This window comes from Papaver somniferum, chromosome 7, assembly GCF_003573695.1.
Source record: "Papaver somniferum cultivar HN1 chromosome 7, ASM357369v1, whole genome shotgun sequence".
NCBI classification, from domain to species: domain Eukaryota; kingdom Viridiplantae; phylum Streptophyta; class Magnoliopsida; order Ranunculales; family Papaveraceae; genus Papaver; species Papaver somniferum.
The window spans coordinates 152090106-152141447 of NC_039364.1; the positions used below are offsets into that span (position 1 = coordinate 152090106).

Consider the following 51342-nt stretch of genomic DNA (forward strand, 5'->3'; position numbering starts at 1 on the left):
GGTTGGATTCTCAATTGATTGAACTTATGCACAACCTGTGATATTTCAATTATATAAACAAATATAATGCGGAAAAGAAATATCACAGACACCAGAAACTTTGTTAACGAGGAAACCGCAAATGCACAAAAACCCCGAGACCTAGTCCAGATTTGAACACCACACTGTATTAAGACACTACAGACACTAGCCTACTCTAAGTTAACTTCGGACTGGAATGTAGTTGAGCCCTAACCAATCTCACACTGATAAAGGTACAGTTACGCTCCTTACGTCTCTGAATCCCAGCAGGACTCTACGCACTTGATTCCCTTAGCTGATCTCACCCACAACTAAGAGTTGCTACGACCCAAAGTCGAAGACTTGATAAACCAATCTTTCTCACACAGAAAAGTCTGTTGAATATATAAATCTGTCTCCCACAGATAAACCTACGAGTTTTATTCCGTCTTTTGATAAATCAAGGTGAACAGGAACCAATTTATATACCGGACTTATATTCCCGAAGAACATCCTAGAAATATCAATCACCTCACAATAATCTTAATCGTACGGTAGCGCTACAAGATATTGTGGAATCACAACCGATGAGATGAAGATGTTTGTGACTACTTTTTATCTTTCCTATTGGAGATTAAATCTCAAGCAAATCTTAGAGAACATAGTACTCAATCACGATGGAAACAGCAAGATCATAACACGTAACTACATAGAAAATAGTTGGGTCTGGCTTCACAATCCCAATGAAGTCTATAAGTCGTCAACCTACGGGGTTTCGTTAAAAACCTAAGGTTAAAGGAGAATCGACTCTAGTCGCAACTAGTATCACACATGAGGTGTGGGGATTAAGTTTCCCAGTTGCTAGAGTTCTCCTTTATATAGTCTTCAAATCAGGGTTTGCAGTCAATGCTACCTTGGTAACAAAGCATTCAATATTCATCGTTAGATGAAAACCTGATTAGACTCAAGCTAATATATTTAAACCGTTAGATCGAACTTAACTTGTTACACACAAATGAAAAGTGATTTCATTTAGATACGAGTAACCGTACCTAAACGTATACACCTTGTTGGCTCAACAATAGTTAACCGAAGTTATCCATATGAACACTTTTATATCAACCATATTTATCTTAACCATAACTAGTTCAAATGACTCAAATGAAACTAGGTCTAGAGTTGTTCAATTGTTTATATTCTCATAGAAGTATACAAGACATAATTGAAACAAAATCGATTTTGATTCACTCGAATCAAGTTATGAACATTACAACCACGGTTTGCAAAAGATTGCATTCCTTATTATATAAATGTATTAGTTCACGAACAATTCGATTTTAGAACATTATCCACTTAGGTATGCATACGGGTACGCGTACCTAAATGGACGGACTAAGTTTGGGTTTTGCCAGTACGCGAACTGGTACTCATACCTTCCAAACTCAGCAGAAATTCCCGGACCTGAACCTTACGCCAGTACGCGTACCGGTACGCATACCAGGTTCCCGGACTTTCTCAAAACCAACTAGTATGCATAGCATAGATCCCGGACTTGGATTACATATATGCAAGTAGGAATACTATCCTTATCCAATTGTTTTAAACTCCATTTCAATTGAAACATTCCTGGAAGACGACAATAGCTGCCTCACACAAACTATTAGCTTCAAAGCAATTTTCAAGTTATCGAATGATCAATACGAAACATTCCGAGTCTACATCAAATGGATGTCTCACACAAATCATGTAAGATGTTACCAGGCGATTTTCATATGATCATATTTTGACTTTCGTCAAGAATATAAGATGAACTTGGTTAAAGCGAAAGCTTACCAACACATATTTCGAGAAATATGTAAGCGAGTTAAACTCAGCTCGAAATATCAAATGTGTATAATCGAAGTCTATAGAGCTATACGACTTTTGTTTCAAATAGGAGATAGAGTAGATAGACTTTTGAGTGATAGATGAGTTCAAGTCTCCACATACCTTTTGTTGATGAAGTTCCACAAGCTCCCCTTAGTAGTTCGTCGTCTTCAATCGATGAATGCCGTGAAGTCTAATGCTCAATTACACTTCCTATCCTAATCTGAGACTTAGCTATAAGTAGACTAGAAATCAAGACTTATAGTTTTGGAAACTAAACTTGAGATAGCAATGATTGCGAGTTTGACCGAGCAGTGCTCTAACAATCTCCCCCTTTGTCAATTTTAGTGATAAAAACTACATATCAATACATATGGAATACAAAATAAATAAACTTTGTAGATCTCAATCCAAATGCTTGATTTCCTTGGTTCTTCAACATTACTCGAAATCTTTGTCACTTCCAAGTACTCCAATGATTCCGAACGTGTTCAATTCAGCATCATAGTTATTGAATATCCGTAGCTATAAAAATGAGAAAACAGTTGCTCTCAATCATTGTTATACAGTGTCATAGTGTTATTACACAGCATCAAAGTCCAACTGTATCACAACTTTGATAACAATATTATGGTGATATGTATCACTCTCCCTTAGTCAATACTTCATCTCACATGAAAACCACCCCCCCTTACATAATGATCTGTAAACCATATGTATTTGTAGTGTGAACTACACATTAATTCTCCCGCCTTTTGTCAATAAAATTGGCAAAGGTACGAAAACTAGTGGGATCCTAATGAAATTTCCATAGAGATACTTCATGACCAAAATAGAATAACATATCAACTTCGTTTAGATGCAATCATTTAGCCGAAACTACATGCATTCATCAAGGAGTTTATAAAGATACAATATAACTCATACAATATTCCACAACCGCACTCCCCACAAAGATTTGGCAATTAAGCACAAGTTCAATTAAGAACTCTCCCCTATAAAATGTCATTCCCGAAAGAACAACAAGAGCGACCTTACTTTCACAAGAAAATAAGGATTTCTTTGGACATTAACAAAATCACGTGAAACATAAATTTGTATACAAAATACTCAATTAAATTAACCACAAGAGAACCCATGATTAATTTAATCGGAAATGCTCACATAAGAGAACTTACGGAGCTGCACAGTATTTACACAAAGAAGTGGATCAGGGAAAGATCAATACTGCGGAATATTCAAAGATTCATTATATTTTTCATCCATATTTGCATAGAAACATATAATAGACTTAATATTTGTAGACAAAAGTTCATCCTATCTTCCATCAATATTTGTATAATGACATATTAGGCTTAACTCTTGTTTGTCAAAAGTTCATTCAATCTTTTACCAATATTTTCATAATGACACATCAAATACTTAACTTTTGACATATATGGGACAGTCATAGTTCATGGACGCAAACACACACATCCCATAAAAAGTTGCAATATACGTAACCATAAAGATTAATACTGCAAAATCATCTTCCAAATAAACTTTAGAATTTAAATAAATAAAACTAAAAACGTTGCAAGATGAAAATCGTTGTAAATAGCTATGTGTATTCATAATAATGGCTATTCCCAACCCTAGTTATCCTTCTTAAAACACAAGAATAAATTCTCATAAGAAGTTTCCTATACATTAAGGCCTCTAAAAAATTCTTTATCGTCCCTGAACTCCTTGTCGTCAACAGCCATGGGAACATAAGGTTCATGAATAAAGGAGTCAATTCCAACAAACCTTCTACACTGATGCAAAACCAGGGCCTTCTAAATTTGGAGAGTCCTAAAAATAATAGCCTTTATTTCCTGAATCTCCTTTCTTGTTTCCTTCAACTCTTCAAGAACTCCAGAGAACTTATGTTGATTGGAAGTAACATCTCTTGGTTTTTTCACATTCCTCCTTTTTCTTTTCAAATTTGAAGGTACGGGAGATTTATCTTTTTCCTTCATGATTGATGGCTTAACAATCATATTAACAACCTTTCCATCAGAAGACATAATGCTTGGATTCTCCATACCAGTATGAGATTGTGAGAGGAATTCATAAATCAGACTCAACAAGCAATCTTGTGATAAAAAGAGTTTTCAGAGAAGGAAAAAGGAATGTGGGGTTACGGAACCTTTATACACTAAAAGGATTCACGTACTCACAACCCTAAAGAAGGCAGAATTGTCGATATTAACCTTCTTTTTATTGATTAAACAGAGTAAACCCCTTTCAATATCAATTTAGATATGAAAAGATGGAAGGATTCCAAACCGGCAAACGCAAGATGAAAAAAAGAACCATTTTTTTCTTTCTTTAAAGCCTGAAGTGTGCAAACTCTTGTCTCTTGAACCAGGCATATGAGACAAGATGAAAAACCAACACAATTAAGTTGTGCTGGGGTAAACAATAATCTGTCCACCAAAAGGTCTAAAACCTTCTTGAACAGAATTCTTAGAACCCTGTTTCTCAGACTGTTTAGATCGTATTTTTTTCTCTAGTGGTCTAATTTTTTCTTTGGAAATTAACTTCTTTAGGAAAGAGAAGAGATTACATACCTCAGACGACTTCTCAAAAGTTTGAGCTTGTTTGCTAATTGATTTGATCTTTGTTAAAGTTTATTGACATATATTATCTTATGTTTGTACTTGAAACATTTGGAAAGTTCATGACCATTTAGAGTACAATGAGAACGTGTCGATATGGAGGATGGTTCAGACGCCATAGCTGTGCAGGCTGCTAGAAAAAACGGTAGAACCTGGAAAAATAGAATTTCCAGTAGACAAGGAGACATCCATTTTATCCTCCAAAGTGGTTGAAGTTTCTCCCGGAAAAATATCGAGGTTGATGTACGTATTGCTACAATTATCAAAATCAATATTTTCACCGAGGAGTGCAACACTTGATTTTTCGTTTTCATTAGAATCATAGTGATCAGAAATTTCATCAAGACCTTTGTTTCCAGTGTATTTTCTACGAATCGGACACTCATTTGCAAAATAACCAAAATCTTTACACTTGAAGCACTGTGGCATATCCTCGTCATCAGTATCGTCAGTATTCCTGTTTTTAGGAGGAACACGATTATGAGGTTTAACTGACGACTTAGGATTATATCTAGTGAACCATTTACTTCTATTCAAAATAAGATCTCTAAACTGTCTTGTGATCAAAGAACTTGTCAAGATATTCATCTGATGAATCAGTCTCAGAAGGATCATCTCCAGAGATGCCAACACATTTACTTTTGTCAAGTAATTTTGTGTTCTTTTGTGCTTTGAAAGCAAAATCCTTTCTAGATTTGGATGTATGCTCATGATCAAAGATAATCAACTTCCCAACCAGAGTATTTTTGGATAAGGTATTAAGATTATTTCCTTCAACGATGGCATGCTTCTTAGAATCGTATGTGGCTGACAACGATATGAGAACTTGGTTAAAGCGAAAGCTTACCAACACATATTTCGAGAAATATGTAAGCGAGTTAAACTCAACTCGAAATATCAAATTTGTATAATTGAAGTTTATATAGCTATATGACTTTTGTCTCAAATAGGAGATAAAGTAGGTAGACTTTTGAGTGATAGATGAGTTCAAGTCTCCACATATTTGTTGATGAAGTTCCAAAAGCTCCCCTTAGTAGTTCTTCGTCTTCAATCAATGAACATCGTGAAGTCTAATGCTCAACCACACTTCCTATCCTAATCCGAGACTTAGCTATAAGTAGACTAGAAATCAAGACTTATAGTTTTGGAAACTAAACTTGACAACAAGCTTGAGATAACAACACTTGCGAGTTCGACCGAGCAGTGCTCTAACGCTTAGCTTGAGACCTGGATTGAGGACTTCTAGTTAGAACTCTGAAACCTAGAGAGTCTAATACTTATACAAAAACTTATGTAATAACACAAAAAATAAAATCCAGCACTTACCAAAGATAGGCACCGACCTTATATAAAAAAGATTTCCAAGATAAGTCTGGCGATATTCAAAAATAAAATTTTGATTCCTATGTACATTAATTCGAGAATTAGCTATAAGTAGACTAGAAATCAAGACTTATAGTTTTGGCAACTAAACTTGACAACAAGCTTGAGATAGAAACACTAGCGAGTTCGACCGAGCAGTGCTCTAACGCTTAGCTTGAGACCTGGATTGAGGATGTGTCTTCTAGTTAGAACTCTGAAACCTCGAGAGTCTAATACTTATACAAAAACTTATGTAATAACACAAAAAATAAAATCCAGCACTTACCAAAGATAGGCACCAACCTTATATAGAAAAGATTTCCAAGATAAGTCTGGCGATATTCAAAAATAAAATTTTGATTCCTATGTGCATATTTTAATTCCTTCCACAATGAATATTATGCAACCTTAATTTTTTTCAAATTCTAATAAGAAAAATAAAAAACAGTTCAATAATTGAATGTGTGGATACCATTGGAAGCTCAGAAAGAGAATAAGAAATCTTCTATAGAAGTAAGTTTAAACATTCAATACTTGACACAACATTGTACAAAAGTACATTGTTCGATGAGTGATTATGATTACCTTGTTTACACAATAATCATATGATCCTTTAATAGTTTTGTGATCGGATTTTAGAAACTACATAGTAGATTCTCAAAATATTTGTGTATTTTTTCTTTATATTGAACAAGAGATTCTAACGGGATTAAAAATGCTCAGTTACTTGTGCTTCCTCACATAATATTTGATCAGGCATTTAGTAAGGATGCAATACCAACACGTCTAGTTAATGTTGGGTGAGATATAATTCTCTCGCCAAGATTTACTTGGATAATATTGTCATCCTTGAAGGAATTTTCATGAACCCTTATACAACTTTTGTGAGAATGAGATTCAACTTTCAGACCATGATGGTTAGGTGCCAGATTTTTGAAATTATATGTTTGTACCTGTCTCGGTGGATTATTTTTTTCTGAATCCTAAGGTTATTGCTCAGTAACGTAATAAGATGTTCAAACTTTGAAATTTTAAACTCCAGATCTAAATAAGATGTCAAAACCCAAAAAAGAGTGAGTCTCAAGAGATTTGGTAATTTGTTGCTTTAGTTCTTTAAGGAGTTCTCCTTTAATATATTTGATCAATTTTTGAGTTCTTTAACCATTGTGTAAGTTTTTCATATTTTGAAGTATTTTTATTTACTTCCTTACATAGAGCAATTTTTTGTTCCAAATAATCAGTAAGATTAATTTGCAAACTGAGCATGAAATGACGAGGGTACCAAGTACAACACAATGTTTTCGATATCAACTTATATGATACACACCTTGCGTGATCTAATATAGACAAAGACTGTCAAGAACATCGCAACAACAAGATGTACACTTGGTATATAGTATAAGTTCGGATCCAACCAACTATGGGATCAAACCAAGTGTTACGTACTTACATACAAGTGTATTTACTTCAATTATATAGACAAGCTAAATAATGCAGAAGTAAAGTAAATAACACAACACAAGATTTTGTTAACGAGGAAACTACAAATGCAGAAAACCCCCACGACGTAGACTGGTTTTGAATACTCTCATAATTAAGCCGCTATACAAAGACTACTACCAACTTCGTATAGTTGAGACCAAGTAAACTAACTCCAAATTACATAGTTCCTTCAGTATCCATGCGTCTGCTACCAATCTGGTCAACGCACGCGAATTATAGGATTACACTATCTTAAGTTGCTTCACCCGTTGTGAAAACTTCTATCACTCAACTCCTTTGGATCGTATGCTGAAACAACAACGGACTAATCTGTATTCGATAACCATTCTAAATCTCAAGAAATAAACCAGATATGTATGTTGAGTCATACAAAGGCTCTTCCTTCTAAACTAATAAACTTCTTTATGTCGTTTCAGATAAACTAAGATTTAGATTATCAATATAGTCAAATCTTAGCTCAACCTATCAGATTCGTATCCTGAAGAGAACCATCGAATGATAGATCATCGATTTATAAACATGTTACAAGATATCTATCAAGATAAACAAGTTATGTTGGATCCCAACCAATCAAGTGTGCACGAAGTATATCACAAAGATTATAAACCAATAAGAAATCTTTTTTTGTCTTTAAACCTTCGGCCTTAAATGTACATGCACAATAACATCATTCCCTTATGATCAATCATGCACATAACGTAATCGGTTAACAATGGATATTCACAAGCCTATCTGCAGATCTAAAAACATGTATGAACTCTGTCGATCCTTGAGCTAGTTCGAGTGAACTTATATCATAAGATAATGATCACGAAATAAATAAATCAGTGAATATAAAGGTTCAACTACCGTTAGTCAATCGAAAACTAAAATAACAATACGATTTTAGTTTCCCATCAACGGTACTTCTATACGATTCGTGATCCCACTAAAATCTTTAAAGAGCGGATGTAAGAGATTTCACATAATTGGGTTATTTTTCTCTCCAAGATGGTATTACGAATATACCCAGTCAGCTATCACATTGACTACCAAATCAAGTGCGTGTGTCGGGATAAGTTTGTAAGAAGAACAAACTTCATTATTTATAGACTAAGGTAGTTCGTACACCAATTAATTTCCATAACCTAAAATATCAAAAGATATGCAGTAAATTCCAAGTTTCGGTTTTGTATAATTCCAACTAATATACTAAAATATCTCATGGATGATAACTCATTAGCTAGCATACAAGTATATTTTACTAATATATTCTCCAAAGATATGTTTTACTTACTGGGAGAGTAAATACATAAATTCAAAAATCCCAATAAAAGATTCTCAAATATTTCAGTTTGGGATCTCATCTTAAGTATCAATGAATATATTTGAAAAAAATAAATAAGATGTCAACATATGTTCAAGATGCTCATAATGTCTATATTGTCAAATTTTATAGATAAAAACTCATACTCCGAAATTTATGTAAACCCTAAAGTTTATACGGAAACTGGAAATACAATTTTTATTAGGTTTCAATCCTGCTAGAGATCCCAAGTAGGAATTGGACCACCAGATCCCTTTTGATCCCTTTCAACTACGAAACAATTTTCACAAGTCTACTTACTTAAACTCATGTAGCTAAACATAGTTTTCTAGGCATGAAATCAACTCAACATCACAAAATCTAGTAACAAATTACAGAGATAGTGTTATGTCGCATGTATGAAGTTTAAAAGATAAATGCTATACTTCGTATTCTCATATACCAAAGTTGTAATATATTCTTCCTTGACAATTTGATAATAATGTAATGATCAAATCATAAATACTAGAGATTCATATACTCCCTCTGTTTCTGAAAAATAGGCTTGTTTCCTTATTTGGATATGTCAAAAAATAGGCTTGTTTCCATATATGGAAAGTCAAATGTTATGATTTTACTAGTATACCCATAGAGGGGACCACTTCTCTCCCTCCCTTTTCTCTCTTAATACAAAAAGGGGACCACTTATTTTTATCATTTTTCTAATATCAAATGAGCGGGGACCAAATGATAGATCAGGAAAAAACATGAAAAAGTGGCTACAATGATTAGTCTTCTTAATTTTTGTGAAAACCAAACAAGCCTATTTTTTAGAAACGGAGGGAGTATATAACTTTGCATGTTATGTTTTCAATATAAACGATTTGAAAGCAACATAAAAAACAAAGAGGAAACAAATCAAGTTTTGTATTACTAATCTCAAACATAATGAAGATGTGTTAGTTAATGCCGGTACGTCTTCAGGTTCTTCAGAGTAACACGAGCTTGTATCAACATTTCTAGACTTCTTAGTGTAACCTAACAAAGTTGACTATACTAATCTAATCAAGCAATTCAAGTTTTGGAACTAAAATATGAGCAATGTTTGGTGGGTTCAACCAAGCTGGATCTTGTGGATACATTATCTAAATTAGACAATATAGTAGGAACCGAAGAGTCTCTACCAGCATTGCTTGGAATCGGCCCCAAAACAGATTCTGAAAAAGATATTTGCAACCTTAGTTTGGACATGCCATTCCTTTATCATGAGATTTAGACTCATTCAATGATTTATCATAGATCCTCTGTACTTGACTTAGATTTGGAAGAGGTATTTGGTCGTTTGCCAATAGCTAACTCAGAGAGAGTATTTTCAAAACCTTGCAATACGTTGATTGAGTATTTTCTCGGTTTTTGTTTACCTTTATTTTGACTCATTGTCTCGATAGGTTGGATCGCATCAAACACATATTGTTGGATCTTAGCGTGTTTTCCTGCACTTGTACTAATTGAAATGATGAGGATACCGAGTAAACCTCAATATTATCGTATTAACCTACTATAGACACACCTTATGTAATCTTACAGAAACAATAACTGCTAAAAGATTACTTCAACGAGATGTAACCTGGTATATATCTTAAGTTCGATATCGAACCAATCTATGGGATTGTATCACTTTGATTAATGTACAAGTGTTATTACTTTACTATAACTATACATTAATTATAATGTATAAAGTGAAGTAACGACACACACAAGATTTTGTTAACGAGAAAAATTGCAAGGAAGAAAAACCTCGGGACCTAATCCAGTTTTGAATACTCTCATAATTAAGCCGGTATACAAATTGACTACCAGAAACTTCGTGGATATAGTTGAGACTAAGTAAATTACTCCTAGTTGATCAGGTTCGTCAATATCCCCGTGCCTACAACCAATCTGGTCAACGCACATGAATCCCAATACAGAGTCTGCTATCTCAAGTTGTTTCACCTGCTGCGAGAACTTCTGATGTCAACTTCTTTGGATCGTAACTCAAAACAATAAAGGCTAACATGTTCCAGTAACCAAATCACTTGTCAATCTCCTAATTGCGGCAATGGTCAGAGATAAGGTTGAGTATAAAGGATATTCCGTTTATTCAATATAAACTCTATTGGTCAAAGACTGAACCAATACAAAAGATTATAGAAATAATTTAACTCGACGAACAAGCTCTATTCAAGCAACTCTACGAGGATAAGCAACTTGACAATTTGTTTGATCTTTACAACAAGTTTGATGTATATCGAAATAAACTGCTTGTTTGTATCCCAAATAATCAAATGTGCAAGAACTAACACAAAGATCAGAAACCGAAAAAAAAAGTCTTCAATCTTCAAAGTAACCGCTGCACAACAAATTTGATTCCACTATTGGTCAACATGCACTAAATGAAGTCTGTTAACATTGATTGATCAACAGTTCTATCTACAGATCCCGAATCACGAGATCCGTAATAGTAAAATCCTCAAACAAACTTGAGTGGCCTTATATATCATAAGAGAAGGACCATAAAATAACCAAGTTTGATCTATCAAAAATAACTATGCCGTTAGTTCTTCATCAAATTAATTAATTGGAAAATAAAAAAATAATACGGTTTAGTTTCTCATCAAGAGTGCTACTAAAAGCTTTTTGATCTCAAAGAGGACTTTAAACGAAGGCAACATAATATGCTTAACAAAATTAGATTTCTTTTATCTCCTGACAGGTCGGCTTCCCACACGATCAATCAAGATGTATGTCAAGGGATGAGTTTGTAAGAATACAAGCTTCACTATTTATAATGTTATGACCAAGAATTGATTGGAAGATAAGGTATTATGAATTCTGAAAGTCCTTAAAATATGCAAAGAATTTTTATTTTTGAGTTTGACAAATACCAACCGCATCCCAACTATTAAACCGATGTCACTTATAGTTGAAAACTAACATCAACTAGCATATATCCATGTACTTTATTAATATCGTAACTAGAGATATGCAAACCTCTGGGATGTGATAAGTATATAATTGCGATATCTAAAAAGATATTGAAAAATCGGTTTCAGGGTCATGCCCTTGAGTATCCAAGGAAGATATTTGAATATTACGATATTAGAGTTTAATACATGTTCAAATCACTATGTCGAAATTTATGAACATTCCCAGTCTAATCAATATACACATCGATGTCTATACAAACCCTAATATAGTAGAAAAATCAAAAACGTAAGACTTGGTCAGATACACGAGGATCGGTCCTAACTTAGATCCTTGCTAGGGAACGGTCCAGACTGAGATCCTTAGGATCAGTCCTAATTGAGTTCCTTGCATGTGATCGGTTATTTGAATATATCCTTATTAGGGGTCGATTATAATAGATCCTTGAATCACTTTTCAACTATAAAACAAGTTTCGCAAGTCTACTTCCTTAAATTATGTGATTAAACATTATTCAAAGATATGGATTCATCTAAAAGTTCAACACACGTAATAATAATTAATTATCAATTAGTGCAATATCGGTAATATAGATATCCTCAAGTTGTGAAAACAACTAGTATATAATTCCTTAATTCTTTAATCACAATATAATGACCAAGTCACCAATACTAAAGGCATTTGTATGTTATGTTTGCCATAAATACTAAGTTGAAATGAAAATGATAGAAATGGAACAAGTCAAGTATGTAGTTATTAACCTCGAGTCAAAGAACGATGTCTTTGTTATTGCCGACACGTCATCGGGATCATCTTGATTAATAAGAGAAAGTTTCAACATTTTTATGTTCCTAGTCTAACCTAACGAAGTTGACTTTGGTTTTCAAATCAAGAGACTCTGAATTTTGGAACTAAATCTGGCAACCAAACTTGGCATACCAACGCTTGGTGGGTTTATCCGAGCAATGCTCTAACAATTCAGTTAAACTTTTAAAGGGTATTTTCATTTATGAGTTGTTACAATGTTTATTTATTTATTTTCAAAATCAAATTCCTACATGGTTTCGGTAAGGTTGTATTTCTCTAACTCTTTTTGTTCTTGATCTTGGTGTTCGACATTTATTTGTGATTTTTTGCTATGATCTATATGTTTTCTTTGAAATCCCTTTTGTTTTGGTTCTATTCATGTTAGTAGTCTGATGATCTTGTTTTCGGTCTAAACAAATTCTGTTTTTTGGTTAACTTAGTCTCGCTTTTTATGATATTTAACATTTAGTAGGTTTTTGTACTTGTAGCCTCTATTATTGTGTGAGGCGGTTTAGCATGTAATAGTTTGGATGATATGGGTCGTGTCGGGTCATGAATAACATAATTTTCAGTTTAGGTACCCATTGAATTTGTTTTTGAGTTGTTTTAACCATTTTGTGTTTCTTAACCGGCCATATTTTAGCTTTTCCTCTTTGGAGTTTGCAATTCTCGATTTCCTGGTCTCTTTTTTACTCCGAAATCTTTTCACTCTTTGTTGCTTGTTAGGATAGATTTTTAAATATATTGGTAGAAAAGTCATATGTGGTTTAAAAATCACTTATATTGTTGCCAATGATAAAAATTCAAAACAATCTTTGCTTATTATACCATTCGAATCCTCATATTTTTTTAATGCTTCAATATTTTACTTTCTTATATCATTGTGTTTCTTCAAAATCTGGCTATTTAGTAATTCAATTAGTATATCCTTTATATTTCCTTTCCTTAGATTTTTTTAGCTTCTGTCATAGTTATATTTACATCTCAATTAACGTTTTTTTTTTTGTATTTTGTTCGAGTTAAAGTTTATCTTTCCAATTATATAAGAAATTATAGACTAATGAAAAACAACATGATGTTTAAATCATTGTTGCATATATATTAATTTGTTTTGGTTTTATAAACTGGACCACGATTGTTTTTATCCTTTTTATGATACAACATTTACCTTACACATCTTCAATTGAGAAGAAGACTAAAACTTTTTTTAAATCACTAAGAAAGCCCTTTATCCCGTATAAGCCATTGTCACACTTATATTAATCTTGATGGAAGGATTCGGGACAAAGTAGTTAAAATCTTTCCTCGGATCATATACGGGTGGGAATAAGAAGCGGGGAACGACCAGCTTGGTTGAAAAACTCGCCAATACTCGGTTAATACTAGGAAAAGGCATTAGAGACCTAGAGTCCCTTTTATCATATATATTGTTACTAACATGACTTATATGTAATTAAATTGAAAATTTAAACATCACCTCTATAACTTCATATGCATGCAACAAAACCTTATTCATACCCTCTTTTTAAAAATCCAGCAAGCACATAAAAGACAATATCTACTTGACCAAATTGACTACAATAACAACATCAGACGGCTCAAACAACTCGTTTTATTTAAAAAAAAACTAAAATTCTGACTACTCGTCTTTGTTAATCTTTGTGATTCAGATCCGATGATAAATGGAAGATCGAATCAACAGAGGTACTAATAGCGAGGCTGTTTTTTGACTGCTTTGCTCCAGACCACATCGTGATAATTGTATCGCGAGCAAAAACACCTGTCTTCCAAAACCTTTTTGTGGAGGAATACATATTTCCAGCACTAGAACACGGTTTATTGGGTACCAAGGGAATAGGAAGAAGTAATATTCAAACCAAGGTATGTTTGCTTTATTATTTATCAGTATCACTCTAGTGGTGATTCTTTTCATTCACCTTTTTGGTGATTCTTTTCATTCACCTTTTTGGTGATTCATTTTTCATCCTTGTGATTATTTTTTGTCTTCATATTGTGGTAATTATTTTTTTATTTGTTAAAAAAACTATTCGTTCTTCATTAGTGCTTGATTGGGTATGCTTTCAACTCCTAAATTTTGTTATGATTTGAATAAGATTAAACTTAATTTTGGGGTTCAAAGCAAGGTTGATTTCCTATAAGAAAATATTATACACAACTATATACAACATCTTACCGTGGTTCATCTTCAAGTTTGCCAATGGGAAGATATATGGGCTAAACATTATATTTCATTTTTCAAACACATCATGGATATTTTATTTCTCGATTGCAATTGTTGATTTTCTCCTCAAATTTTATATCTCAATTGCCGAGATCATTATCGCAACGGTTATATCACAGTCAGTTGCGTGCACTCAAGTCACATCCCGACTCTCAAAGAAACACTCGTGATGGCCACAAGTTCAGCCGTTACTCGTGCCGGAAATCCTATAATCTCTCCATATCCCATAGTTGCTTGATTGTCTCAAATTGTGAACTGTCCATGTTCTTTCCATTTCTTTTTTCATGACCAATATACCCGAGCCCCTCTAGAACCATAGGACTTGGTATGATACCGTCACTTAGAGACAAGAGCAAAACTAAACCTAATTTATGTAGGTTTAATCTTTGGATTTTGAAGTCCTTTATTTCCGATTATCAAACGAGAAAGTTTAAAACAGTAGCTCATTATCTCGCAAACCTTGTTGTTCAACAAAATGTTCACTATTTGTGGAAATCTTCTCTAACCCCCTTCTACAACTCTTTTCCTGTTGCTGAAGGTTTTTTTCATAATGTTTACTTCTTTGTTTTTTTTAAGCAGGCATAACTGTTTTTTTTATGTTTTTTTGTATTGTAATCTTCCATTATATTATTAATATATAATATATGAAACTTTCTATAAAGAAAATAATTATAAATTTTATTTCCCAGGTGGTGTTTTAGATGTAATTTCATTTAATTCCTCAAATGAAAATTGTGTTTACACAGTTCGTGTGACAAACTTTACCTAATCAATACAATGTCGACTTAATATGGAAAAAAAAAAAGGAAAGCAACCTACTGGGGAGGAGAAAAAAAGTAAGATGAAATTTTGATTTGTCTTTTTTTACTTTAGGTTTTAAAAGGCTGAACTTGTCCTTTTTCTTTCCAATCAAATTGGTCTTCTAACCGTAGATAATATTGTTTTAATCTTTCTGGGATGAAAAACACGAGCACAAAGTTTATTTCGATAAAGAACGAGGAAAACTTTATATTTCGGATCTTAAATCGAGGTCGTTTCTGTATATTAATAACACTACTAAACCTAAGGTGTTTCTGGGTCACGTTGTAAATCTCATCTTAGTTACATGTTCTTTTATGTTTGAGAAGTGTATTTGGTAATCAAAATCGGTACATGACAAAAAAACGACAACAAAAGCGCATGTACTGATGTAGGCTCCAAATACATATATCATGAGTGTAATGTAACCCGATAAGGTGGTGATTTTTCCTTTTATTGATAGAGAATTGATGGTGATGAATTTCGAAGTATCAATGAGTTTTGGATTCAGGTTACTGAATTATCTCCGACAACCCAACAATTATACCGATATTTCTGCAATGACATCAAAAACAATCAACATTGTTAATAGGGTGTCAGATTACTGGGGAATATATCAAAACTCACATAAGACAGAAGATTTTTTAGTCTGTCTTAGATGTATGTGGATACCCTTTCCAATAAACTGGTACCCCATTAACAGTCATGAATAACAATGTTGCGGAATAATCGGTATCGAAAGGCTCCAAGGTTACGGTGCATAATGGCAATATCGTATAGAAAATGTGTGCTGTTAGCGAAAAGTGATGTACGCAGGTCTGCTTTATCGTTGGCCGCTCCACCGTGGCAGCGCTTATCTAGTTTACCGGTGATCAGGTTGTTTATTTATTCGCAATATCTGATCCACATATAAATAGAAGTTACCCGCTAATTTTTTCAACGAAGTTCCCTCTTTGGCGCGGTGGTTTTGAATTCATCAGCCAGGACATCTTTAATTTGGATCTATTAGGGTTTAAGGTTTCGCTTATTTCTCCCGCTGGTCTTACATTGCAGATATTTAGTTCTGAAAACTCTCATTCATTAATCTGATTTGATGTCTCGATTTTTATAATCTGAAAATTTAGGGTTACAGAAATCTAGGGTTTAACAAATGGGAAACAGCAAGGTCACAGAAGAATTAATGATGACAGTACGATCTGTTATCGGTGAAGGTTTTTCAGATATGGATATCATCCGGGCTCTTCATATGGCAAAGAATGATGTAACGGCTGCGATTAATATAATCTTTGATGTGCCTGATTTTAGTAACAACAAAGAGAGAGTAGAGAACGGGAAGAATCCTGAAACATCGATGCGCAGTTCAAATGAGGAGATTAGAACTACTAATGTTGTGGTGAAACCTAATTTGTTAGAAACTGATGTGATTGGAAACCCTAATTTGTTTCCTGTGAGCAGAAATGTCAGGGATTCTCAAGTAGGTGAGAAATTGAAGTTTGGTGATGGAAGTGAATGGTGGTTAATTGGTAGTACTGAACTTGCTGGGTTATCTACATGTAAAGGAAGAAAACTCAAAGTAGGGGAGGAAGTAGAGTTTTCTTTTCCTTTCAAGAAACCGAGTTCCCCTTCCTCCTCTTCGACAAGTAAGGTTTTCGGTAAAGGAAAACAAACAGCTTCTGCTTGCTCAGAGATTGTAAGGTTTTCAACAAAAGATTCAGGAGAGGTTTGGTTTTCAATCTTTCTCTTTGTTTTAGTCATTGTTATCCATTGGTGATTTAGTTGTGTAAGACCACTTCTTAGTCCCATTAATGTTAGTGGCGTCTTTATTTTAAATCTTAGAGTTATTATGGATCTAGAGTCTTCGGTCTTATTGTGTTGATGATTTCAACTAGTGGGAGTGGCAGTGATATAATCTTGAGTCTTTACCCTTGTTGACTCTTGCTATCTATTTAACTGTACCTCTTTACTAAATTGAGCTATTACAACATGTGATCGTTAGTATTACCATGGGTTGTAAATTTGTTTTGAACTAGTAAATGGGGGATGTTCATGTTGTAGATTGGTCGGATTCCGAATGAGTGGGCCCGTTGTCTCTTTCCATTAGTGAAAGATAAGAAGGTTCGGATCGAGGGACGCTGTAAATTTTCTCCGGATGTTCTTGCCATCATGGACTCTATTCTTTTGTCAGTCAGGTAACTAAGGTTGTAAATCATTATGGTTATTAGTGTGGGGTAATACTCAGAATTAATAAATATTTTTTTATCTCTATTTGTCAGTGTGTACATCAACGGTTCAATGTTCCGTAAGTGCCACCAGACTTCACTCAAGGCAACCCGCACTTCTGCGGAGGAATCGGTTGTTCATCCTCTTCCAAATTTGTTTAGGTTGCTTGGGTTAACCCCTTTTAAAAAGGTAAGCTTTTTCATTTTCCCATGTGCTTTCCGAATGTGTTTTTGTCTCATTTGCTTTATACCGGTTTAAGTTTCATTTGACTTTATTTTAAATATTCCAAGTCGACTTTGACTTGGTTAAGCCCAAACTATTAGCCAACTACGTGTTTTATCCGATTTTTTCAGTAATCAGTTTATCTATATGCTCTGCATCACCTTCATCGAGTTGAAACATCCTTGATTTGGGATCTCATACACTCTAATTAGTTATTGTGATACAGAGATGAGCTGGCTGTCCAGATTCAAACTTATAGTCTAAAAACATGTGTACGTGAAACATTCCTTTCTGAACCTTCTGAGGTTCACTCTGTGAAAGAAGGTTGATTTATCCTGATAAAAACACTTTATGCTTTAATAATCCATCACACAGAGAACATGGTTGATTTTTTCCTCTGTAAAGGAGGCTGCTCATATTTATTGTTGAAGCTGACGAAGGATGCTACTCACTAATTTATTTCCTTTCATTTTCCCCTTGCATTCTCTACTTCGTAACTGATTCTTGTCCTCATTTATGATTAGGCAGAGCTCACTCCCGAGGATCTTTATACTAGAAAGCGACCATTAAACTTGAAGGTATAAACAACACTCTTTATTTTTTGATTTTATCTGGACTCGATTGTAATCAATATCAGTACTCAAGCAGGATAGTTCTGGATCACAAACATCAATATTAAACAGTGACAAATCTAAGAAGCCATCTCCCCAAGGAAGTGAAGATGAAAATGAGCATGTATCTGTTTCAGATTCAGATTTGGATAATATCGTTGGGACAGGGGACAGCTCTCAGCTAGAGGTATTATCATGGACAAAATACTTCTACTTTTCTATCATGAAAATTCACATGCATTTGAATACTAGAAAGTAATGTTCCTTGCTTGTTTCTCAACGTAGGAAACAGATCCCCCAACTACCCTTCAGTGTGATCTGCGGTCCTACCAGAAACAAGCTCTTCGTTGGATGATCCAGCTGGAAAAGGGGGGATGTGTAGAGAAGGCCTCTACCACCCTCCACCCATGTTGGGATGCTTATCGTCTTGCAGACAAGTATATTGAAATGCTAAACGTGCTTTGCATTCTATCCTTTGTGCTCCCGCAGTAGAGTCCATAACATGCTTTATTTCATTATTTGTAACTTGTAGGAGGGAGCTTGTTGTCTATTTGAATTCGTTTTCAGGTGATGCTACAACAGAATTTCCCAGCACTCTACAAATGTCAAGAGGAGGTGTATGTGCCATGACTCTATTTATTTCCGCAAATTATAATAATTTTATCTTTTAGTTGTGTTTAGGTACTAATTGCCAAGTTTTGTCTTGATCATCCACTTTCAGATCTTGGCAGATGCTATGGGTCTTGGGAAGACCATTATGACTATAGCACTGCTTCTTGCTCACCCAGGGAGAGGTGGATTATCTAATGGCCACCTCACAGTCCAGGATTCTGGTGAAACAAATGAAAGCAGTTTGTCGGATCAATCTCCAAGTTCTACACAGAAAGTTAAAAAGTTCTCTGGTTTTGATAAACTCATGAAACCCAAGGAATCCCTTGTTAGTGGTGGGAGTTTGATTGTTTGCCCCATGACCCTTCTAGGGCAGTGGAAGGTGAGAAGTTGACTCTTTTATCTCTGAACAGTTATATTTTTCTAGTTATCTTTTTGTTTGTCCCATCTTTGTTTGTTTAAAATCTTGCTGCGATTTAATACGTGTCATGCTGTTGAACAGGCAGAAATCGAGACTCATAGCAAATCTGGATCTTTGTCTATTTATGTTCATTATGGACAAAGTAGACCAAAAGATGCAAAGCTACTGGCGCAGAATGATGTTGTCCTTACTACTTACGGCGTATTAGCTTCAGAGTTTTCAGCCGAGGCATCCTCAAATGCTTAATCTTGTTTTTAAGTTCACTTACTTGTGCACTTACAATACGATTTTTTTTGAAAGAACTCTTATTTTCAAACATCTGTTTCTTACTTATACCAGGGTGAAGAAAATGGTGGATTATATTCAGTCCGGTGGTTCAGAATTGTGCTTGATGAAGCTCATACGATAAAATCTTCTAAGAGCCAAGTTTCTGTTTCGGCATCTGCTTTAACTGCTGATTGTCGGTGGTGTCTTACTGGAACTCCTATCCAGGTGATCTTTCAAAGTAATGTTGTTGCGTGGTGTTGGATTATTTATCAGGATAAAGCAAAATTTTATACCTTGGGGTCACATATCTCTGTTTTCTACCTTTTTTTTCTTCTTACTGCTATATCTATGGCAGAATAACTTAGAGGATATCTACAGCCTTCTTCGGTTCTTGAGGGTAGAACCTTGGGGTACCTGGGGAATGTAAGTCCTGATACTTTTTCTTGAGTAAGTTACATTCTGCTGCTTTCAAGTTCTAGGATGCAGGTGTGTCCCATGTTATCTTCAGTTTTCAAGTTCCTGTCGATATTTACTTGTTTGTGTGTTTCTCTTATATATTAGATGGAACAAATTGGTTCAAAAGCCCTATGAGGAGGGTGATGAACGAGGATTGAAGTTGGTCCAATCCATTCTAAGACCAATCATGTTGAGGAGAACAAAGTCCAGCACAGACAGAGAGGGAAAGTAAGAGAACAAGTTATATATCTATTACCCTTTTATGTCCTTTGTAACTTGCTTTCTTGCTAATTCTTGTATCTGTTGTAGGCCGATTCTTGTTCTCCCTCCAGCAGATGTTCAGGTGATCTACTGTGAACTCACAGCAGCTGAAAAGGATTTTTATGATGCTTTATTTAAAAGATCAAAGGTGTGTATATTGTTCAAGCATAAGAACTGTCTACCAAAAACATATTGTTGATGGTAGAACTGTAGGTGTTTGTTATTTTATATTGTCAGTTGCTAAATTTTGTCAAATCTTGAATCGATTTCCCTTGCAGGTGAAGTTTGACCAGTTTGTTGAGCAAGGGCGGGTTCTGCATAATTATGCATCCATTTTGGAGTTGCTTTTGCGTCTTCGACAATGTTGTGACCATCCGTTTCTTGTGATGAGGTCTGCTTAAGTTTGAACCATGCTTTAGCTACGCACTTCTGCTTCTAGTATCCAAACACCCTATAATGTGTTCTGTTAGGCAAGGTTAGGTATTCAATGATAATTCTGATAGTTGTGGGAAAGGTAAAGGTTCGCTTCAAATGGCATGGGGGTCAGGATCTGCTAAGGATGAATTTCCTCATGGAGAGTATCATCATTGACTCTAGTGATCAAATGATATGGGACCTAGTTACTGAAGGATAGAAATATAACTTACTGATAATAAATATGAGTGGGCCACGTCATGCTGTCTCTTGATCTGTTTTACCCTTAACCCTGATTATGATATTTAATATGGGTTTTCTTTTGATGATTCAGCCGTGGTGATACTCAAGAATACTCAGATCTAAATAAGCTTGCCAAACGTTTCCTGAGAGGAGGTCAGGATGCAGTACAAGGGGAATCTCCTGATGCACCATCAAGGGCTTATATCCAGGAGGTGGTGGAAGAGCTACGCAAGGGAGACAAAGGAGAGTGTCCAATATGCCTTGAAGCTTTTGAAGATGCTGTGTTGACACCTTGTGCTCATCGATTGTGTCGGGAATGTCTTTTGGCCAGTTGGCGAAACCATACTTCTGGTCTTTGTCCTGTTTGTAGGTATCTTAAGTACTTTTTTACGAATTTTTCTCATGTATTAATAGTGGCCATGCTGAAGCTCCTTTTCTTGTGGTAAACATACTCTCGTGGATAATGTGACAACATCTGTTTGTTAATATACTCAGGAAGACGGTTAACAAGCAAGATCTTATTACAGCTCCAACCGATAGTCGCTTCCAGATCGATATTGAGAAGAATTGGGTGGAATCGTCGAAAGTAGTGATCCTTTTGCGTGAATTGGAAAATCTGCGTGCATCTGGCTCCAAAAGTATTGTTTTTAGTCAGTGGACTTCCTTCTTGGACCTTCTGCAGATTCCTCTTTCTAGGTAGTGGTCTTTGCTGCTTAAAAGTTGGAAAAAGGTTTATCAATTTGTGTTCATTTGTCAAAACAGAAAAAGTAATAGTAATTGTTATTTGTTTTGGTGGTGCTTTGTGTTGACAAATTAACAAAGCATGAAGTTTTTAAGTCTGCAAGTGTAACTAAAAGCATTTTACTGTCATGTGGTGCGACTATTGACTTTGACATTTTTATCTCTCCATTCATTGGTCCCTCGGTACAGCTGGTAATATCTCTGCAAGCTTCCAAGGGAAATGACTGTTAATCTTGATAATAGATGTGGTATATTTCTTATGGACACCTTTTGGAACTTAGGTCGCACCTACCTGCATACTGCATCTTGCACTTAATTATATTTGAGTCTGTTATTTCTCATTTTGTTGCGATCTTTTTGTTTGCAGGAGTAATATTTCTTTTGTTCGTTTGGATGGGACTCTAAGTCAGCAACAGCGAGAGAAAGTAATAAAGCAGTTTTCAGAGGAAAATGATATAATGGTAGTCTACAAAACCATGGCTAATTTATTTATATATTTTTCAAAAGAAAGTCGCGGTCGAAGTTGCAATTTGAACTTTGGTTATGGTTGCTGCAGGTATTGCTGATGTCTTTGAAGGCTGGTGGAGTTGGAATAAACGTAACAGCAGCCTCAAACGCCTTCGTTTTGGTACGTTCCAATTGTTTTTATCTTTGTTATTATGTTATTATGGCATGTATTGCATCTTTTGGTCCCAATTTCCAGCGTGCTTCTGACTCACATCTGAACCGTGTAACATGTTTTCCGTTTCTCCTTATTTGCAGGATCCTTGGTGGAATCCTGCAGTCGAGGAGCAAGCTGTCATGCGAATTCATCGCATAGGTCAGACCAAAAATGTAACCATCAGACGGTTCATTGTGAAGGTATGTTCTTCATGGTAAACCTTTTGACACATGTGTGGTGTTGTGATCGTGATCACTTGTTGATTTTCGATTAATCTCGCGGATGATATGATGAATAGGGAACGGTTGAGGAAAGAATGGAAGTAGTACAGGCGCGTAAACAGCGTATGATATCTGGTGCTTTAACTGATCAGGAAGTCCGTACTGCTCGTATAGAGGAACTAAAAATGCTTTTCACCTGAAACCATGGATAAACCAAAGTTCATATCTAGATTTTACTTGGTAAATAGGAGGGCACTGTCAGAAATCCTTCCAAGCTTGAGAATTTTTTGTTGTTCTCAGCACCCTTACGGTTCCTTCTAGGAGGCTGAATTTTTAAGAATGCCGCAGAGCAGTAGTGTACAAAATCTATGAGGAGGTTTCTGCTGTATCTTGTGCCAAGCAGTATTAAGAATGATGGAGATTCCCCCATACTGTTGTACCAAAAGAAAATATAAACATACAAAGCCAAGTGGTTTTCACAGCAGAGCAAGTATTACCCATTTTTTATCTTTGACGTTGTACCCTACCTACCACACAAGCTCGTATTGATTTTTATTTTCCGGTAACTTGTCTAGAGTCGAATGATTTTGCCTTCACATTGTGATAAATGTAATAATATGTTGTATAATAACAGAAATTTTGTTTTGGTAATTTGGTAAAGTCTTCACAAAAATTGTCTAATTCCATCTAGTGACTGGTGAGTGGTGACACAATTTTTACAAGAGCGAACGGTTATAGAAGCAAAATCCCTTCCGATAATTTTGGCCTTCATTTTGCTGTTGTCGAAATCCCATTATTATAGTTCACCGGGAATATTTTACCAGCTATTTCTACTAAATCACCGCTCTACCCATGCCAAAACTGGGTAGGTTTCCAACAAAATTCTAAATTTTTAACTCCACTGCGGAGAGAGAGATCGCAGACTGTGAGAGAAGAGGGAGAGATGGCGATGGAGGTGGAGAGAAAAGACGGTGAAGAAGAAGGGAAAAAATCTAGTCCGAAATTATCATGCATAAAATACTTCGATTCCCTCGGATTCTGCTACTGTAAGTCGCTTCCTAAATTCTCCATTTCTTCAGTAAAAACAATATTATGTATGGATTTGTAACCTTTCTTTTCTTTCTGTGGACTTTATTTATCTCCTGACCTAGAAACGTTGTGAAACGAAACTTTTATTAGGTATTCAAAACGTATAATTAGGGCATGAAATTGTTGAAGTACTTAAAGAAACCAACAATAAGTTCAAACATGAGAATCTTGTGGGAATTTAAGTCGAGCCTTCTTCGATTCGACCAATTAGTGAAATGATGGCTGTGCAACTAAATGATGCCATTTTTGTTTAGCGATTTAGTTTGATAAGACTGGCTTCTACTAAAAGTCGAGCAGTTTTTTGCAAACTTGCGTTGAGTAGTCTAAGAGCTTCAGGAACATAGCTTTAGTGGCTGGAGGAGGAGAATCTATTGCTGGGTTCTGTTGTACTTTTGAATTTTGAGGTTTTTTTTACTTAACTTGGTTGGTTAGTGGTCATAGTTGTTTCATCATTTGGTTGATAAAGTTGATTATTAAGTTAGTCAACAACAAAGGTAATTTTGGGGGTCTTGCTTTTTTGGACTACTTCAAGAAACATTTGTTTGCTTCAATAGCGATTTTGGCAGATCCCATATAGGTTTCTATATATGTATTGAAGTTTGAAAGATTTGGATGGTGAATCCACATGAATAGAGGAGTATTCATCCAACAGGTCATCAACAGACCGTTCGTAAACATCATTTGGTGAAGCCTTCCTATATGTCTGATCGTTCACAGGGAGGGTAACTTTGCTGCCGATATTTTGTCTAAAAAGGCAGCAAATATATCTGCTGCCTGGGTTGATAATCCCCCTGATTTTTTGTATTTTCTTTTGGCAAGTGATGTATAGGGACGAGCCTTCCCTAGGTTTGTAAGGCTCATTTAGTTTTTCTGTTAATATAACTCCTCTTACCAAAAAAAATAACAAAAACAGAGGAATATTAGCAATATATTGTACAATGTGGTGTTAGAATGTATAATATGTCAAATAGATGATGCTAGACGTAAGGATTCAATATCTCTACCATGTAAGAAATGAAATTGTATTACTGTACAGATGCTTTTAGTGCATAGCCATGTTACCACTGTGTTCTGTTATACGACTACATCGAGCCGACTCAGTAAAAGGTTTTCACTTTGGAGTCATCTAAAAGAAGGGTAAACCTGGGGCAGCAATGCTTAACTTAATACTAGATTATCGTGAAGGGTACATTGGTATATGGGTTTAAGAGATTTCTCCATCTTTTAAATGTTCGAAGTCACTTCATTTTCAAAGGAGGATTATTTGGGATAAAGATCTTGAGATTGTTGGTGAATCTCATGGAGTTCAGCTTCATACTCTTGTGCTCGTTAAACACATTGGCCTTTCTACTGATGGGCTTTACATATTAAGCGTACTTGCAGGTATGTAGTTTCTTGATAATTACTCTGAATGCTTTTTTTTTATTTGAACTTTGATAGAATATGCTTGATTAGTTGGAACTAGTTTTGCTTACAAAACATGCCTCCCTTTATTTAGATAATAAAAGATTCTCAAGAATTTCATGTTTTAAGCTGGGCGCATTGAGTGAGTGCATGACAATTAGGAGAAACAAAAGAAGAAAACGTTTACTTGTGTGAATTGAAGATAGTGGTTAGTGTTCATGAGGACAATAACATCGATATGGTTGTAGCGGCAGTATTGATCATCGTGATGTTGGTGAGGAATCTTAGAGGTGGGCGTGCTGGTCATGGTTCTGGTGGAGGGCTGGTGATTGTTGGTGAATGAGGTGGTCATAGTTGTAGTAGTTTGAGGACTTCAACGCATAAGGATTTGAGTTTCATAGCGGTGAGATGGAATTGAAAAAACCATGCTGATAAGAATCCGTGAATATGAATTTTCCACTGTTTTACCTCCTTGTCTTAGCTATTAGATACGTTCAATATATATTTCTGCTTCTTGTTGACCTCTAACTTTGCTCGAGTAGGAAATGTTTATTATATATTCTTTCGCTACTTTCTCCATCGGTTTTCAACTTCTATTTCTGTAATCTGCCTTTCAGGTATAACTTACATATTTAGTCCATGCCATTTAATTTTATTTTGCTATTTGTTATGAATCCACGAAATCTACAGAACCAATGATGGCAATGTCAGTTGGTTTAGGACCTATGATCTGCTGATGCATTTGTGCTTCATGCATCTGATGGCAATATCAGCAGAATTAGGACCGCTGATCTGCTGATGCATTTGTGCTTTATGCTTCTACTTACTTCTAGACTTCTAGTCTTTTCTGTTGAGTAAAATCACGATGGATAAATTGTGGATTATAAATGAATTGCGGGAGAAGAACTGCATCCGAAAGCGAGCTAATTGGTTTTATGATTTATCCCCGCCAGAATTTTCTTAAATTAAAATCTCATTGCCGAAGTATTCTTTATTGGCAATGAGACACCTCCATCGATTTTGTCTTTGGTCTATTTTCTCCCGTTAATGTAACATCTTCTTTGAACCTTGCTTTTCTGTATTGGTTAATTTCCAAAGATACCTTGTTCTTGCTCTTAACTACAAACTTATTCTGCGTATTTGGTGATCTACTTCCTAGGTGCTCTGAATTCACTCCTGTAGACATGAGAATGAGAAGAGAGGTGCTAAATAGTTAACAAAATTAATTGACATTCACAACTTCAGTGACTTGGTGTTTAGAAACCCTTTTCGAAGGTGAATAGGACAGTGGGTCTCCCTACCACATAATTGGTACTAGTTGAAAGTTGAAGTTGCTTGTGGTATTCACATTTTTTTTAACATTTATAAGAAACAGAGTCAATGTTGTCATGTTTCATTTATTTTAGTTGATGTAAATATTTGGTTTTAGAAATTTATGTGAAGTAATATCAACATTTTGACATGCATCACTTAGCTTCTTGTTTCCTGTTTGCTTGACAGAGCTCTGAAAGTCCTGTTTCTGGAAGAGAGTGCGATAGAGGACAGTAGATGGCTCCAGAAGGCTGCCCTGCAGAAAATAGCGCGCATGATACTGAACTTGTTTACGAGTTATCTAAACAAGATTGGTATTGAAGACCTTGAACGAACTGCCAGTACTTGCAGTAAAATAGTTTCCGCAGTATTTATTCCAATTCAGATAAGGCGAAATAGGTGTCTTCTTCCAGCTACGCTAGGAAATTAGCATTCGTTAAAACACTGTTGTTTAGCTGCTTATTATAGAGTTGATATCTTTCTACGAGGATAACCATGTTGCATCATTAACATAGTTATTATTTATTAAGTTTTGTTCTATGCTCTGTTGGTGCTAGATGTTAGTATTCACCTACTATTGGATGTTACTGATTTGGTGTTTACATTTTGCAGCTCCTGTTTACCAGATGCAGCAATATTACAGGCTTGGAACTTTTGATAACTGCTTTCAGAAGTGGAATGCTCTTTTTGATTGTCTCAGTCTGAAAACAAAACGAGCTTCTGAGGTAGAGGTTGGTGTTCTTAACGTTCCTATCTTCCCTCTTGTTTTACCCTTATTTATAAAGCATGTATCAAATGCCTGAATATTTATTTGCAGCTACATACACTAGTGGCATTCATGTTATAGTTTTACAAACTAAGCTATAAAGTAGTTGGACTGTGTATTTGGTGTACCAACATTTTACACCGACAACTATAATCATGCTAATGTGCCAGATTCATGTTTAAGCTGTATATATGTTGCAACAGTTCGACATATAGGAAGTTTTTGGCTCGTACCACAGTCAAGTAATGCCTACTGCCTGTTCTATATGTTGTAATAATTCACAGTTTTGGTCCTTGAACATCTACCTCACCTTCTTTTAGAACAGTTTATTTCACATGTATAAAAGGGTGTATTCCTTGTAATTTTAGGTTGTCTATTTGTGTAGGCATAATCCATAACAGTGGGTGCCGTGTATGTTTCTGTGGAGGGTGCTTGGTGCCTCTCTTTTCTTATTCTGATTTAAGTTGCTGAAAGTTAGGACTACCTTAACATGGACACTATTTTCTCACTAGCCTGGCCAAACTTGTGCCACATATTCAAATCTAGATATTGGTTGTTCGCTTCTTATTTTAACCATTTCCTCATCTTTTAGAATTATTATTATCCTTATTCTGATTTCGCATTGAGGCCTATTGGGTAGGTTAAGTCTCTGCTTTAGTCGTTCTTGCAGAAGCGGATTATGTTATCGCTGTCTTCATTTTCTTTTTTCCAGCTTTACAAGTCTCCTGGTAGATTTTGCCCTTGCTTCAACTATAATGTATTTTCTAACATCTCTTGTTAGAAAGTAACAATTTTTGGGTCTTCTAAACTGCAGGAAATCCTAAAAGCCCGAGAAGAATCAAAAACACATATCTGGTCCTTTCGAACAAAAGAAGAGGCTGCAACTCATTGGCAAGAACTCCATGGTCAGATAAATGATGAGCCTTGAGCCTTCATGTTTATTTTTGTAGTGCAGAGGAAAACAACATTCATCAAATATTTATCAGTTCCCTTGCTGTATTATCACACAGATGTATTGTTAATGCACAATTGGGAAGAGAAGTGTTAGGATCTATTCACAAACCAAATTACAGCGGATTCAGTTTTACCTCGTTAATTTAGGTTTGTGTTGGATGTTTTGCGCAGTCAACTAGATGATAAGGAAGAAAACAAATGTGATTTTCATTTTGCATATCTCTACTTTAATCCTCTCTTTTGCAGCTCTCTGTTTCATTTTTTTTTACCTTCTTTTTGTCTAATTGGAAATTCAAACTCAACTGAGGTTTGAAAAACATAAGTTACATAGTCTTGCTGGTTACCTTTTTTTTCACCCTCCTATTTGTATTTTGTGTTCTTTAATGGTGGAAAACTCATTAAATGCTACTTGAGATTTATACGCGGCCCTTCAAAACCCTAGAAAAGAATCCCCCACATGATCCATCACTTGACAATCTCTTTTTTCCCCAGTCCATAATTTTCTTTAATTGCAGTTCCTTCTCCTTTAAGTTGAGTTAATTAAAATTAATAGGAAGTTTAATTATTTGATTTTCTTCCTGAATATAAAATATAAAAAGAGCTCTCTACGTGAGGCTACATGTCGGTAGAAAATGAGACATTTTCTTTTGAAATCAACTGTTCCCATGTGGGTCACATTTCACGCGTGCCTTAGCGATCTTTGATGATGTGGCTAGCATCGACTGATGATGTGGTGTTACTGGCTGGCGTGTGAACCATCTTGAGCTGATGTGGCACCTGATTTTATCTCAGATCCCGCCTCTGACAACGCGTGTTTGTTATTTTTGCTTACCCGGTATCTGATGTTTGGATCTGAATTGATCCCTGATTCAGCACGAGTAAAATGTCAGATTGTTTTTTAGTTTGAGCTAGAACTGATTTGTGATGTTTGGATCTGTTTTTTAGTTTGAGCTAGAACTGATATGTGATGTTTGGATCTGAATTGATTCCTGATTCGGCACGAATAAAATGTCAGATTATTTGTTTTTTAGTTTGAGCCAGATCTGATTTGTGATCCGATCCAGACTTAAGTCTAATTCCTGACTCGTATGCATTTGAGTCGGTGTCGTTAACTCATGGAACCAAGTAACTGACTCGCATATTTTTGAGACAGGTTGGTTAGTATGATTTAGGGCTGTCAATGAGTTCGATTCTTTCAGGATACCAGTGGACTCGAAAACGGACTCGATAAAAAAAAGACGGATCCGGGTATTATCTAGTGGACCCGATAAAGACCATAAATACCTATCGAGTGCCCGTCGGGTATCGAAGAACTATCAATTTTTTTCTTAAAAACTTAACATCTTCTTGTTTTTGACATGAATCCAAACTATTTTTATACAAACTTATTATATTAATGTTGTAAATAAAACTTAAATATAAGAAGAAAATGGAGAAAAAATCAAAAGTCAAAACTAGAAAAATACTTTGAACTTTGCCACAAAAATCAGTAAAAAGATGAAATAAATGGGTAAGCGTAACCGTGGGTACCCACTGGGTAATACTCAATTGGACCCGATAATATTTCAGGCCCATATCGGGACTGCCCATCGAGTACCTAAATGACTAATGGATCAAATTCTAGGACTTAAAATAGGACCTGAATCAACTGGTTCGATAGTACTGTAAAATGTGAACCCTTCTTCTTCCCTTTGTTTCACCTCTCAACTACTGTTCATCGAATTCTTCTGGATTGGGCCTTCCCCATTTCTGCAAATACTTTTTCTCCTTCATTCTGACATAGGTATAGTTCATGCTTGGAGGTATTTTTTTGTTAAAAATATGAATGCTCTGATTTCTCAAACTTAGCCCGAATCCTCTCTTTGATTCCCTGAGACAATTGATCTTTATATTTAGGATTAAGATTACAGTAAACCAAATCCTTGCCTTGTTTTGGATGGATGAATACCTCATCAAATGAAGTAATACTAGATCAAATTAAGTTTGTCCCTCTCGGCATCGTATAACTCTAGTCGATGATACTAATACATCCTTTGGTACCTTGTCATGTTTGCAAGCCATTTTGTGTCCTCAATTCTTTTGAAAGAGTTATCCTTTTGAATTCCCCTGTCCCTGTAGTGAGTTGCTTCTAGTCTTTATAGCAATTTCCTTGCATCTCATTTAATTTCATTGTTTGTATCATTTTTTGCTAGAACACGACATTGTCTTTTCATTCATCCTCTTGGTTCAATTTCCTATCTTCAGTGGCATTGACCTAGACTACCACAGGGGTTTCAAATTGAAACTTGGCATTAGAAATAATAAATCCATCTTTTTAATCTCTCTAGGAAATCATTTAGCTAAGCCCAGTGAAACATTAGCTGACATAACATTAATCTAATATTTTCCAAAATTAGTCAACTTGAGCCAATTCAAAGAATGACTTTCTAATGTTTTTCTTTGTTTGTCTCGTTACCCAAAACCTAGTATATATTGTCACCTCTGCTAGCTCCGACCTCGTACCTTCATTCTGGAATGCACTTCTCTATGCTTTGCTTATTGCATGCTCATTGGAGCCAAGTTTTCCCAAAAACACCTATATCTGCAATCATTTCAAACTTAAAATAATAGTATCCAATTTGCTCATCCATATTTAAACTGATATATAGCTCTAGTATCTCTGCTAGTTTAAGTTAAAAAAGTTATCCCCTCCTTCTTTTTTCTTTTCAAAGTTTGAAACAATCTTTCTTTTTCATGCAATCATGGCTAATGCTCATGATCTCTACCGACATCTCAGCGAACTAATGTTAGCTCAACATTTCGCAAACTATAACCATGTTAGCCTTCTTCCAACCCAACCAGAATTCATCAGAGACTTTGGAACAAAAAACAATAGCATTTTGGAAAGAGTTTTCTCAATTGGCCTTTTTAAACCGTGGGAGATTAGAGGTGCTCTAGTTCCTTTCTGGGGTTGTAACATAAATTTCCAAATTAGAAAAGTTGATCAAAATCTATACTTCATTTGCTTTCATTCTTACAAAGTTTTTTTTTTGGGTAACCTCAAATGTTCCACGATACCATTTGGCAATGTTGTCGTCTACTAAAGCATATCCTGGAATGAACATCTCTACATACTCTGTTAAAGAAATCCCAATTTGGGCTAGTTTACTCAACGTGAAACATGAACACATAAGTCAGGAAATGATAGGATGTACAACAAGTAAATTGGGTTATGTGAGTACAGTTCGTGTAGGTATTTTTGCTTCATTCTCTGATTTATTTCTAAGAGTGTTAGTCTGGGTAAACATTGAAAAACTTTAATGGACAAACCGTTAATGAAAGTAGGGAACTATTCAGTCACAAAGATATACTTTAATTACTTGAACCTTATCCAAAATTTGTGACCATTGTTTGAGGTTTGCTAACAAAAACGCGAGTTGTGCTATTCTTCAACATAGAACCCTAGTGGATATCTATGACATTACTATGGATTCTCCTTATTCTGACGATGATCCCTTCTTTCTCAATGATGTGCATGTTCAAATCTGGAACCCAAAAGATAATGTAGATTATAATGGAGGTACCCATTCTGTTGATTCCTTTTAGGCCATCCCCGGTGTTCAAGAAGCTTACCAACTTTTTTCGAAACCCAGTCACATTTGGATGATTCGGGTAATTTCTGAAGATCTTGAGACTATCTCGGCTCCAAATCCGCTAATTGATTTGGATTCTGATATGCATATAGCGGCTGATTCCATCTTAGGAAAGTGTGCCTTTTCTTTTAATTTTACTGAGGATTTTACTCTCGTCTCTTTCCGCAGCTGAGTCCAATCGTTCTATTAATTCTTAGACATACCGAGTTCCTGAAATGGTCAGAACCAGTTGTTAGAGCACTGCTCGATCGAACGTAAGTTTTGCTATCTCAAGCTTGTTGTCAATATTAGATGCACAAAACTATATATGGATTTCTAATCTACTAAAACATGTCTCGGATTAGGTATAAAAGTTGGTAGTTGAGTATCAAACATCAATGAGTGATCCTCGAAGACTGAAGATCGGCGAAGACATTTGGAGAACTTCATTAACAAAGGTCTGTGGAGACTGAACCATTCTATTCAACATATGACTGGTAAGACCTTTATATAGTAAAACTCGACAAAGTCGTCACAATTACTGGCGAGTACTCACTACTTGTGCCGAATGTTATTTCCTCACCGATTATGAGGATGAATGAATAAGTCGGAAAAATCGGTTGAGTTTCACTGAATTTTTTTACAAAATAGTTTACCAAGTAGCTAAGTAGCATTTTTTTTTTCACAGTTGAATAAAATCTCTAAATCGAATTTATTCCAAAATTTGGGAATCAAGGTTCTTTGATGCAACTCTCTTCTCGTCTTTGTCTTTAAGTTTTCATGAAATTAGAAATTTGGATTAAAAAAGTAGAAAAAATTGAAAAAATGATATGAATAATGTTTATGTTGACTTTTGTTATATCTAAGTCATGTCAGAACTTAAAATATTTAAATCTAACGAGCCGACTGAGTATTATTAGTTAACAAGTTTCTCAGCCGATCTTGGCGCTCTCAACCGAATAGTATTCCAGAAACGAGTTCGACTACGCTATGACATAAGAAGTATAAAGTCCATATTTATAATACTAAAAGATAATTATAAATATGATAGAATACATTATTTATTAAAGAGTATTTCAATACTATCACATTTATTTTTCTTTATCATATGAAATATTTTATCATGAATTACCAATATTCCACCGAAATAACGAATACTTCATTAATGACATGCTATCTATAAAGCCTACTGTATAATTAGACAAAGAAACAAAAAAAAACATACCCATCTCGTGCAAGTGAAATTTGAACACCCAATCTTTTTCATACAAGCACAGGGTATCTGAGTAACCACCATATATTAAGCCACCTATCCCTTCTGTTTTGGAAAAAGTAATACTCTCACCTTTTCAATTTGGCCTATTGTTAGGTAAAAAAAAAAGAAGGTAAAAGTATAATTTTTTCTAAGATGGAAGTAGTACTCCCTCCATGCTAAGTTTGCACAATTCTTAAGGTAAGGAGGAGAGGAAAGTATCTTTAAGTATTTTTTTACAGTTATACCCTTATAGATGATAACTAGTAAAATTTAGAGATGATTTATCTCTCTAACTATATACCACTGATGTTCGCAAACTTTATATCACTTAAAAACATTTTAAAACACCTGCATGATGAATATTAACATGGTTATAAATTATACATATTTCTTATACTAAAAATGATCAATTAAAATGGTAGGTTTAGAGATATGCCCTTTTTTGATGACAGATCACCTAGTACAATGATCAATTATACATATTTCTTGCTGCTCTTACACATAAACTTGATTCTATCATGAATACCCCTAACATAAGATTGGATGATCCTAGCATGCGAAATATTAAACTAGAAATTTAGAAAATGCTTGATTATGAGGAAGAACTGCTGAAAATAAAATGTAGAGAAAGCACGATCCTCCTAGGTGATAGAAACAATTACTATTTTCACCAAAATGTAGTTATTAGACAAAGAAGGAATCAAATAGATGGGTTGTATGACTGCAATTTGTGGATAAAAGGTAGGAATAATATTGCTAATTGCTTGAATATTCATTTTGAAAATTTACTTACAATTTCTTCTCATGTTATTAATCATGGTATAGTTAATATTGTTCCCTCTCAAATTACTGAAGTTGATAATATCTTGTTTATGTCTAAGCCTACTGATATTGAAATTCATGATGCTCTCTTTAACATGCCACCTAATGCCAGTCTGGGACAAGATGGTTTCCCGGACTGTTTCTTCCAAAAGAATTGGGAGCTTTTCAGTAGTGATATCATCAAAATTGTTCAGGCCTTTTTCAGTAGTGGGCACATGCTCACTCATGTTAAACCAAACTTTTATATCCCTAACCCTGAAGGTCTGGCAACTTATGACGCCGGGAGACTATAAACCTATAAGTCTATGTAACATTGTTTATGAAATAATCTCTAAAGTTCTAACTAATAGGTTGAAACCTCTCTTAGACAAGCTGGTTTCTCTCTATCAATCAGCTTTTATTAAAAACCGGCTAATATCTGACAACATCCTTGTTGCTCATGAGATAATTCATGCCACGAGGAAAAAGAAGAAATCTAAAACTGACTACCTTGGCTTGAAATTGATATGTCTAAAGCCTTTGACCGGGTTGACTGTGATTTTTTGATTGATATTCTAAAAAAAATGGGATTCTACGATGCTTGGTGTAACCTTATACACCAGTGCATTAGCACTAGCTCTTCGGTCATTCTCTTAAATGGGGTCCCTAGTAAACCTTTCAAACCGACTAGAGGTCCGAGGCAAGGAGATCCTCTATCTCCCTACCTTTTCATCTTGTGGATGGAATCCTTTTCGAGGACACTTACCAACGCTGAAAATCAGGGGCTAATCACAAGATTTAGAATAAACAAACATTGCCTGACTATAACTCATTTGCTCTTCGCAGATGACTGTCTAATCTTCATCAAGGCCACTACCACTCAGAGCTCAGACCTCTTAACCATACTTGAGGAGTATGGTAACACTTCAGGTCAAATGGTAAATTTTTCTAAATATGGAAAATTGCTTTGGTAAGTTCATAATTAACATCCTTAAGGTTAAGAAAATTAGGCTTGATGATAAATACCTAAGAGGACCCTTGTTTACCTATAAATCAAAATTTGCTTGCTTTGATAATCTGTTGGATAAGATGGGTGGTCGTCTCACAGGTTGGAAAGGAAAATCTTAGGTAAAACTGTCCTTGAAACTATTCTTGTTTATAACATATCTACTTTCATTCTACCTAAAAAAATTACTAAGAAAGCTTCAAGTCTAATTAGAGACTTCTGGTGGAGAAAATATGGTGACCTTAGTGTCTCCAAAGGTGTCTATATGAAGAAATAGTCTAAACTCAATGTTAGTAAGGAAAAAGGAGGGAATGGCCTAAAGATATAAATAAAATGAATCTCGCTCTGATTGCTAAGAATGCTTGGAGATTGTTTAAACAACGTATCTCGATTTACTCTGGAACCATGAAGGGTAAGTACTTTCCTCATACCAACCCTTTCCATGCTGGTTGTAATGATGGAGCCTCTTAGGCTTGGAAAGGGATCCACACGGTAATATGCTTGTGAAAGAGTATAGCATTTGGGAAATAGGTAGAGGTAATAGTGTTCATATCTTTAAAGATAACTGTACACCGGATATGGCTGACCATCCTCTGATCGTAAATCCTGACTACACAGGAAACTATACTTTAGTTGAACATTTAATCACTGACAAGGGTTGGGATACCCATGATTTACAACAAATTTTCGACTGGTACACTATTGCGAAAATTTTAACTATCATCCCTGATAGAAACAAAGATGACATTCTTAGATGGATTAATAATCCTCAAGGGAGGTTCACTAGTAAATCTTTATATGATCTTCTTGAAAATAAACAGGAACAAGTTACGGATAGTCCTGCGATGAAAATCTGGGATCTAAATGTTTTGCTAAAAATCAGGTTCTTTATTTGGAAAGTGAAAACCAATATTGTGCCTTATAGTGGTTCCATGTCTGTTCATATTAACCATATTGACCCCATCTTTCTTTGTGCAGGAATGACATTGAGACATGGGAACACTCTCTTATGCACTGTCCTTTGACTAAAGCTGTTTGGTCCTTTTGTTCTTTAAATATGGAAAATGTTGTTCGTGGCTTTACCACTTTTAATGACCGGTGCTCGAGCTGGTTCCAAACCACACACCCTCAAACCCATTTTGGCCGATGGAAGGATCTATGCGCCGCCATATGCTGGTTCATATGGACGGCAAGATGTGAAGTAGTCTTTCAAAAGACTAACCCATGTCCTACACGGACAATAAAACTCATTATAGACCATATGAGCTTGATCTTGGCTCTGCAAGATAGAAACATAACTAAATCACCAGCTAGAACCCCTGTCATACAACCTCCATAAATCAGACTAAATATCTCCTTTACATATTTGACATATTATGATCATGTAACATGCCTAACTGGTATTGGTGTTTCGATTACAGAGCCTAATGGAGAAACCATTAGCAAAAGGAAAAGAAGAGCCAGAGTCCATGGAAAGAAGAAGGAGACTTCCTAGCTGTCCACGATGCTCTGGAGTGGGCTAGCCAACTAAACTGCAAAGCTTTCTATCTAAAAGGAAACAACACTCAGATCAACAAGACTTTACAAGGTAGCTTAAGGCGAAACAGTTGGAAAACCAACTCCAGGATGGATCAGCTTCTCCTTCTTTTATCCTCTTTTGATGTTGTTATATGTAAAGACATTAATTCCAAAAACTATTCCGAACTCCATAACTTAGCTCAAACTAGGGTGAGAAACCTAAGTCCTCAAATGTGTGAGGCAACAACTCTATCCTCAGATTGTCAGTAACCTCTGTTTTTATGTATATAAAAAAAAACAACTTAGTAGTGGGACAAAATTTAAAAATAAATAAATCATCCATTTAGGAACTATGTAATGCCATTTGTACGTCGTAGGATTTTAAGTATGGACGATTAAGCCATTTAGAAAATATATCGTTAAGGGATGTCATGTTTTACTTCAAAATGACTCGGATTTTGTCTTATTAGATATACCCCGATTAATATGGATATATCCCAATTTAGCCAGGATGTTGAAGTGCTTCATGCTCTGAGACTGATAAGTGATAATAGTAACGGTATCCTGTCCCATGGACCAAGACTCTAGAAAATGACCGTTAGGACTAGGGGTGCACATACCCTACCCATACCCGCCAATCCTACCCTACCCGCCAGTTTTTTAACCGTATCCTACCCTATCCACTATTTGGCGGGTAGGGTGGCGGGTAAAAAATTTCTTAACCGCCGCTAGATGGGTAGGGTGGCGGGTAAAGCTCGAAATTATCCTACCCTACCCGCCTACCCGCCTGTTTATACTATTGATCTCTGCCGTTGGTTCTCGTTTAATCTCTGCCGTTGATCTTTCAACTATTGATCTCTGCCGTTGCTTTATATTTTCCTACAACACTAAAAACTACAAAACTAAAAACTGGATTCAGTTTTCGTTTTATCTCTGCAGAGAAACTCCCAGAACTGAATTCATTGCTAAGAAAAAAATCTAGAGAAGAGAAGATCATGAAAAGAAAAACCCTATTCTTGTGAATCCACAACGCAAAGAGAAGAACTGGCCAGGGGAGTTTTTGAGAATGGAAGAAACATAAAACCAGTACCTCTGATTTACCAGTACCTCTCACATCTCGTTTATAACTTCAAATCTGTTAACAGATCTCGTTTAGAACCTTTTAATAGGTTGATTTAAGGTAAGATCTAACTTCAAAGTTCATTTTGTTTCATTTTTTTTTTGTGTTAAATTGATTGAAAAATCATAAGGTTTCATGCATGTTGCTGGATATGAGGAATCTGAGTTTGGAAAGCTAATGAAGGGTTTAGAGAGTGGTTCTTCCTCCTAATTTGAAATCCAAACTAATTTTCAGGTGAAAATTTGAATAATTTTTTTAATAATTTGAATGGGTTTTTCTTTTATATGTTGTATTGCTTGGTGATTTTATTTGTATTTGAAGAAATTAGTTGAAATCAGTTGAGTAATATGATTGCCATCGTGAAAAATTGACATGCATGTTAACTGATTGATGAAATTTCTCATAGAAATTTAGTTTGTTCCTCATGAATGACGAGTTTCAATGCGATTCTGTTAGGAGATGGGAAAAGGCAATTGAATGAGATTTAAAATCTGTGGTCATATGTAAACTGATTGATAAATTGTCTCTTCATGATTTCTATCTAAAACCCATGTCTTTAAATGTTTAGATTATCAATATTTCAAACAATTTCAGTGAGATTTTGATTATGTGACACCCATGTCTTTAAAGGTTTATCTAAAGCAATTGAATTAGCTTTAGATTCTGCTCACAACAATAGTAGTATTAATGAAAATCATTGGTTTGATTGAACATTAGCATCATGTCAGGTGAGTGAGTACATTTAAGACCTTTTCTAGGTGGGTGAGAAAAGGAGAGATTTGTTTTGTAGTTTAAATAGACAGTTGACACTGGAGTCCAGTATATATGTTTTCTCGCAAATAACTTGTCTCCACAATGCTTGTATCTCTGCAGAATATCTCGAATGCCACTTTCCCAATAAAGATCTATACATGAGTCTCAAATTCCTTATTCCAAGTCAATACAACGCAGAATAGCACTATCATCGATACCAATAGAACCCTCTAATTCTCCAAGGGTATCTTAACCAACAGACGGATATAACTACTATCTAATTCTAGATTTCAGTGATGTTCTCTAGATTTCAGTGCTGTTATTAGGACCCTTTGAAGCCTGTTAACTTTTTTTGCTTTCTATTCATATCACTTGTTCTTTCTAGTGAGGAAGCATGGTTGAGATTACAGAATTGATGTCAACGAGACCTCCTATTCCCTCTCAAGATGCATCTCAATCCGTGCAACAAAGGGTCAGGGTTGTTATATCTCCGCCACCTCCACCTCCACCATCTTCTCAACCTGAGGTCAGGGAAAGTATGAAGCGGAACAGAACATCTTCGGTGTGGGAGCATTTCCAAAAGAGTGTTGATGAAGCTGGTATTAAATGGGGGAAATGTAACTACTGTGAAGGTGGTAAATATAGGGCTGGTGGTAAGAAGTATGGCACATCAAATTTGAAATGGCATTTGACCAAGTGTCGGAAGTATTTGGAGTCACTAGAAGCTGCGCAGTTGGACTCTCTCGGTCAGCCTAGCAATCTGGGAGATCAGCAGCAAACAGTTGGGGTTACGTTCTGTCAAGATGGATGTAGGAGAGCCTTGATAAATTTCATTATCACAGATGAACAGTCTTTCCGAATGGTTGAAGGAGAAGGATTTATAGCATTTTGTAGATATCTTGAGCCGAGGTTCAAAATTCCATCGCGGATGACCGTCTATCGTGATATCTGTGGACTGTTTTGAGTGAAAAATCCAATTTGGTGAACTATTTCAAGTCGAACAAGGTTAGAGTTTGTCTCACAACCGATACATGGACATCCATTCAGAACTACAACTACATGGTAGTTACTGCCCACTTCATCGATGACCACTGGAAGTTACACAAAAGAATAATATGTTTCTGTCAAATTACTAGTCATGGAGGTGAGCATATTGGAAGAGCATTGGAGAAATGTTTGATAGAGTGGGGTCTTGAGAGAGTGTTCACCATCACGCTCGATAATGCATCTGCAAATAAAAAAGCAATTGAATATGTCCAAGAGAAAGTTGTAAGTTGGGGATCGTCGATTGTAGGAGGTAAACATTTACATGTAAGGTGTGCTGCCCACGTATTAGCTTTAGTTGTTAAGGATGGGTTGAAGAAATATCATACTTCAGTGAGCAGAATCAGGTTGGTGGTTAAATACGTCACGGCCTCTCCTGCTAGAATGAAGAAATTCTCAGATGCCTTATTTCTTGAAAGAATGGAATACAAAAAGGGATTAGCGTTAGACGTGAAAACAAGATGGAACTCCATTTACTTGATGTTGGATGCAGCAGAAAAATACGAAAAAGTCTTTATAAGGCTAGGACGATCTGATAAATCATTTCGTGAGAGGTTTATCTTCGATATTCCCGATGAATCAGTAATGGGTGTTAATGTTGATGATATTGACAGTACTGAGTTTCTTGATGAAATAGAATCCAGTTCTTCTGATTCTGATGCTGATGAAGTTCCCTTATCTGGTCGAAGGAAAGCTGGTGTGGAAATGGGGTTGCACACAAAACTTGCAAGTATACAAGGCCAAGTTTTATAGTATAGGGATGAGTAGGGGTTTGTCCACAGGGAGTGGGAGCATACAAGAAGTTTTCCTAAGCTATCAATGAGTGCAAAGCACTATGGCAGTGAGCAGTGATAGATGAAGGCAGTGAATAGCACTAAAACAGTTAGCAAAGCAAAGCAAATGACAAAACAGCAAGGAACCAAGGCTGTGAGCCAAAGGCAGAGGTGAGTTTGTGCACTGACTTCAGTGCACACAGCTTCAAAATGCAAGAACTAAGCAAAACAGTAAAGGAAAGTAACTAAGCAGTGAATAAAAGCAGAGCTGGAATTGTAAGTGACTGAAGAAAGGAATTGTGGCTAAGCTAATGGCTTAGAATCCACCTTGGTGTCCTAGCCAAACAATGTAGTTCTAGGTTGAAATTAAGACCCTAAGCATACAATTGGAATGGAAAGAAAATCAGCTTGCTCAACTAATGTGCTCCTAGCATTGACTGTCTTTTGACAGTACAATCAATCACAAGCACACAGATGAGCACTAATCTCTCCCATTGCTCAAGAAAGACAAGCATTAAGGCTCTAACCTAGCAATTCATCATCCAACAATGAACTAAGGCTTCATCTGAGCCTTAGCTGCAGTAACTTAGTTCATGAAAAACATGTTAACAGCATCAACATTCATCACATATGCTAATTGAAACAACATTCTCAACATTGAAGATAAAAATCAAAACATCATATAACATTCACTATCAACTGTCATGCAATAACTGAAATTGAAATTGTGAAATAAAACAGAACAAAATGTTTTTCTGGATAGTCCAGAGATCATCCCCCTCTACCCCTCTACATCACCCCCTATTTATATCACCAAATACCCAATTTTTCCGAAACCCTAGAATTGAAATTAGGGTTTTCAATCTCCGAAATTTACTCACCAAAACTTTGAATTGACGTCGCCCCATGTCTTCTCTGCCTCTCTCGGTTCTTCTCCTGCTCCCAATCGCTACAATTGCTCCCTAATTTGAGGTGTTTTATCAACCCTCACCTAGGTCAGTTGGTGAGAGAGGTTAAAGCGCTTCGAATTAGGGGGATGGGTCGTGTCGGGTAATGATGGAGATGGTGGAGTTGGTGGTAGTTGGTGTAGGTAGTGGTGGTTGTGGAAGTGGAATAGGTGGTGGTACGGCAGGGTATGGTGGTTCTGTTGCAGAGAGGGGGAGAGGAAGACGAAGGTGGAGGTCGATATGGGTTAGGGTAGGGAGCTGTTTGGCTAGGTCATAGGGTTCGAGTATTAGTGTGTTAGGCGGGTGTATCAAGATGTGTGTACCACGAGCTGAAGCCGCTGGATATGGAGATGGTAGGTGGATCGGACGGCTAAGAAAGAAGCAGCTTGTAGCGACCGTAGGATGTAAAATACAACGAAGTCTACGGTGCGAGATTAGGTTAGGTGTTGTAGTGTTTAGCGGAATCATCGGGATTTGATGCACAAGCATAGGAGCGACCGTAGGATGCTGAAATGCTTCGATCTGACGGCTGAAATCCGAGACGGGCTTGGATATAGAAAATGGGTTTGGGTGAGGGTTTTGGGCCTTGGGTATGCCAGGCCCATGTCTTCTTTAAGAACAATTCTTCCTCTTCAAGCCCACTTCTAGCCTTTTGGTCTTGTGCACGACATTCTTCGCGGCTTCCTTGTGTAATTCTTCCCGGCTTTTCACTACTTTTCTGCTCCGCAAATCATCCAGACTTTATTTGATACCTAAAAATGCAAAATTAAGTAAGAAAAATATTTATTCTTGAAAACAATGAAAATACAGAATATGGGATAAAATGTAGAATTAATGCACAAAAGATGAGTTAAATGCCAACAAAAAGGGATAAATATATACAATATTTGGCACTCATCAAATACCCCCAAACCTGAATTTTACTTGTCCTCAAGTAAAACAAAACTAAGGAAATCCTAACTATACCACTGTCGCTGGTCTCTCGAATGCATTTAGCGTATGCACTAAGCCTTTTAAACCACTAAGTGTCCCTAGTGGACGAGTTAAGTCTCGTGAAGGTTTGCTTAGAACGTACCTACAAAGTTCTAGGTCAAAATATAAGCTCAGATTCCATCAAATGTGACATGTGCAAGACAGTTTAAGCTCACAGCAAAATGGAGATGTCAATCTAGCTATCAAGGCACAATCCCAGCACTGATAACAAATAAAGACATGTGATAAGAGTGTAAAGTGTATCTACACATGTGTAAAGAAAGATCTGAAGTTATGACTACTAATCACCAAGAGATAGTTTCTCAGGCTAAGAACCAAGGTCGAAATCTAGCTAGCTGTCCGGACTTTACGAGAATTGTGAATGAGTTGGAGGTATTTCACAATTACTCGCGTTGTACATCAATGGCATACACCCTCCTTGCTTATTACAATGAAACAACAAAATGACTATTTACATGACTCTTATTTACATTGACTATTCTCTTTTATTTTTGGAACAAGAGAGAATGGAATTGATAAATACTTGATTTTTTTGTATTTTTCTGATATTTTTTTCTGAATATATACATCATTTTTTTTTATTTTTTTTTTTATTTTATTTTGATAAAGAAACGCTTTTGATACATATACAAAAGGAAACAAAAGATTACATGACACTTTGCAAGAGGTAGCCCTTTTTGATGCACCCAGTTAAATTCGATGGTTGTCTTTCTTAATGTAACCTCCACCTTCTATCCCAACCAACCAAAGAACAAGCTAGTCAAGTTTCGTTCAGTATTCTAAAGTGATTGGCAATCGTAACTTCCTATCAAACACCTTGAAGATCGAGGCCATACATGTATTGGTAGATCGTGCGCGTGCAAATTTCTTATCACTATGTGAATTGTGCTAGAATCAAGGGTGCCTAAATATCTAGACTAAGACTCCTAATAATTACATATTTGCACAAGAGTCAACATTTCAAGGTAAATGAGCTCCATTTTTATGATTTTTTTTTAATTTTTTTTTTGATTTTAATTTTTTTTTTTTTTTGGAATTTTTTTTTTTCAAAAAGAAGGAGTTTTGTTTTCAATTATAGCATATTATCATGGTATCTACTCTATACCCCCAAACCTAAACTAAACATTGTCCTCAATGTTTCAAAATATGGAAAGAATTATAAAACAATATATGAAGAGGAACATGCTGAGTAGAGTAAAAGGAGAGAGAATACCCGATTGTACGGCGAAAGCGATTAAAACTCCGTTATTCAAGGCAAAAATCCATCATATTAGGAGTCACAATGGATGAGCACAAAATATACAAAAGGAAATTTAACTAACACATTATCTACAAGAAAATTTGGTTTTTAATGGGATTGGACTTTTTGGGAAAAATTTGGTTTTGTTGGGAAATTTGGTTTTGATGGGAAAACAAATTTTGGTTTTTAGGGAAACATTTGGAAAACTTTTTGGTTATTTAGGGAAAGAGTGGACCAGTTTAGTCCACATAGACTGGGTCCTCCAGGTTGGTTGTTTCAATGTCGGGTGGAAATGGCTCAAGGAATGGCTTTAATCTCTGCCCGTTGACTTTGAAAACGTTCTTGTTGGAAATCCTCCAGCTCTACAGCTCCATGAGGAAAAACTGTGCGTACTAGGTACGGACCCTTCCATCTGGAACGCAGTTTTCCTGGAAAAAGATGTAATCGGGAGTCATACAGCAAGACTTTCTGACCAGGAGTGAAGGATTTGCGTAGAATACGCTTGTCATGAAACATCTTCATCTTCTGCTTATATAACTTGGCACTGTCATAAGCCTCATTTCTCAATTCTTCCAACTCGTTGAGTTGAAGTTTCCTTTGAATTCCAGCTTCGTCCGAGAGAAGTTCAGCTCTTTGATTGCCCAGTAGGCACGATGTTCTAATTCCACAGGTAGATGGCACGGCTTTCCATACACTAGACGATAGGGGGACATGCCAATTGGTGTCTTATAAGCTGTTCTATAGGCCCACAAAGCATCATTCAATCTTAATGACCAATCTTTCCTAGACGGGTTAACCGTCTTTCTAGAATGTGCTTAATTTCCCTATTAGACTTCCACTTGTCCACTGTCTGAGGGTGGTACGGAGTAGCAACCTTGTGAGTTATGCCATACTTGCGTACTAAAGACTCAAAGTACTTGTTACGAAAATGTGAACCGCCGTCACTGATGATAGCTCTAGGGGTACCAAAACGTGCAAATATGTTTCCTTTAGAAATGAAAGTACCACCTTGTGGTCATTTGTTCTGGTTGCTATGGCTTCTACCCACTTAGAAACGTAATCAACTGCGACTAGGATGTACAACTCTGTCAGACATGGGAAATGGACCCATGAAGTATCCCCCAAACATCAAAAATCTCCACAATCAAAATGGGGTTCAATGGCATCATGTTTCTCCTCGAAATGCTTCCTAGCTTTTGACAGCGTTCACAAGCAACACAATAATCATGGCAATCCTTGAACAATGATGGCCAATAGAATCCACACTGCAAGATCTTTGCAGCGGTTTTCTTGGCACTGAAATGGCCTCCACATGCTTGGTCATGACAGAAAGATATCACATCTTTCTGTTCAGTGTTGGGGACACATCTCCTAATGATTTGGTCTGGGCAGTACTTAAACAAATATGGGTCATCCCAAAGGAAATGTTTAACTTCAGCCAGGAATTTAGCGGTCTTGTCTCGACCAACGTGAGGGCATCCTACCTGTAGCGAGGTAGTTAACAATATCAGCAAACCAAGGAAGGTCTGAGATAGACATCAGCTGTTCATCTGGGAATGATTCTCTAATCAGCTCAAATTCATCAATAGACTCTAAAGTTAATCTAGACAAATGATCAGCAACCACATTCTCACAACCTTTCTTATCACGGATTTCGAGATCGAATTCCTGTAATAATATCCATCGAATAAGGCGAGCTTTAGCATCCTTCTTGGAAAGAAGATACTTCAAAGCCGCATGGTCTGTGTATATGATGATCTTAGACCCTATCAGATAAGATCTAAACTTGTCTAATGCGAAAACGACGGCAAGCAATTCCTTCTCGGTAGTTGAATAATTGAGTTGGGCATCATTAAGGGTTTTGCTAGCATAGTATATCACATATGGTAGTCTATCAACGCTGTCCTAAAACAGCAAACAGCATAATCAGAGGCATCACACATAAGTTCGAACAAGCTTTCCAATCGGGTGGTCGGACTATAGGAGCGGTGGTGAGAAGGGTTTTTAATTCCTCCCATGCCTTCACACAAGCAGCATCGAAATTGAAGGCAACATCTTTGGAGAGAAGACTGCACAGAGGTCTGGAGATTTTGCTGAAATCTTTGATGAATCGCCGGTAAAAACCAGCATGACCTAGAAATGATCTGATCTCCCACAGAGCGGGTTGTGGTAGATGTTGAATGAGGTCAACTTTAGCTTTATCCACTTCAATTCCTTTTTTGAGATGATGTGTCCTAGAACTATTCCTGAATTCACCATAAAATGGCATTTTTCCCAATTTAGAACAAGGTTCTTTTCTTTACATCTGGATATCACGAGGGCAAGATGCTTCAAACATTCGTCAAACGAGGAACCAAAAACAGAGAAATCATCCATAAAGATCTCGAGAAAACTATCTATCATGTCAGAGAAAAAATGCTCATCATGCAACGCTGAAAAGTAGCAGGTGCATTACACAACCCGAAGGGCATACGTCTATAAGCAAACGTCCCAAATGGACACGTGAATGTAGTTTTTTCCTGATCTTCCGGAGCAATGTGAATTTGGTTATAACCGGAAAAGCCATCTAGAAAACAGTAGTGACTGTGTCCAGACACACGTTCTAGCATTTGGTCAATGAAAGGGAGCGGGAAGTGATCCTTCCTTGTTACTGTGTTCAACTTCCTGTAGTCGATGCATACTCGCCATCCTGTGGTTGTACGAGTAGGGACTAATTCATTCTTGTCGTTCTGAACTACAGTAATGCCTGACTTCTTAGGCACAACTTGAATGGGACTAACCCATTTGCTATCGGTATTGGGTATATGATACCCGCATCAAGTAGTTTCAGGATCTCTCCTTTGACTACATCTCTCATGTTAGGATTAAGTCTCCTTTGCATTTCCCTAGATGGTTTGGCATTCTCTTCAAGGTTAATGTGGTGCATGCAAATGGTGGGACTAATTCCTTTGAGATCTGAGATGGTCCATCCTAAGGCCTCTTTGTGTTCCTTAAGTACTTCTAAAAGCTTACTTTCCTGTTCCGTGTCTAAACATGATGAAATAATGACAGGTAAAGTATCAGAAGAACCTAGGAATGCGTACTTCAACGTACTAGGCAATGTTTTCAATTCAAGCTTGGGTGGCTCAACAATGGATGGAATAAGCTTGGAATCAGAGAGTAAGGGTGGTTCCACTTCATATTTCCTTTCAGTGATGTCCATTTGAGGTACAGATTCGAGCATAGATAGGACGTCACTACAGTATGCATCATCATAGGAATCTGAGTTAAAGTTCTCCATACATGCTTGAAAGGGGTCGATGGATAGAATGTTAGTCAATGAATCTTGCATTAATCCTTCAATCATATTAACTTCATGCACATCATCATCATCAAGATTCACAGGTTGTTGACTAATATCGAACACATTCAATTCTACCGTCATGTTACCAAAAGACAGTTTCAACACTCCATTACGACAATTAATGATCGCGTTGGACGTAGCCAAGAAAAGACGTCCTAAGATGACAGGAATGTGACAGTCTGGGTTTTGTACAGGTTGAGTGTCTAAGACAATGAAGTCTACGGGAAAATAGAATTTGTCAACCTTGATCAAAACGTCTTCGACCACTCCACGAGGAATCTTGACAGATCGGTCTGCCAGTTGTAGAGTGATAGATGTTGGCTTCAACTCCCCAAGACCTAACTGCTCATAAACAGAATATGGCAGTAGGTTAACACTTGCACCTAGGTCTAGTAACGCTTTATTGACCGTGTGTTCTCCTATAGTGCAAGAAATTGTTGGACATCCTGGATCCCTAAACTTGGGTGGAGTTTTGTTCAGAATGATGGAACTCACCTGCTCAGCTAAGAAAGCACGTTTTTGCACATTGAGCTTGCGCTTTTGAGTACACAAGTCTTTGAGGAATTTGACATAAGCAGGGATTTGCTTGATTGCTTCAAGAAAAGGAATGTTGATGTTGACTCTCTTGAACAGATCTAACATCTCATTATAATGGGTACTTTTCTGTTGATAGATCAATCTTTGAGGAAATGGGGCAACAGGAGAATGAGTTGGCAAAGGGACATTCACAGCAGTAGAATTGTCAGGCTTTCCAACTTGCTCAGATTCTTTGGTTTTCTGGGGTTGTGGAGACAGCGTGGAATTTGTATCAGATTCATTAGGTTCGCCCACGTTGTTCTCGATGACTTTACCACTTCGGAGGGTGGTAATGGCATGGACTTGATCGGGTGAGGTTTCAGTGCAGGATGTTGTACCTGTTTGAAATATCCTCTTTGGATTTTGTTGGGGTTGGCTCGGAAGTTTACCCTTTTCTCTCTCACACATTTGATCCATCTTTTGATCTAGATTTTTCTGACTTTGCATCAAACTCTGGAACATTTCCTCTAGGGTGGATAATCTCTTGTCGGTATTGTGTTGAGGATGTGATTGTTGTTGAGAGTTTGATTGTTGTTGAGGGTTTCTCGGGTGTTGATAACCTTGATTGTTCTGATATCCCTGATTGTTTTGATAGCTCTGATTGGGTTGAGATGGTCCTCCCTGAGTGGGTCCTTTCGACCATGAAAAGTTAGGGTGGTTTCTCCATCCTGGATTGTAGGTCTGTGAATAGGGGTTATGTTCTTGTTTTTGAAACATGGCATGTGCCTGTTCAAGCCTAGATTCCTGGACTGCAAGCAAATCGGGACAATTTTGGAATTGATGGTTGGGATCGTTACAAGCGGCACATACAGCCGAAGCGACATGTTCTCGGAGAGTAGTGGTGGAAGGTTTTGAATTTTTATGTAGTTCTAACTCTTCTAATCTCCTAACTATTGATGCCATGTTTGCTCTTCCCTCGAAATCTGCTTCAATCCTAAAAGCCTTCGCTTCGGATGTAGTCTTTCTGGGTTCACGGATGGATTCCCACTGTTGCGTCTTTTCAGCTACTTCAATCAAGAAGTCCCAAGACGCATCAGCAGTTTTGTCTACGAATAGACCATTACACATCGACTCAACCGTTGTTCGGGTGGACACATCTAGACCTTCATACAAAATTTGCACAAGTCTCCATTTTTCAAAACCATGATGGGGACATTGGAGCAATAATTCATTGAATCTCTCCAGGTATCTAGCTAAGGTCTCACCTTCTAATTGCACAAAGCTATTTAGACTTTGACGAATTGTCGCAGTCTTGTGATTTGGGAAAAACTTTTTGAAAAACTCCTTTATGAGGTCATCCCATGTCATGATGGATTGAGGCTGTAAAGCATAGAGCCAGGCCTTTGCCTTATCTTTCAGGGAGAAAGGAAAGAGCCTTAACTTTAGGGTTTCGTCGGACATTTGAGTGAAACGCAGAGTTCCACAAATTTCCTCGAATTCTCTCACGTGGTGGTACGGGTTTTCATTCTCAACACCTCTAAAAATAGGAAGCATCTGTATTGTGCTTGATTTCAGCTCATAATGGCCATTAGCCTCGGGTAGCACAATACAAGAAGGTTGACTGGCTCTAGTTGGGTACATATAATCCTTGAGGGTACGGGGTTCTCCCATTGTTTCTGGTTGATCTGGACTGTCTCCCTCAGAACTTAGAATTTCGATAGGTTCGTCTGGGTTAATTCTAACAAGTCTGTTTGTTTGGTCTCTGTAGGTCACAATCATGTCCTAGTAGGTACCCTAACTAACATGTTGGTCAGACAGAGCAATCGGAAACAATTTGGCCCACAAGGGTTACGAAGATTTGGTTTTTGAGTGGGTTTTGGTTTTAATAAGGGATTTTGTTTTTGGTTTAAAATTGGGTTTTGGAAAAGTTTTTGAACTAAACCTAGCATAAATTAGCACAACCCATAAAAGAAAATAAAAACAATAATAATAATTACAAGCCCATAAAAGAAAAATAAAATAAAATAAAAGAAAAATAAAAATAAAAATAATTATTACAAGCCCAAATTAAAAATAAATTAATTATTACATACCCAAATTGAATATTTAATGGGGCCCAAGTGGGTTACTCATGGTTTAGGCTTACTTGGTTAAGGAGGGAAGCCCAGTTAGGCTTTTGTTCCCTTTAGTTGCACAGCCCAGTTGGGATTTAGGATCGTCCTTAGCAGCTCACGCTCAAGCCCAGCAACAACAGGTGGAACAGAGCCCAGCAGCAGCAACGAAGCCCAGCTCACAGAAGACCACGAGCCCAGCAACAGAAGAATGCAGAGCCCAGCAGCACTTGGCAAGCCCAGTTCAGAGAAGTACAAGCCCACCAGTAGAAGGCAGAGCCCAGCAGCAGCAGGTAGCAGCCCAGTTGCTTTGGCTTGGCAGCAGGCTTGGCAGCAGCAGGCTTTGGCTTACCAGCAGCAACAGCAGCAGCAACTCAGTGGCACCTGCAAGTGAACAAGAGTGCAATGATATCAGGAGACAGCTTCAAGCACAGCAAGGTAAGATGCAATTTTCAGCAGAGTATGCAGTAGTAGATGAAAGACAGCAAAGGAAAAGAAATTCAACACACAGCACCACTCCCCGGCAGCGGCGCCAAAAACTTGGTGTGGAAATGGGGTTGCACACAAAACTTGCAAGTATACAAGGCCAAGTTTTATAGTATAGGGATGAGTAGGGGTTTTTCCACAGGGAGTGGGAGCATACAAGAAGTTTTCCTAAGCTATCAATGAGTGCAAAGCACTATGGCAGTGAGCAGTGATGGATGAAGGCAGTGAATAGCACTAAAACAGTTAGCAAAGCAAAGCAAATGACAAAACAGCAAGGAACCAAGGCTGTGAGCCAAGGGCAGAGGTGAGTTTGTGCACTGACATCAGTGCACACAGCTTCAAAATGCAAGAACTAAGCAAAACAGTAAAGGAAAGTAACTAAGCAGTGAATAAAAGCAGAGCTGGAATTGTAAGTGACTGAAGAAAGGAATTGTGGCTAAGCTAATGGCTTAGAATCCACCTTGGTGTCCTAATCAAACAACATATTTCTTCAATCAATCGCTGACCCATCCTTCCTCTGACTTCACTGCTGCTTCCCATGCCTTTTCTAGCTTCGATTGATAACATGCAATCATTCTCATCAATTCCACACGTCACTGAAATCGTGTGATGTTGATGAAGTTGATTGAAAGTTACCATGTGCGGTAGGTGGTGGTGATGATAAAGAAGGTGGTGTGGTTGTGGCAGAGGTATGGTGGCGGAATGGGTGTTGCAGTTGCAGCTCTGCAACTGTCGGGTGGAGGAGAAGAAGAAAGAAAGAGGAGAAGAATGGGTCGACAGTTTAGGGTATAGGGTATCCGTTTTTAGGGTGTTGAGCGGGCGCATCAAAGTTAGATGTTGGCGAAGCTGAGCCACTGGAATCGAAGCTGGTAGGTGAATCGGACGGCTCCGCCTGAAGAGGCTGGTATCGACCGTCGGATGTCTTGATACAACGAAGTTAACGGCTCTAGATGGGGTTAGGTGTTGAAGTGTTAAGCGGAAGTATCGAGATTTGATGCGCAGGCAAAGAAGCGACCGTAGGATCTAAATGTGATCTAATCTGAAGGATTGGAATTTAGGCACTATGGTGTTTTGCAGGTACTTCAGATTTTGATGAACGATGAAGAAGCGACCATTGGATGATGAGATGGATCCAATCTAACGGCTGAGAATGGAGGCGGGTATGGATATAGAAAATGGGTTTGGGTAAGGGTTTTGGGCCTTGGGTATGCCAAGCCCATATCTTCTTTAAGAACAATTCTTCCTTCTTGAGCCCATTCCTAGCTTTTTGGACGTGCGCTCCATTCTTTGCGGCTTCCTTGCGTAATTCTTCCCGGCTTTTCACTACTTTTCTGCTCCGCAAATCATCCAGACTTTATTTGATACCTAAAAATGCAAAATTAAGTAAGAAAAATATTTATTCTTGAAAACAATGAAAATACAGAATATGGGATAAAATGTAGAATTAATGCACAAAAGATGAGTTAAATGCCAACAAAAAGG

At 36.7% G+C, this 51342-nt stretch overlaps 1 protein-coding gene across 2 annotated transcripts; it reads left to right on the top strand.

The window, feature by feature from the left end:
- Positions 1-16394: 16394 nt before the first annotated feature.
- On the top strand, positions 16395-28588 carry LOC113298775 (DNA repair protein RAD5A-like). 2 transcript variants are annotated; one of them, XM_026547599.1, is made up of 22 exons: positions 16395-17192; positions 17528-17661; positions 17746-17881; positions 18439-18492; positions 18563-18712; positions 18811-18962; positions 19058-19142; positions 19247-19516; positions 19637-19783; positions 19895-20047; positions 20178-20245; positions 20384-20506; positions 20588-20687; positions 20818-20930; positions 21288-21566; positions 21692-21892; positions 22305-22398; positions 22494-22565; positions 22700-22798; positions 22897-23865; positions 27236-27348; positions 28204-28588. In XM_026547599.1, exons 1-20 carry the CDS (start codon positions 16623-16625, stop codon positions 23017-23019), a joined length of 3123 nt encoding a protein of 1040 aa, XP_026403384.1. In that variant the 5' UTR covers positions 16395-16622; the 3' UTR covers positions 23020-23865; positions 27236-27348; positions 28204-28588. The 2 variants fall into 2 exon arrangements, with proteins under 2 accessions (XP_026403384.1, XP_026403385.1); XM_026547600.1 differs by lacking the exons at positions 22305-22398; positions 22494-22565; positions 22700-22798; ... (1 more) ...; positions 27236-27348; positions 28204-28588 and having other exon boundaries at positions 21288-21562; positions 21692-21829.
- Positions 28589-51342: the final 22754 nt, after the last annotated feature.

Bases quoted from the DNA above. Each gene is read 5' to 3' on its own strand.
- LOC113298775 (XM_026547599.1), top strand. From the start codon at position 16,623: ATGGGAAACAGCAAGGTCACAGAAGAATTAATGATGACAGTACGATCT. The intron at 21,567-21,691 runs GTATCTTAAGTA...TAATATACTCAG, and splicing joins GGTCTTTGTCCTGTTTGTAG to GAAGACGGTTAACAAGCAAG. The intron at 22,399-22,493 runs GTAGTCTACAAA...TGGTTGCTGCAG, and splicing joins CAGAGGAAAATGATATAATG to GTATTGCTGATGTCTTTGAA.